Source organism: Rana temporaria, chromosome 1 (assembly GCF_905171775.1).
Source record: "Rana temporaria chromosome 1, aRanTem1.1, whole genome shotgun sequence".
Lineage (NCBI taxonomy): Eukaryota > Metazoa > Chordata > Amphibia > Anura > Ranidae > Rana > Rana temporaria.
Window position 1 is genome coordinate 410,806,427 of NC_053489.1, and position 57,993 is coordinate 410,864,419.

Consider the following 57,993-nt stretch of genomic DNA (forward strand, 5'->3'; position numbering starts at 1 on the left):
GGCTGCTGAGAAAGGGACTGGGGAATCTGTGTCCCTTTCCCTGTCTCAAATGTTAGATGTCAGAGGTCTGTTAAGACCCCTGATATCTCACCAAAGCCCCCCAACACTGCTGATAAAAAAAATTGCAATAAATTTTTTTTTTTTAAAAATCAGATTTTTTTTATAAAAAACACACTGATACTGTCCACCCCCTTAAAAAAAAAGTTTTTTTTTTTTAATTGTAAAAAAAATACTGACACATGTGCTACTGTCACATGAGATTAAAAAAAAATATTGGTAATAGGTATCGGCGAGTACTTGGTATTCAGAAAGCAGAGAAATTTTGATGCATCCTCACATGTAGTGAGCATGTGGATGCATGATCATAGTGCGTGTGCCGCGTCCTAAATATATTCAAAATGGAAAGTGCAGTTCTACTATCAGGTATGTCTTTCTACCTCCTTTACAAGCTAGTTCAATCTGGTTGACTCCTTATGGCAGTGCCATTCTAAGCCCTCTATTTGTCTATTTCAGAGACCTGACAGGGCTTGTCTATACTTGGCCCCTTGTTACCTTTCTGGGGTGCATCCATTGTGAATATTGTGTTTAAATTCACTGTATTGCTATATGATCAGCTTACACTCCTGTGTTAATTTCAACTCACCATGGTTACAGCCTGATTAGCTCTATCTACCTTCACTGGGTAAGCCTTGTTTTGCTTTTTTATTTAAATGGTTATGCATGTCATTTTAGAACTTAGCATCTTATTGCTATATATTTATCCATAGATTTTTAGCTGCAATCTGCATTGGCTTTATACTACTATGGTGCAGATGGAACTTTTTCACTGGATGCCAGTACAAGTTTATTCTTTTAACCATTAACCCCTCACCAGTTCAGACTCCGGGTTACTGTTACCCCTAATCTCAACTGATGCTCCTCTAGGTAAGCCAGTTTGGTCAGTACTAGATCTACTATATTATTATCTTTACCTTTACCATACCCTGTATGACCTCTATTACCATGTTACCTTGTCCCCGCTATGTAGGATTAGGGACACTCTGCGGCTGCGGTTTGGTGTTTTCTGGGCCTGAGAGTTCATCTTTCTCAAAAAAAAATTTTCCCCCCCTCCCCCACGGGTTTTTACCCTTGGGCTTTCCCTCCCCTGTCTTTTTTCCTGAATGCATTTAGCCTGCCTGCCAGCATCCACAGCTACTCTATTTCTATTTTTATCTCGGTTCACTATATGATATATGCATGTGAAATGTATTTATATACTCATGTTTTTTCTCCATTATTGTAGCACATTTATAACAAAAAGTCCTTTGAAGAAGCGCCATATCTCAGCGCGAAACATGTCAGGCCACAGCGATTCCTTTGTCATCGTTTAGACCTTCAGTCTATGCAGTCTTCGGTCCTTCCTCAGGAACTTTTACAATCTATAAGTGGTTGGAGGTTCTTTGTTTGTCTTTATCAACAGTATATCTCAATAACCAGTTGAAATTCTTTTTTATGTAATTATGTTTAATTACCAATTCCTGATGGTTCTCACTGAATACTGTAACGCTGTGTAATTTTGTTTTTGTGCAAATTCAATCATATGGAGATTTTCTTAAAGTGTTTAATAATACCTTGTGTAATAAATATATTTTTTTAGCAAAAATTTCCCCCTGTTTGTGGTGACTACTATCTTTACCAGTTTACAGTGCCCTCAAAGTCCATGACTTGCCCCTAGGAGTACTTGGTATTGGTAAAGTGGTATCGGGACAACCCTATAAAATACACAACTATACACAATACACAAGTACTAATGATCCACCCAACACTCAGACAACACTTAGGTACCCACACTACACCGGTACTTTGACCCCTGTTGTAACCTCCTGTTTTTACTCACCATTTAGTCCAGTTTTACTTGGTCTAAGTTCCAGCAGGCTCAAAATGAGTTCTACGGAAAGTTATATAGGCCTCAAGCACCTGCGACCATTTAAACCCCCCCCTTAATTAAGTGGCTGAAGGAAGGAAAGAAAAAAAAAAACAAGACTGTTTAAAAAGTGACAGAGAGGGTGTTAGAAAATCTGCAAGGAACCCCCCCCCCCCCTCCAAAAAAGCAAAACTGCAACACAGCATTTACCAGCAGTAAAAGGCAGAAAGCGTTCACACTCTCCACTCAAGGTTCTCACGGTTAAGCTTCTAACCAGCAAGTCTGGATAAATTCTCCCACCTGAGTTACCATAGGCCTCTTGGCTGATTCTTTTTTTAACCCTATCCTGCTTTAAACTTCTCCACAACTGTATTACTGACCTGTCTGGTTTGTTCCTTGGCCTTCATGATGCTGTTTGTTCACTAAGGTTCTCTAACAAATCTCTGAGGGCTTCACAGAACAGCTGTATTTATACTGGGATTAAACGGGATTAAATTACCCACAGGTGAACTCTATTTACTAATTAGGTGACTCCTGAAGGCAATTGATTCCACTAGATTTTAATTAGGGGTATCAAAGTAAAGGGAGCTAAATACAAATGCACGCCATACTTTTCACAGATTTATGTGTAAAAAAAAAAATTTGCAAAACAATAAATAATTTTCCTCCCACTTCACAATTATGTGTCACTTTGTGTTGGTCTATCATATAAAATTACAAATAAAATACATTTACGTTTTTGGTTGTAACATGACAAAATGTGAAAAAATTTCAATGGGTATGGGTCCTTTTTCAAGGCACTGTTTATATATATATATATATATATATATATATATATATATAAAATGAAATCTTTCAACATCATATGACATCATACTCTGAAACATGATACTTCAATAGCAATCCACCCTATGCCCAAGCACTATATTGTATCCCTCCCAGCTTTTTTGCAGGGTTTTATTATACCCTGAGCAATATACAGTATCTCCCCCGCATTTTTCTAGCAAAATATTACTGTATATCCTCTGACACTGCCACAAGTTGTTCAATAAACAACACACTGCATGAAACTACATCTGATGCTGACTAACCTGGATTTGGCCAGACAAGACCTCCAAGAAAGAAATATTGTGTAACACTTTTATTTATATGCACTAGCAAAACATCATTACACACATTGGGAATTTAATATGTGTAAAATATTTTTATCATAATAGCCAGAAACGTCCTTCCGTTCTAGGTAACAGAGTAATACAAATATACATGTACAAGTTTCAGATAGCCAAGAGTCCTTTTACTGAACTGTGAAATTCCTCCAGTTACCTATATAATATCTATGAATCTTCAAAACAACTAATTGCTACAAGTTCTGGTAAATGTCCCAGTATAACACTATATGATGTCTATGGATCCCCAAAACAACTATGGGTTATAAATTAATGTACAGTGGGTAAAAAAAAGTATTGAACACATCACCATTTTTCTTGGTAAATATACAGTAATTCTAAAGGTGCTATTGACATGAAATATTCACCAGAGTTCAGAAATTAAGTTATGTGTAATAAAATGGAATGACATAGGGAAAAAGTATTGAACACGTAAAGAAAGAACAGCAAAGACACCAGCTGAAATCTATCAGTAATTAGAAAGCAATCCTGCCCCTTGTCAGTGCAAATTAATATCAGCTTGTTAAGTTTTAACTAATGGCCTATAAAAAGGTCTCTCATTACCAAGGTGTCACACAAGAAACCTCTCAGGCCCCGTACACACGACCGAGTTTCTCGGCAGAATTCAGCCAGAAACTCGGTCGGAGCTGGATTCTGCAGAGAAACTCGGTCGTGTGTACACTTTTCAGCGAGGAACTCGTCGGGCCGAAAAGAGAACATGTTCTCTATTTCCTCGTTGTTCAATGAGGAAAGTCGGCCCGCCGAGCTCCTCGGCAGCTTCCACACTGAACTCGCCGAGGAACTCGATGTGTTTGGCACGTCGAGTTCCTCGGTCGTGTGTACGGGGCCTCACGGTGGGTAAAAGCAAAGGGATTTCTCAAGACCTTTGTAACCTTATTGTTGCAAAACATACTGATGGCTTTGGTTGCAGAAGGATTTCTAAACTTCTGAATGTTCTAGTGAGCACTGTTGGGGCCAATATCTGGAAGTGGAAAGAACATAATTTCACCATAAACCGGCCACGGGCAGATGCTCCTCGCAAGATTTCTGAGTCAGAGCAATTAAAAGAATTATCAGAAGAGTTGTCCAAGAACCACTTGTGGAGTGCTACAGAAAGACCTGTAATTAGCAGGTACAATTGTTTCAAACCAAACAATAAGTAATGCACTCAACCGCCATGGCCTGTATGCACGCTCACCACACAAGACTCCATTGCTGAAGAAAGAGCATGTTGAAGTTTGTTTAAAGTTTGCTGCACAACATTTAGACAAGCCTGTGAAATACTGGGAGAATATAGTCTGGTCAGATGAGACCAAAATTTAACTCTTTGGGTGCACAATGTTTGGAGGTCAAATGACACTGCACATCACCCCCAGAAAAAGGGGTTGTAAAGGCAGAATGTTTTTGATCTTAATGCATTCTATGCATTAAGAAAAAAGCCTTCTATGTGCAGTAGCCCCCCTAATGTCCACGTATGTCTTGGCTGTCTGAGACTCTCCCTCCTGATTGGCTGAGACACAGCAGCGGCGCATTGGCTCCCACTGTTGTCAATTAAAGTTAGTCAGCCAATCAGAAGAGAGAGGGGGCTAGGCCACAACTCCATATCAGAATGGACACAGGGAACTGTGACTCGGCTCAGGTGCCCCCATAGCAAGCTGCTTCTGAATAGGAGGGAGGAGCCAAGAGCACAGAAGAGGGACCCGAGAAAAGGAGCATCCAGGCTGCTCTGTGCAAATCCACTGCAACAGAGCAGGTAGGTATAACATGTTTTTTATTCTTATTGAAAAAAAAACGAGACTTTACAATCACTTGAAGTTTGAAGGTGGGAACATTACGGTGTGGGACTGTTTTTCAGCATACAGTACTGGCAAACTTCATATTTTTCAAGAAAGCATGAATGAAAAAATGTACCAAGACATTCTTAATAAAAATCTGCTGCCATCTACCAGGATGATGAAACTGAAACAAGGGTACACATTTCATCAAGACAATGATCCCAAACACAAAGCCAAGACAACTCTCAACTGGTTTCAAAGAAAGAAAATAAAGCTGCTAGAATGGCCCAGCCAATCACCTGACTTGAATCCAATAGAAAATCTATGGAAAGAACTAAAGATTAGAGTGCATACAAGTAGAAGAAGCCACGGAACCTTCAAGATTTATTTGGAAGAATGGGCCAAAATCACACCTGAGCAATGCATGCGACTAGTTTTTCCATACAGGAGGCGTCTTGAAGCTGTCATTACCAACAAAGGATTTTGTACGAAATATTAAATACATTTCAGTTAGCATGTTCAATACTTTTTCCCTGTGTCATTCCATTTTATTACACATAACTTAATTTATGAACTTATTTGTTTTGCTTTTTTTGTATGTATGGGTTGTTACCGACATGTGGTGAAAACTTCATGTCAAAAGCACCTTTAGAAATATTTTATGTAGAAAATGGTGATGTGTTCAATACTTATTTTACCCATTGCATAACCCATGAGTAATCTTTACTATATGACAATTACAAGTTGGCCTCCCAATGTCAGCTAATACAACAATTTTCTTATCAAAGAAACTGTATATTTTGGTTTGTAATAGCGCACTCTTTGTAACGCTGTATCTGTTACCTTTACTGTAATGTTCAAAACTATTTAACCAGTTTTAGATCTGCAATTTTGGTGTAATGCTTTGTCATTGCTTGCAACATAACAGGTATTTGTAAGAGTCCTCAACCATTAGACTTCACTACACTGTGAATGGATCAGATTCACTAGGGGGAAGCTAATAAAGAGGAGCCCAAATTGTGGAGGAATTAAGTACAGTAAGTGACACAAAATCATTGTGCTCAATCACTGTTGTTTCTGTTGTTGTCATAATTGACTGTGAATGTAATATTCATTATTGAATTAAATTCCTGCTTCAAGCTCAATTATTTTTGTGCACCACCCTCTATCAGTTATGTAAATACATATGAAAACACATGTAAAATAAAATGAAAAGTGTCTTTATCAATTATACAAAAGGCGTGTAAAAAAAGTTCCTGTAGAAAATCTTTTTTACCCATCTATCATTGGCTGTAAAAACAAGCCAGTGGTCCCTACAACACATAGGATTATGAAGACCCAAAGAAAGACTCGGTCAATAACCATTGCAACGTACTTCCAATCATCTTCTTCCTAAAATAAAAGACACAGACAATATAATGCAACAATGTTAAGAATATCTCACCTATACCATAATTGTTATAAGTTTACTAATGTTATGTATAGTCGATTGATCACCTACCACAACAGTACATTAATTCAATAGCCATCCATACGCCACAGATATACAGTACAGACCAAAAGTTTGGGCACACCTTCTCATTCAAAGAATTTTCTTTATTTTCATGACTATGAAAATTGTAGATTCACACTGAAGGCATCAAAACTAAATATAAAAATAAATAAAATATATTTCATATTCTAGGTTCTTCAAAGTAGCCACCTTTTGCTTTGATCACTGCTTGGCACACTCTTGGCATTCTCTTGATGAGCTTCAAGAGGTAGTCACCTGGCGCAGCACCCCATCACTCTTCTTCTTGGTCAAATAGCCCTTACACAGCCTGGAGGTGTGTTTGGGGTCATTGTCCTGTTGAAAAATAAATGATGGTCCAACTAAACGCAAACCGGATGGAATAGCATCCTACTGCAAGATGCTGTGGTAGCCATGCTGGTTCAGTATGCCTTCAATTTTGATTAAATCCCCAACAGTGTCACCAGCAAAGCACCCCCACACCATCACACCTCCTCCTCCATGCTTCACGGTGGGAACCAGGCATGTAGAGTCCATCCGTTCACCTTTTCTGCGTCGCACAAAGACACGGGGGTTGGAACCAAAGATCTCAAGTTTGCACTCATCAGACCAAAGCACAGATTTCCACTGGTCTAATGTCCATTCCTTGTGTTCTTTAGCCCAAACAAGTCTCTTCTGCTTGTTGCCTTTCTTTAGCAGTGGTTTCCTAGCAGATATTCTACCATGAAGGCCTGATTCACACAGTCTCCTCTTAACAGTTCTAGAGATGTGTCTGCTGCAAAAGGTGGCTACTTTGAAGAACCTAGAATATAAAATATATTTTCAGTTGTTTCACACGTATTTGTTATGTATAATTCCACATGTGTTAATGTATAGTTTTGATGCCTTTAGTGTGAATCTACAATTTTCATAGTCATGAAAATAAAGAAAACTCTTTGATTGAGAAGGTGTGTCCAAACTTTTGGTCTGTACTGTATTTGTAAGCTATATCACTGATCTGCCCAACACTTGGTGCTTGTTGATTCTATACACAGATTTTATATGCTGGAAAAGCTCTGTGATCATAAAGTGTATCCCTTGTCCTTCCAAGATTAGTAACTGCAGTGTGCATTACCTATTGGTGCCTATAAATAAGCCAACTATCAGCAGAGAAAGACCACCCCTGACTCTCGGCAAACTAAATGTGCCAGATCAGGCCAGCACAGTGGATAACAAAATCTGTAGCAGCTAAAAGCACATACTGTATATCCAAGAAATAAATGTATCAGGCTCCTATATATTGTCAGGACCATTAAGGTAAGTACTCACCGAGGCCGAGATGCTGAGGGCGGCTCACCTTTGCGACCCTGTGCAGACCACTCCCTGGAGTTAGAACAGAGGAGGGACGGCACAAGGAGGCACCGGTGCCGGGAACTGATAGGCAGACTTGGTGCAGCTGACGAAAACAGGGCAGGTGCAGAGGACTGGAGACAGTCGTTGATCAGGCAGGAACAGGCAGGTAAGTCCAGAAGGGACCAACAGGAAACAAAGGCAAATCCGGGTCACAGGCCGTGGGTCAGGAGTTGGAGAGATCAGAGGAAGTCCGTGAGAGCAAGCCAAGGTCAAGGGGCAGGAGACAACAGCAAATCCGATAAGCAGGCAGGGGTCAAGTGTAGGAGACGGCAGAGAATAGTCAAGGTCCAATCCGGGTCAAACAGGTCAGGGTATTCAGGTTTCAAGGTTCTCTCACAGGGTAAAGCTGACAACGAACCAGCAATTAGCAAAGGGGAAGGGGCTAGCTTAAATAGGCCGCACTGGCCACTGATTGGTCCACAGAAGTACAGGTTCAGAACCAGGCTCCAACGGACAGCACACAGAATAGCACTGAGCAGTGGCTCAGAGACAAAGAGCCGGACCTGAAAATGGAGAGGTCCCAGGTTCGATTCTACCCAGAACCAACTGGGGAATGTGACCGTGAAAGGTCTGTGCCCTGACATATATTGAGATTTATAAAGCGGATTTAATATAAAGTACATTTAATAGATAACTATTACTGTAAATTCAAAATAGAACTGCTTTTAAAATATTTCTGTTTGGAATGAATAAAATAGTATTATTCAACTGGGATCAACTGATATATAAAAATTCTTACCTCTTTCCTTTCATTATGATCTTTGAAATTTTGTGCCATGAACTGAATGCTATCAACAACATCTGTAATTTCTCCTGGAGAATGCTGAACTGCGTTACAAGCTTCTTGGTGATGTCGCCTGCGGTTTCTGGTGCTCTGTTCCTTTGTTCTCATACAGTGATAACAAGTCTCATCTTCAAAAACTTCCACATCTCTGCACTGTGAATTCATGAGTTTTCCAGTCTTACCAACATTTCTCTTCTTGATTCTTTTAGAACAAGGTCGGTCTTTCTTCTCCATAGTCTTTCTCATCATTAGTAATTTAGGAAGGCGTTTCAAAAAGACACCCCTGACCCATCCAGGCATTTTGTGTGTTGTTGGGTTTCGGTAATGGATGTTAAGCACAAATACCGTAACTACTATAGATAGAGTTACAAATATCATAGTGAATAGAAGGTATTCTCCAACAAGTGGAATTACCAGAGAAGTTGAGGGAATGGTTTCAGTGATTACCAACAAAAACACAGTCAAGGACAACAACACAGATATGCAGAGAGTGACTTTCTCCCCACAGTCAGATGGAAGGTAGAACACCAGTACAGTTAAAAATGATAAGAAGAGGCATGGCATAATCAGATTAATGGTGTAGAACATAGGAAGTCTTCTGATGTAAAAAGAATATGTTATATCGGTATAGATCTCTTCACAACAATTGTACTTAATATCGTGTTTATATCCAGATACATCTACTATTTCCCATTCATTGTTCTCCCAAAAATCTTTCATGTCAACTTTTGATCCAATGATAGAAAGGTCTATTTTCGCTTTGTCGTATGACCACGACCCAAACTTCATTGAACAATTCTGGTGATCAAATGGAAAAAAAGTTATATCCATCGGACATGAGCTCTTGAAGATTGCTGGAGGGGACCAGGCTATTAGGCCGTTGTATTTCAGTAAAGCCTTAGTCTTTCCTTCTACTTGAAAGTCTCCAACAGCGCTAAAGAAAAATAATATTGTGTAATTAATATTTTTCTGTGAAACTAAGTCATAATGATATTAAAATAGACTACATACTTATTATATAAGACAATGTCAGGTTTCCAAATCTTGTCTGCAGGAACACGCATAAATTCAATTCCATCATAATCTATAGGATTCCACTGCAGCTTGTAATCATTCCAGATCTGTTATACAAAGCAAATTAAATCATCAATTTACAAAATTTTGGTTTGAATTCCATCCACACACATGACATCATTCAACTAAACTGTGTTTTTTTTTTTGTTTTTTTTTGTTTGTCCAATCCTTTTGACAGCATAGTGCTTGTTTGATTTTTATGCACAGTGTGATGAAAAATGTATAGATAAATATAGTATCTTTGGTAATCTATAATCATAAAATCATAACTTACTATATGATTTTTACTACTATAAAAGTTTTACATCAGAGGTAGGAAGGTTAGCACCACAGGATTAAGATGTAGAATACAAGTCACCCTCAAGATTGTTGATTAATTTAATTAAATGTATATGTTGCTTTATTCAGGAGGTTTAACCAACATTTGGTTGTCCCCAAAATAGGTGTCCCTATTGTAAAATGTTTTGTTTCCTTTCGTTCTGGGGACAAGTTTTGGAAACAAATTGCATTTCCATTTGCTTTCTTTCTCAATGATAAGGGAATGGACAAACTGGGTTAAGATTCATATCTTTGTTATTGATTCTTGTCAGAGCTTTTTTTCTCAGAAAATAGGTGGAACTCAACCACGACCCCGTTCAGATTTCAAAAACAGTAGAAGGGTCTTAAAAGGGCATTAAATACCAGGATTGCATTACATACAGAGTGCAGAGTTCAGGGGGTTACACACAGAGTGCAGAGCTGTCACTTGTAAACACAGAAACCGGACTTCTGTGTTTACAAGTGATTGTGGTGAGCAGGCACCAAAGGGTCTGAGCCAGAGGTGGTGGAACTGAGTTCCCCCAAGTTCCCCCTGAAAAAAAGCCCTGATTCTTGTACTCCCTGACTATAACTTTAGATTGCAATTCTATGTAATAAAGAATAACTGTGACTTGTATTTTCAGGAAGGAATCATAATAGTTGGTAAAAATTAACAGTAACTCAGGTGTTAAATGACAGAATGCATATAGCAGAATACTTACATGACGAAGCCACAAGTTGGTCTCCAAGATTTGATTAACTTCATCCTTAAAAAAAAATATATATACACATGTCTTCAATGTAATGGGTAAAATCCAAGATAAGACCATCTAATTATTTTTTTTATTTATTTTTTTATAGCAAATGTTGCCATTATACTCTCTTTACTAATATGAGGCTTGAGAATATAGTAAAAATGAGTAAAGAAATGTTGGTTAGCTGTGTGCAAGCAGATGTGTAATTTATTTATTAGGGATGAAAAACAATGGCAATGATTGACTGAATGACATTGGGTAAATTATCCTTCCAAAAAAAAAAAAAATTCTGACCTAGAAAACAAATTTGTAAAGAACTGAATGAAAAACTGTCACAAGTACAAAAACATGCATGTTCTCTTATGCCGCGTATGCACGATCAGACATTCCGACAACAAAACGGTCACACAAATGTTGGTGGAAATTCCGAACGTCAAGAACGCGGTGACGTACAACACTATGACGAGCCGAGAAAAATTAAGTTCAATTATTCCGAGCATGCGTTGAACTGATTCCGAGCATGCGTAGGATTTTTGTGCGTCGGAATTGGCAACAGACGATCGGAATTTCCGACAAGAACTTTTGTTGTCGGAAAAATTGAGAACCAGCTCTCAAACATTTGTTGTCAGAAATTCCAACAGCAAATATCCAATGGAGCATACACACGAACAAGCTCATATTGAACATTTGTTGTTGGAAATTCTGACCGTGTGTACGCGGCATTAAAGTATAACTTAAATCAAAGCTCTTTTTTTTGTTTTGGATAGAGTGGAGAGGGAATAAAATACCTGTCAGGTTTTTGTTGCTGTCTCTGTCCATGTTAGGGTGACTCACCCTCTCTATTTTTCCTGTTTACCATAATCATGAATGTGAAAGGAAAGAAAATTCCAAGTTTTGGGTTGTCCCCAGAACAGGAACGTTGGGTATAGCTTCCAATGGGGACTAGGGATGGGCCGAAAGACCCCCTGCTCAGTTCGCAGCAGGACTTTAGAACATTGCAAAGTTTAGGAACCAAATAATGAAACCCATTCAAGTCTATGGGACCCAAACTGTAAAAATCTAAAGTGCCCTTAGTCTATTTGTAAAGTGGCACATCTGTACTGTGTATAGAAGCTGCTGCAGCAAAAATTGCATTTATAAAGCCAAAAATATGACCATTGTCCCTGCAAGCTTTATTTATTTTGTAAGAAATGGCTTGCGGAGCCAGTCTGTATGATGGGGCCACAATGAAGTGCACTGGGAACAAGTTTTTTTTTGGATAAATTCTGGTGTCTCTTCCACAAACGTTGGATAGAAGGTGTGAAAAAATAGTTCTTTGGGTGTCGGTGGCGCCTTCACACCGTAACCCTATAGAGGTACTCTTGATAAAAGCAAGAATTGGCCTTGCTGTCAAAAATTGCAATGATATGCATCGGTCAAACAGGTATGAAAAAATTGATAAGAAGAGGCATGGCATAATCAGATCAATGGTGTAGAACATAGGAAGTCTTCTGATATAAAAAGAATATGTTATATCGGTATAGATCTCTTCACAACAATTGTTTTGAAGAAAAATTGGTCATTGGATGTTGGTGGCACCTTCACACTGTAACCCAATTGAAGTACTCTTGATGAAAGCAAGAATTGGCCTTGATGACAAAAATTGCAATCATATGCACCTGTCAAACAGGTATGAAAAAATTGATCTTTGGCTGTCGGTGGCGCCTTCACACAGTAACCCTATAGAGGTATTCTTGATGAAAGTAATGAATTAGCTTTGCTCTCAAAAATTGAAATGATATGCACCTGTTAAACAGTTGCGGATTTGTGCCCATGAACCCTACACCAAAAAAATTAAAAACACTTAATCAGTGACATTGGCATCATGGGCTTCATAGCTTCTGGTAATCCAGGACTGATTCATTTTTATAAATGTCAGGCTGTCCATGGAGTCAGAAGTGTTGAATTATCAGTAAAAAAAACTCCAGCAGCATTGAATGCTTGTACAGGAAGCATGCTGGACGCAGGGCAGCCCAGCAGCTCTATAGTATACTGGACAAGTTCTGGCCAGTGGTCTATTTTCATTACCCAGTAAGCCAGTGGATTGTCAACTGGAAAGCTCTCCATCTCTGTTTTCACCCCTAGAAAATCGTCCACCACGTGATGCAGATGCTGACGATGGGATGTGGAAGCTGACAGCCCTGGGCGGTGAGGACTAAAAAAAATTGTGAATCGCATCACTTAGGCGGTCCCTTCTCCACTGCTCCTCTCTTGACCAACAGAAGCCTCAAAACTATGTTTTCCACGACACTGTAACCTACCAGAGTCGGGAAAAGCATTTGATAGACTGTTCTTTAAAGTGGATGTAATTTTTTTTTTTTTATGTCAGTGTAGAGTATAGGATTTCCTATCATCTCTGCCCAGTCTTGCCACATAGAGTTAATCCAGCTCTGAACAATCCTCTTTTATTGTTTAATGAAATAAAACAGACATACAGAGAAAGACCTTAGTCCGTTCTGCCCCCTTGCTGTGAGTGACAGGTTATTTACGTATCTCATGCACTAGCCTGGAGACAGGCATTATTTTTTAATTCCCACCCCCACTCCTTTTCTGAAGTCATGTGGTTACTTTTCTGGATTTTGACTGGATGTTAGTGATCATAGCAGAATTTAGTGTAAGGAATACATAGTGTAAGGAATACATAGGAAAAAATGCATGTTGACAAGGGGAGCGTAGAGGAGGGCGAGAGTCTACTGACATCACAACTCCACCCACAGAGCTCCAGACAACAGATCCACCCACAGAATCTGCACTTTTTCAGTTCTTATAACAGACAGAGGGGAGACATTTCACAGGTAAGGATACATGCAGGAGGCATCTATATCCTTATAGAGCAGCACCATGGCAGTAGTTTAGAAAGGATGAGAGTGGGTTTACATCCACTTTAAGGTGTCCTCCTTAAATGGTGACAGTATAGTGCATGCATTCTATATGAGCAGCCATTGGCATGGGGGAAAACAGTCGAGCTGGCCCGTGCCTGTCGTTGTGCCATACGCACACAGATACTTGTTGATGGCCCTCTGCTGCATGTGCAGCCGCTGCAGCATTACCGAAGTCAAGTTCCACCTGGTGGGCATGTCACAAATGAGGCGGTTTACGGGCAGGTAGAATTCCCGATGAATTTCAGCCAACCGAGCACTGGCTGTGTATGACCGCCTGAAATGTCTACAGACTCTTCTGGCCTGGTTTAGCAGATCTCCCAACCCTGGGTACCTATTTAGGAAATGCTGCACCACCTAAATGAGGACATGTGCCAGGCATGGCACATGTTTCAACTTTCCCTGTCTATGGATAGGCAGGAGGATAGTGCCATTATCACACGAAACCATTCCTGGCTCCATCTGGCGTGGTGTGAAACACCTCTGGGCCTGCCCCTGCAGAGCTGCAAGAATCTATGCTCCGGTGTGATTCCTGTCCCCTAGACACATTAGCTGAAGCACTGCATGGCACCTTTTAGCCTGACTAATATCCCCTTGAACGCTTAGGGGGAACTTGTGGTTCATAGGACAATTCAGCAGAAGAGGGCATGGAGGAGGAGAAGGGGGTAGAGCTGACAAATCTTGCATCATCACCACTAGCTGCATGGAGACATGGGTGCACAACAAGCTTCAGCACTGAGCCCTGTCCAGCATCCTTCCAAGTTGCAAGCAGAGTTACCCAGTGTGCTGGGAACTAAATATATAATCCCTGACAATGCTTGCTGGACCACGTGTCAGCAGTAACATGGACTTTGCAGCTGACTGCCTTGCCCAACGATGCCACAACAATGTAGCAAGAGAAAAGTCACACAAGCTCTACCACTGTATAGTGCCATTTAGAGTGCAGAGTGGTCAGTGCTCTGGTTAATTGAGTTCACAGTGAGTTTATAACAAGTACTAGTCGGCAACTCAACAGCTTCTCCATAGAAAACTTTATTATAGCATCATAGCAGTAGCATCATCCAAAAACTGACGTGTTTCGTCCTAAGCCTTCATCATAGCATAAATATATGACATTAAAGACAGGTCTATATAAGAAAACCATCCTCCTAAAGTGAGAGGGGTTTGTATTAGCTTTATTAAAAAATCATCACAATTGGTTACAAATGGAGATGATGAAAACCTGGGTCACATGATTATTTGTGACAGGGGGTTTAAACAGAAAACACAGAATGTTAATCATTAATGTTCCACTGATGCAACAGTGGAAAAATTGTCTTTTAAACCACAAAATAAAATCAATAATACATTTCAAAGGCTTATTTAAAAAACAGGCTAACATCAATCCTGGAATTTAACTTGTGTATCCTCCACACCTCCCGTTGGAGCAGGGTGCGATGGGTATTCCCCCTCTTGTAGATTGCTTAATTTGTTCTAAACCGAAGAAAGAAAAAGTGTCAAGGTTACCTCCATGCACTGTCTTGAAATGTTTAGATACATTCAAAATGTTTTTAGCATTTGGGTTGACCGTGTCATTATAATGTTCTGAAACCCTGATTCGTAAATGACAACAGTACACCCCACATATTGACTACTAAATCCTTTAGAAAACAATGCACTGTCAATTCACTTCTGCTCGCTACGAGTTGTCACCCTACTCATATTATACATGCATTACCAGTGGGGTTATTTGTGCGAGCTAAAAGGAATTGCTCCAATCATGAGGACTTTGTGAAAGAATGCACTGTGGTTTCAGAAAGATTAATGAGGCGAGGATACAAGAAACCTTTGATCGATAAAGGCATGATCAAGGCAGAGAGCAGGGACAGATATAGCATGTTAAAGAATACAGAGATCCCTAGCATTAAAAAACAGTCCCACCACCGTAGGAATACAACACATTTTGTAACTACTTATTCTAGACAGTATAATTAAATTGTAGCAATTGCTAAACAACGTCTTCCTATATTATATGCGGATAAAACATTATACAACATTTTACAGCAGGGGTGCAGCTTTTCTAGCAGAACGGCCCCACCTTGGGGTCTGTTTTATGTTCCAGCCTTTTTTATTCACATCAGCCTTCACGCACATGGCTAAGTTCCACAGGGTCGTTCCCTTGTGGCACTAGAATGTGTAGACAATGCAGAAAACACAGAAAAAACAAAAAAACTGAAAACTGTCACCTCTTTTTCTACAGGCAAAACATACTCTTAAACATTTTGTCAACTGCAGTTCTAAATCAATGCTCTATGTAGTTTAATGTAGTGTCTGTCAAATACAATATGTGGAGTGTACCATTTGTCATTTACGAATTAGGGATTCAGAACATTATGACACTGTCAACCCAAATGCTAAAAACATTTTGAATATAGCTAAACATTTCAAGATAGTGCATGGAGGTAACCTTGACACTTTTTCTTTCTTCGGTCTAGAACAAATTAAGCAATCTACAAAAGGGGAGGACACCCATCGCACCCTGCTTCAACAGGTGTGGTGGATACACACGTTAAATACCAAAATGCCGTTTGGTATGAATAACAGGATGGATGTTAGCCTGTTTTTTAAATAAGCCTTTGAAATGTATTACTAATTTTATGTTGTGGTTTAAAAGACAATTTTTCCACTGTTGCTTCAGTGGGACATTAATGGGTAACATTCTGTTTCCTGTTTAAACTCCCTGTCACATTTGATCATCTGACCCAGATTTTGATCACCTCCATTTGTAACCAATTAATGTGATAATTTTTTAATTAAGCTAATACTGCCCTTCTCACTTTAGGAGGGTTGTTTTCTTATATATATACCTGTTTTTAACCACTTGCGCCCGCCAATGACAGATTGACATCGGCAAAGTGGTTTCAATACCCTGATGCCGCGTACACACGGTCATTTTTTGTGATGAAAAAAAATGACATTTTTAAAAACGTAATTTAAAATGACCGTGTGTGGGGAAAACGTTGTTTTATGTCTTCTGAAAAACGACAAAAAAAAAATTCGAGCATGCTTCAATTTTTTATGTAGTTTTTCCAAACGTCGTTTTTTGTGTCATAGAAAAATGACCGTGTGTAGGCTAAAACGACGTTTTTAAACCCGCGCATGCTCAGAAGCAAGTTATGACGTGAGCTTGAATGGAACAGAGTGCCGCCGTATGTGCTGAACGTAACCGCGCTTTGCTAGAGCATTTTGAAAAAACGATGGTGTGTAGGCAACGTCGTTTTTTAAAATGAAGTTTGAAAAACTTCGTTTTTTTTCATGAGAAAAAATTATGTTTTTTTTATCACAAAAAACGACTGTGTGTACGCGGCATTACACTAACTGAACTATCACTAGATTCACACTAATGTAAAAATAAATGGTGGTCACTACAGGCACAATGAACTATCACTACTAGATTCAAACTAATGTAAAGATGAATGGTGGTCATTACACTCACACTGACTGAACTATCACTAGATTCACACTACTGATATTCTACACTGAAAACAGAATCAGAATAGCACACTAACTGTCTAGTAGCACTGAACAGAGCCCTGTTCTATCTCTCTCCATGCCAATATCACACTAAAAATATCCGCTATTTAAAGAAGACTTTTATAGTGTGGGGCAGGACTAAAAGTAATGGGCCATGATTGGATAGAGTCATCATAACAGTGTCCAATCATGGCTCTGACAGTGCTCTGTGCCCTGATTGGGCAAAGCTTTCATTGCTTCAGCCAATCAGGGATTCCAGTGGGAAATCTCCCCAATAGGACACAGCTGGCAAAAAATAAACCTTTCTGGGGTCATAACCCCCTTACTCTATCCAAAATGGAGAAAAGGTTTTACCTTTAGTTCTACTTTAGGCTGCATTCAATATCTATAATATGGAGATAACTGTTATTGAAGGGTGTGGAACACATGGGCATAGGCACAATTATAAATATAAGCAGTTTTTACTAAAGAGCACCTTTCAATGGAGATAACTGTTATTGAAGGTTGTGGAACACATGGGCAATGGAACAATTATTAATATAAGCAGTCTTACTAAAGAGCACTTGGAATATATTATGAAGATGTAGCTTGAAAACCCGATTTACAATAATATTTTTTCACCAAGTGCTTGTTCAAGGTTTAGTGTCATCTATGACACCAGAATACCCATCTCTTAGAACTAGTGGTTTGTAAACCCAGGACAAGTTAACTAGATGAGCCGAGAAGTACTTTAGAGTGCTCCCGACAAAGCTGCTGAACAGTCCTTGCTCGATAAAAAAAAAAAAAAAACAATCCAGGTAATAATGGCTTGAGACTATTCTCACAATGGTTCATGCAGTCTCCACAGCAACTCACAGGTAAAGATAATAACTCATCTCTTAGCTTGATTTATTAGTCACTAAACAGGCAAGGTCCTGACTAGTACAACAGCGACAGGCTGTTTTTACCCACAGTTCTTAGTCACTTGATCTTGTAACAAAGAGCAATAATTGTGCATTGCTTAACGTTCTCAGCCATCTGAATACTTGGCAAGTGGCTCTCCTACCTCAGCTTTACTATCATTTCCACCTTAGGTGTCTAGAAGCACTGGAACAACCCAGCTTGCAAAGCAAGGGCTCATCCACCTCACTGGAGCATGCAGCTGTGTTGATACTCCACAGTGGACCCCCTACTTTTAGGAGAAACACAGCTACAAGAAAAATGCAATGACCCCTCCAACACAAAGCCAACACACCAATCTTTTTGGGCAACTGCTTTGTTATCGAAACATATTACCATGAGATAACATGTAGGTATTATACACATTTTTCTTATGGTAACCACAAGATGCATATCACTGTGCCAATCATATAGAGAAAACAAAAAGAACACTGAGCCATGCTATTTCTCGTGTAGTCTCAAGATGTTGTTCACGAGGAATGCAGTTAAATAGATTGTTTGCATTGGGAATTGCTCAGTTGATTTTCTCTTGCTTTAATTTAGATGAGTTTTAATTTAAGTATTAATTTGTTCATGAGTTATACAACTTCCTTTTCCAGAAAGTGGCTAACTGAACATCTCCATGTCCAAATTTAAGCTTTAGTCTTCATTAACTTAAATCCATTTATCCCAGAAATATATTCATGCACACAGATGGATTAACATGAGCTTCTGATGAAAATCTCAGTACTAAACTAGCGCTCACAAATATGAAATCATCACTAAAATTACCACTCCAGATATCAGTACTAGTTCATTCTCTCGAAAAGCGGTTCAATTAAATTCAAATTAGATTTTAATGCTTATTGATCTACCTTCTTACATAATCTTGCTTAAAGTGGTATTAACCATGCAATTTTAAATTTCTCTTCCTTTTCAGCATTGGACTTTCACTTGTATGTTTGCAATGTGATATAACTCAGTTAATAGAGAGGCATGCAGTAACCTATGGTACCAAACTTGGGATCAAGTTTGCCTGCTGGTGGCACTGTGGAGTTCTGGGAAGATTGCTGCAGTTCCAGTGTCCACCAGCAGGTGTCTCCCAGCAGTCAGCAGGTTCCTGCAATCAGTTCCAGCTATTTCTGGTACAACTGCAACTATTACCATCAGAAGACCGGTGTTGCAATGGGTGTCAAATTCGCACCAAGGGTGGCTATTCTTTTAATGGCAAAGTGGGAAAACTAAGTGGTCTTTACAAACACACCCACAGAACTTGTAGACTTAAAACGATACATAGATGATATCTTCATTTTATGGAAAGGATATGAAAAGCGACTGGTGCGATTTCTGGAAAATCTGAATAAAAACGATTGAAACATAACACTAACATGGGATACAAGCCGAAGGAGAGTTGTCACCACCAGAACTGGCTTTGCAACATCCCAAAAGGGCAACTGATGTGTTTATGAAGGAATTGCAGCAAAAGAGATTACTTCATCGCCCAAGCAGAAAAAATAGGCCACAGATTTATCGAGAAAGGATATGACAGTGACCATAGTGACTGCAAAAATTCAAAAAGTAGAAAAAATGGGCCGCTCGGAACTCATTAAAGATAAAGAGAAACATGTTTCCAGAATGAATGTAGCACCAATTGTTTTAGACTACAAGGCCCAACATAAAAAAATCATTAAAAGGCACTTGCATATTCTTTTAACAGACACATCTGTAATCCATACTTCCCCAGATACTGAAATTTGTATACAAAAGGGCTCCAACATTAAGAAATAAAATCGTCAAAAATATTCCTGATCCACCAACGATTGGCTATAGGTTTTACAGGAAAAGGCTTCTACCAATGCAAGCGCTGCTTCGCTTGTACCAAGGCAAAAATACCAGTAGAAAAGTTCAAATTTACATCAACCAGCACCGGGAATACATATGAAGTTGGTGACTTCATCTGTTGCAACACAGAAGGAGCAGAGTATGCCCTTGAATGTAGCTGTGGCCTACAGTACATTGGATGCACAAAAAGACCCCTGAAAGTGCGGATTAAAGAACATGTACAAAACATTATCAAGGGATTTAACAAACACAGCGTCTCCAAACATTTTGCCACACATCATAAACAAGACCCCACACACCTCAAGTTTTAGGGCATCGAACCTTACAAAAGGCATTGGCGAGGCGGGCATAAGGTCAGAACCCTCAGCCAACTAGAATCCAAATGGATTTTTATTCTCGATACATTTACACCCCTCTTACTTACCTCTTAATATAGAAAACACACAAAGGCAGCGCTCGATGGGAATATCATTAAAACTTTTATAGTCTTCAAGTAGGTAACAAAATAAATATTGCACTGGAGATAAAATCGATGTAGCTACATAAACTGTAAAAATGGTGCGAGTAATACCAAACGGTACTAAAAGCAGTCATAAAAACATGTAGCTAAGTATGATACTGGTATAAAAACGATACCACTGCTGAATCCAGATGAGGAGAGGTTAACATCAGTCCGTCGGCATGTAGATGTCCCATGAAGGGTACTATCACAACTCCCAGTGTATGGCTGTAGAATCCCAGGTTGATAGAGGGAAGTGATAGAAGGAAGTGTAACAGCCCTTGCGTGTGGCAGATAGTAAGGTCACCGGAGAGGTGAGTACCAATCAAAAGAATTTTAATCCATCAAAAAAATTAAAGATTAATCGATTAATTAAAAGTTAATTTGCACAGCCCTAAAAATTTTAAATATATATGTCTTAGTGTCTCATTTATTCTAATATTTTATTTGTCATCACTCTCTCTTTTTTAATCCTTGTGAGTGGGTGACAATTTTAACTCAGTTTTAACATAATATCTCTCTTTATTATCTACGCCATTCTTTTACCCTTCTTCCATTTTCCCTTTTAAGAATAAATTATAGTTCGCTATTTTAAATCACGCATCGTTACAGTGGGGATCGAAAGTTTGGGCACCCCAGGTAAAAATTTGTAATAATGTGCATAACGAAGCCAAGGTAAGATGGAAAAATCTCCAAAAGTCATCAAATTAACCACTTTAGCCCCGGACCTGTTTTTCAGAGTTGGTGTTTACGAGACTAAAACATTTTTTTTTGCTAGAAAATTACTTAAAACCCCAAAACATTATATATATTTTTTTCTTACACCCTAGAGAATAAAATGGCAGTCATTGCAATACTTTTTGTCACACCGTATTTGCGCAGCGGTCTTACAAGCGCACTTTTTTTGGAAAAAATTCACTTTTTTAAATTAAAAAATAAGACAACAATAAATTTGGCCCAATTTTTTTATATATTGTGAAAGATAATGTTACGCCGAGTAAAATGATACCCAACATGTCACGCTTAAAAATTGCGCCCGCTCGTGGCATGGCGTCAAACTTTTACCCATAAAAATCTCGATAGGCGACGTTTAAAAAATTCTACAGGTTGCATTTTTTGAGTTACAGAGTAGGCCTAAGGCTAAAATTATTGCTCTCGCTCTAACGATCGCGGCGATACCTCACTTGTGTGGTTTGAACACCGTTTTCATATGCGGGCGCTACTCGCATATACGTTCGCTTCTACGCGCGAGCTCGTCGGGACGGGGCGCTTTAAAAAAATGTTTTTTTAGTTTGCGCATTTATTTTTATTTATTTTACAATTTTTAACACTGAAATAAAAAAAAAAATTATCACTTTTATTCCTATTACAAGGAATGTAAACATCCCTTGTAATAGAAAAAAGCATGACAGGTCCTCTTAAATATGAGATCTGGGGTCAAAAAGACCTCAGATCTGTTATTTAGGCTTAAATGCAAAAAAAAAAAAAAAAATTGGAAATGTCATTTTTTCAAATGACAAAAAAAAAAAATGTTGCTTTAAGACGCTGGGCGGGACTGACGTTTTGACGTCACTTCCGCCCAGCAGAGCTATGGGGACGGGCGAAGGAGATTTTTCCTTCAGTCTCGTCCCCGCTCAGCTGCCGAACGGTCCCGATCGCCTCCGCCGCTACCGACGGCTACGGTAAGCGGCGGAGGGCGCGGGAGAGCGGCGGGAGGGGGGGGCCCCTCTCCCGCCACCGATAACGGCGATCTCGCAGGGAATCCGCCGCGGAGACCGCAGTTATCGTGTACCGGACCGCCCACTGAAGAGATGAATATCTTGATTGTGGCAGCAGCTGCTGCCGTTACCGAGATATTCATCTTTAAAGTGAGGACATATAACGATGGTGGGCGGTCGGTAACTAGTTAAAGATTAGACATTCTTATATGTCAAAAAAAGTTAGATTTTATTTCCATCATTTACACTTTCAAAATGACAGAAAACAAAAAAATGGCGTCTGCAAAAGTTTGGGCATCCTGCAGAGTTAATATCTTGTACTGCCCCCTTTGGCAAGTATCACAGCTTGTAAACGCTTTTTTGTAGCCAGCCAAGAGTCTTTCAATTCTTGTTTGAGGTATCTTTGCCCATTCTTCCTTACAAGAGTCTTCCAGTTCTTTGAGATTTCTGGGCTGTCTGTCACACACTGCTCTTTAAAGGTCTATCCATAGATTTTCAATTATGTTGAGGTCAGGAGATTGTGAAGGCCATGGCAAAACCTTCAGTTTACGCCTCTTGATGTAATCCCCCGTGGATTTTGAGGTGTGTTTAGGATCATTATCCATTTGTAGAAGTCATCCTCTATTTAACTTCAGCTTTTTCACAGATGGCATCAAGTTACCATCCAAAATTTGCTGACATTTTATTGAATCCATTTTTCCTTCTACTCGTGAAATGTTCCCTGTGCCACTGGCTGCAATACAACCCCAAAGCATGATTGATCCACCCCCATGCTTAACAGTTGGACAGAGGTTCTTTTCATTAAATTCTGTGCCCTTTCTTCTCCAAACGTACCTTTGCTCATTCCGGCCAAAAAGTTATATTTTAACCTCATCAGGCCATAGAACTTGTTTCCAAAATGCATTAAGGCTTGTGTATATGTTCAAACGCTGATTTTTGTGGTGAGGACATAGAAGAGGTTTTCTTCTGATGACTCTTCCATGAAGACCATATTTGTACAAGTATCTCTTTATAGTGGAATAGTGTACCACAACTCCAGTGTCTGCCAGATCTTTCTGGGGGGATCATGCAGTCAAATGTGGGTTTTGAATTGCTTTTCTCACAATCCTGCAAGCTGTTCTGTCTGATATTTTTCTTGGTCTTCCAGATCTTGCTTTAACTTCCACTGTTCCTGATGACTGCCATTTCCTAATTACATTCCGAACAGAGGATATTGACATCTGAAAACGCTTTGCTATCTTCTTATAGCCTTCTCCAGCTTTGTGAGCGTCAACTATTTTCAGTTTCAGTTTTCTAGACAACTGCTTAGAAGAACCCATGGTGCTGATTGTCCGGACAAGGTCAGATGAGTCTGGGCATTTAAAACCTTTGAGATTGACATCACCTGGTCTTCCCAGACGATGATTGAGAACAATCCATGACACTGGCAGGTCTCAGCTTTGCAAAGGGGGCAGTGCATGCTATCAATTCTGCAGGGTGCCCAAACTTTTGCAGACGCCATTTTTTTGTTTTCTGTCATTTTGAAAGTGTAAATGATGGAAATAAAATCTAACTTTTTTTGACATATTATAAGAATGTCTAATCTGTAATTTGATGCCTTTTGGAGATTTTTTCATCTTTCCTTTGCTTCGTTATGCACATTAACCACTTAAGGACCGCTGCATGTACATTTACCGTAATGTGAGGCTTTCTCTCTGGTGTGGAGAAAGCCTCTTGAGGGGGGAGGGGGCGAGCAGAAGTGTCAGGACGCTCTCTACTTTGCAGATAGAGAAAGGAGCTGTGTGTTAGTGGGCGTCCTGACACTCCTGCTCGCCCCCTCAAGAGGCTTTCTCCACACCAGGGAGGAAGCCTTGCATTACAGTGTGTAGTTACAGACAGAAGAACAGGAAGTGAGGATTTCTCAGAAGAAATAAGGACATTTAAAAGCAAAATCAAAGGATGAGGTAAGTGAAGGAGGACTGCACTAAGGTAAAGGAAGCTATTTAGGGGGGAAAAAAATTACCTTTACAACCCCTTTAATCTAGGCCCTTGTCCAGCCCCAGTTGTAAGAACTGCAGAACCTTGGCTGGTTCTGATGATAAAAGGACTCCAGGCTTTTTGCTCTGTAAGAGCTGCAAATTATATCCATAATCTTATAAGTCTTATTTGTGGAGACCTTTCTGGCTTGAAGCAAAGTAGCCACTACCTACACTGAGCACCCTTGACTTGGGTGACTTGGTAGCCTCTGCCTCTCAACTTCCATGCTATCAAATGTAATCTCTTGGGGCTGGATGGTAAAAACTAGCCTTGAGAAAATAGATCTGGAGTCACTGGCAGAAGCAGTGGTGACTCAATCTTTAACTGTAGGAGAGACAGAAACCAGAGCCTCCTCTGCAAAAAATGTATAATTGCTGATATTGTGACTGGATTCAGCCTGAGTATGGCTAAGAATTTGCATATCATAGGCATTGGGGGAATAGATATGCCTCAACTGGAATTTTCACAGGCAGTCTAAGTAGTCTCCCCTTCACTGTTGGGTATGATGCTCTAGGAGTCCACTGCATTTCATATTCCGGGGAGTTGTCACTGGATCTACATGAGGAGATCCCCCCTTCAGAATTATCTGACTGAACACACCAGCACTTGTTGTTTGAGTGGCTAAACGAATCTACTAACTGATTTTGAGTTGCTGGCAGAGTGCCCTCAGGTCTTCTTGATGAATTTTAACTCAATCGACTAGCAGTCGCACTTTCAACATCAAGGTTCTACTCCTCGTTCCCCTGGATGAGGGACGACCCTTAGGGGGACTTTTTTGTGTTCTTCCAAGACAGGTGTCTTAGATAGGCTTAAACAAAGAAGTCTGAGTACTTCTCCAGTTCCCTTTGGTAATCTTTTCCCGAACTATAGGATTTTTCCTCTTCATAAGTAACCTGAAGTTGCTGCCTATAAGCTGGACCTCTTTGATTCTTCTAATTTTATCAGATGAAGTGACTGTATCCAGTCTACCTCCGAATATAGACTGGAATCCTTGTCTTGTATCTTATACCAGTTTGATTATGAGGCGTGATCCTGCCGACCATGGCTTCTGCCGTTATGCCCATTTTGCTGTGATTGCGGAGAGGATCACTCCTAAAGAACATCAAAATACGCCTACTGATGCCTGCACCACAAAGTCTCTTGCCAATTTCAGCTCTTACAAAGCTGTTACCACTTTGTCTCTCTCCACTACCTCCAGACAGCCTTTTTTATTTTTAAATGTTAGTCATCTAACGTGATATCTCTCTGCCTACTGCTTCCAATGGTATTGCTGGTCTGTAGGCACCTTCAGATGCTTCATAAGAGCGCTAGATCTAGATATCATTTTTGGTCTAGAGCGTCCTTGAACATCACCACAAGGTGACGTGTCTTGTCAGTCGCAAACTTGCAATAATGATACATTCACCATTGGAGGCAACAATAGCAGATTGATCTTTGTCTTTTTCAGGGGTTACAGTTTTGACAATATGTTATTCATACAGGCCTTTTACTTTGGGCCCTGCTATTCTTCCTGGATTAACTACTCCAGTCCCTCAAAGAGGGAAAATGATACTGGATCTCTCTTGAGATTTGGGAGGTACATTCTAACCTTGTAGAGAATTTCCTCTATTTCACCCCAGGCAATCGCCTCCTTAATTGCCCATGTAAAAGGCTTCTATTAGGCAGAAATCAAAGCCTTTAGGCCCTTTAATGTCTTTGTCCTTTTGACAAACATTCCAATTGGGTACCACTTGCTGGCTCTGGTTGGAGGTGCTAGGCAATTCATCCCTTGACTGAGAAGTAGAGACTCCATCTATTGACTTATTTACCAATTCTTTAATCAAAGCTTTGAATAAAGAATTGGCCAAGAAGTCAACCGATAGATTCTCTACTCCTCAGTCAAGGGTTGAATTGCTACTTTCCTGATGTCTGCTTCTTTGTCTGTTGCTGCTTGCTCGAAGCAGGCTTGACATACTAGCTTGTCAGGCAATGGGTTTTTACTGCAAATACAGCAACTATTAGGTCTGGTAACCTGTGATGATTTGTAGATGGGGAGCGGGGAGCGATTAGATGGGGAGCGATTATAATAAGAGGAGAAATGTTGACCTTGATCAACATTGCCAGGGATGTCTTCTCCTAGATGGCAACTTGTTATTGCCCTTAGGGGCAACTTCCGTCTTGAGGTCATTGCAGGGCTATAGGCTGATTGCTCCAAGCAGACTAGACAGACAATGACCATACAGTGCCTTAAAAAAGTATTGAAACTCATTGTAATATTAAAATGAAAAACATAAATGTATTTTATTGGGATTTTATGTGATAGACCAACACAAAGTGTTAGATAATTGTGAAGTGAAATGAAAAATGATAAACGGTTTTTATTTTTTTTAACAAATAAATATTTGAAAAGTGTATTTGTATTCAGCCCCCCTGAGTCAATACTTTGTAGAACCACCTTTCGCTGCAATTACAGCTGCAAGTCTTTTTGGGGATGTCTCTACCAGCCTTGTACATTTAGAGAGGGACTTTTTTGCCCATTCTTCCTTGCAAAATAGCTCAAGCTCTTTCAGATTGGATGGAGAGTGTCTGTGAACAGCAAATTTTAAGTCTTGCCACAGATTCTCAATTGGATTTAGGTCTGGACCATTCTAACACATGAATATGCTTTGATCTAAATCATTCCATTGTAGCTCTGGCTGTATGTTTAGGGGCGTTGTCCTGCTGGAAGGTGAACCTCTACCCCAGTCTTAAGTCTTTTTGCAGACTCTTTCAGTTTTTTTCTAAGATTGCCCTGTATTTGGCTCAACAGATCTTTTCATCAACTCTGACCAGCTTCCCTGTCACTGCTGGTGTTCAGTTTTCCACCACACATAGCATTTTGCTTTTAGGCCAAAAAGTTAAATTTTGGTCTCATCTGACCAGTGCACTTTCTTCTAGATGTTTGCTGTGTCCTCCACATGGCTTCTCGCAAACTGCAAATGGTACTTCTTTTGGCTTACTTTCAACAATGGCTTTCTTCTTAAACTCTTCCATAAAGTCCAGATTTGTGGAGTGCACACCTAATAGTTGACCTCTGGACAGAATCTACCATTTGAGCTGTGGACCTCTGCAGCTCCTCCAGAATTACCATGAACCTCTTGGCTGCTTCTCTGATGAATTCTCTCCTTGCCTGGAATATGTCAGTTTAGATGGACAGCCATGTCTTGGTAGGTTTGCAGTTGTTTCATACTCTTTCCATTTTCAAATGATTGATTGAACAGTGCTCCGTGAGATGTTCAAAGCTTGGGATATTTTTTATAACCTAACCCTGCTTTCCTTCTCCACAACTTTATCCCTGACCTGTCTGGTGTGTTCCTTGGCCTTCCTGATGCTGTTTGATCACTAAGGTTCTCTAACAAACCTCTGAGGGCTTCACAGAGAAGCTGTATTTATACTGAGATTAAATTACACACAGGTGGACTCTATTTACTAATAGGGATGAGCTTCGTATTCGAGTCAAACTCATGTTCGACTCGAACATCGTATGTTCGATTGTTCGTCGAATTACAAATGTTTTGGGCCGCTCGCGCAAAAATTCAAGTGGCGTTTCACGGCCCATAATTCACTGCGGCATCGCAGTGCATTGCTGGCTGATGATTGGCCAAGCATGCACTATGACCCGCATGCTTGGCCAATCACAGCTTGCAAAAAAAGGAGAGCCATAATTGGCCAAAGCCAGGGTGGCTTTGGCCAATTATGGCTCAGGGGGTTTAGTTCCCCCCCAACACTAAAAAAGGCCGCCTGCAGGTCGGCCTTGTGTAGTTTGTTGCGGTGGTTAAGAGAGAGAAGACAGAGAGAGAGTCATTTTTAGTAGGTAGATAGAGCAGGCAGGCTAGTCAGTTAAAGTTACAGTGTGTAGAGGATATATATGCATCCCAGGTGTTGTATATATATTTATACACTGTATAGTTTAGCTAGATCCGCTCTTCCTAATTTACTGACAGGCAGGCAGGTGATTGTGCTAGCTGCAGTATTCTCACGTGGTGTACTGCCTGTGTCCTCTGCAGTGTGCACCTAAAGCTACGTGGTGTGTACTGCCTGTGTCCTCTGCAGTGTGCACCTAAAGCTACGTGGTGTGTACTGCCTATGTCCTCTGCAGTGTGCACCTAAAGCTACGTGGTGTGTACTGCCTGTGTCCTCTGCAGTGTGCACTTAAAGCTATGTGGTGTGTACTGCCTGTGTCCTCTGAAGTGTGCACCTAAAGCTACATGGTGTGTACTGCCAGTGTCCTCTGCAGTGTGCACCTAAAGCTACGTGGTGTGTGTACTGCCCGTGTCCTCTGCAGTGTGCACCTAAAGCTACGTGGTGTTCACTGCCTGTGTCCTCTGCAGTGTGCACCTAAAGCTACGTGGTGTGTACTGCCCTTGTCCTCTGCGGTTCTCTATTTGTGGGAACAACATGATAAAAATTCTGTTTGGGTACAGTGTAGCATGACCGCACAATTGTCATTTAAACAGCGACATTGCTGAAAGCCGAAAATTGGTTTGGGCAGGAAGGGGGTGTAAGTGCCTGGTATTGAAGTGGTTAATAGAACAAAACTGATGGTTTAATTAAGGCCTGGTGGTTGTGTCACATTTAACTTAAAAATCCATTTAGTTTCAATCTGCAAAACCTTTCTGTCAAAATCACCACCTCTTATATGAGGGTAGATTTTGGCGAGAGCCAAAAACTGTAGACATTCCGTTCTGTAACCATGATTGCTTGCAAAATGGCTGGCTATTGAGCTTTCTAAATTGCCCCCATTGATATCAATAACATGATCTTTAATTCTTTGTCAGAATATCCCATGTAGAAAGAGTTAAAACCACAGGAAAAAGGTATACCACCCCACTGTTTCACAATTAGTGAAGTGTTAAGGTTTGAATTTTACTTCTAATAATTCTCCATCATCTGACATTCCAATATACAGTGGGTAAAATAAGTATTGAACATGTCACCATTTTTCTAGGTAAATACGTTTTTAAGGGTGCTATTGTTATAAAATTTTAACCACATGTCGATAACAACCCATGTCATCTATACATACAAAGAAACCAAAACAAATAAGTTCACAAATTAAATTATGTGTAATAAAATGGAATGACACAGGGAAAAAGGTATTGAACATGCTAACTGAAATGTATTTAATACTTTGTACTTTTGCTTTTACCCAGCATGAGCTGTTTCTTGTGTGACACCTTGGTACTAAGACACCTATTTATAGGCCATCAGTTGAGACTGAACCAGCTGATATTCATTTGCACTGACAAGGGGAAGGATTGCTTTCTGAACCCTGAGAGATTTCAGCTGGTGTCTTGGCTTTCATGTGTTCAATACTTTTACCCTGTGCCGTTCCATTTTATTACACATAACTTAGTTTTTGAATGTATTTGTTTTGATCTCTTTGTATGTATGGATTGAATGGATTGTTGCTGACATGCAGTGAAAATTTCATGTCAATAGCACCTTTAGAAATATATTTACCTAGAAAAATGGTGACGTGTTCAAGACTTTTTTTACCCGCTGTATTTACAGAAGGAACATTGCCCACATTGTTATACCCCTAGGCTGAGAGCTACACGGGGCTTTTGACCCATCTCTTGAAAAATGACTTTATACTAATAGGTCTTTAACCACTTCAGCTCCAGAAGCTTTTACCCCTTCATAACCAGACCATGTTTGCTATTTGGCATTGTGCTACTTTAACTGACAATTGCGCGGTCATGCAATGCTGTACCCAAGGTTTAGGTGTAGCCATGGTTTATACATTTGAATTTTTATTTATTTATCTTTTCATACCAGTAATGGCGGCGATCAGTGACATATAACGTGACTGTGATAATGCGCAGCACAATCTGACACTAACTGACGCTGGTGGTAACTAACTGCCACTGACATCACCAGTGTCATTATTACCGCGATCAGTGCTAATAATATGCACTGTCACTGTACTAATGAAAATGGGCCGGAAGGGATTTACATCTAGGACGATCAAGATGTAAATATGTGCCTAATAAGTGTTTATGTCTGTTACTGCAAGTTATACTGCAACTGTTCCTATCAGTGAAATTCTAGTGCTAGAGTCTGTGTTCTTCAAGCATCCTTATTGTCCTTTAACCTGCCATCTTCTAAATATAATAACTGTCAAATCCTGTAAAAAAATAAAATAATGTACCAAAAGTTGAATGGGGGGGGGGGGGGGCAGAGTGTAACTTCCCTAACTTTTAGGTAACTTAACTTCTAGATGAAGTTCTACTTTACAGTGGTTGTAGAGGCTGAAGGTTTTATTCTATTCATTAAAGAGGAGCTCCACCCTAAAGTGGAACTTCTGCTCATCGGAACCCTCCCCCCCTCCGGTGTCACATTTGGCACCTTTCAGGGGGGAGGGGGTGCAGATACCTGTCTAAGACAGGTATTTGCACCCACTTCTGGGAGTCCACTCTGCGGGTAGTGCGTCACTTCCCACCCCCCCCCCATTGTGTTCTGGGAAACACATGGCTCCCAGAACACAGCGGGACCAGTGAGCATGGCGCAGCGTGACTCGCACATACGCCATAGGGAACCAGGCAGTGAAGCCGCAATGCTTCACTTCCTGTTTCCCTCACCGAGGATGGCGGTGGGGGCAGCAGAGTGACGAGCGATTGCTCGTCTTCTGCTGCCGATGTCGCTGGATGCCAGAACAGGTAAGTGTCCTAATATTAAAAGTCAGCAGCTGCAGTATTTGTAGCTGCTGGCTTTTAATATTTTTTTTACGGCGGAGCTCCACTTTAAGGTAAAAAAAAACCCATCTGTGTGGAGCCCCCCCTATTTCTTACCCAAGCCCCATCTCGATCTAGTGATGTGCAGGAGAACAGAGGCTCTCCCATCTCTGTCCCTACTCATTGGCTGAGACACTGTCTCCTGCCGCTGTCAATCACAGCCAGTGAGAAGGGAGTGGCTTTTAGACCCTATACACACTATTCGATTTTATGCAGATTTTTGTCTTCAGATTTACCAAAACCATATAATATGAGGTCAAACCTTGATGCCCTGTACACACGATTGGTTCGAACCGATGGATTTTTTCATCAGATATCCGATGAAGCTGACTTTCATCAGTCTTGCCTACACACCATCGGTTAAAAATCCGATCGTGTCCATCGCGGTGACGTAAAACACAACAACGTGCAGAGAAAAATGAAGTTCAATGCTTCCGAGCATGCGTCGACTTGATTCTGAGCATGCGTGGATTTTTGACCGATACATTTTTTAACCATACGAAAAATTTAAAACAGGTTCTATTTTTTTTCACCGATGGGAAAAAAAACTGATGGGGCCCACACATCCATTGAAAACGGTCCATCGGTCCATTTTCATCAGACTAACCGATCGTGGGTACAGGGCATAAGAGTTTCAATTTGTATGCAATCAGGCAGGCCCTTGCACTACATGGTTTTGGTAAATCTGAAGACAAAAATCTTCAGAAAATGTATAGTATGGATACACACTATACAACTTTAGTTGTTAGATTTCCTTTAGTTCAAGGGACTGCCTAATTGCATACAAATTGAACGTTTTTAGATTTGACCTCATATTATATGGTTTTGGTAAATCTAAAGGAAAAAATCGACAGAAAATTGTATAGTGTGTATTCAGCTTTAAAGACACACAGAGTCACCTTGGGAGTCACACATGAGTGCTCCCATAGCAAGCGGCTTGTTATGGGGCCACTCGGCAAGGGGGAGGGGCCAAGAGTACAGGTGGGGGACCCGAGAAAAGGAGGATCAGGGCCACTCTGCAAAACCATTGCACAGAGTAGGTAAGTATAACATGTTTGTTATTAAAAAAAAAACATGAGCCTTTAATATCACTTTAACTTCGATACCCTACTCCTGGCCCTGTCAAGGCCAAGGACAGGAAATAAGGATTGGGGATCACCAGGACAGTGAACACATAAAGCAATGAAAAAACCTATATGTGTTCTATCCTTTTCCTGGTGTATCAAAAATGTGTTTATTCTGGGATTTTGTTAGTATGATTCTTACCTTTTTCCAGTTTTTGTTTTGAGTTGAGTTTTAAGGGTCATGTCACACAAGTGAGCATGCAATGGTGACCTAACTTTTAATGGTGATAAATTGCTAGAAAACTTTTAAAGAATGGTCAGTTATTTTTAATTGTGTCACCAAGTTGCTCAGTCATTAGTTATTTATTGCTAAATAGCTTAACTGATGAGTTTCTGCAGCGTTTCATCCTTGCATCGTCCCTGGTGACTGCTGCTTCCTATACTCTATAATGTCTAGCAACAAATCACTGATGACGAGCAATCTGTAACAGCATCACAAGGATGCTCTTCTGGAACATTCTGTAGCTAGATATAAACTGCTATAAAATTCTACTTTAAATAACATAGAGATTAGAACTAGACACACTGGCCCGGATTCACAAAGGAGTTACGACGGCGTATCTCCAGATACGCTGTCGTAACTACGAATGCAGGCCGTCGCAACTCGGCGCCTGATTCATAGAATCAGATACGCCTCACAGTTGCCTAGATACGAGCGGCGTAAGTCTCCTACGCCGTCGTATCTTAGGGTGCATATTTACGCTGGCCGCTAGGTGGCGCTTCTGTAGATTTCCACCTAGAATATGCAAAATAGCTAGATACGCCGGTTCACGAACGTACGTGCGCCCAGTGTATCAAGAAATGTTGTTTACGTAAGACATACGCCGGCGTAAAGTTACCACCTCATAAAGCAGGGGTAAGTCATGTTAGGTATGGACGTCGGAAACATACGAACAGCGTCGTATTTTACATCGTTTGCGTAAGTCGTCCGTGAATGGGGCTGGGCGTAGGTTACGTTCACGTCTACTAAGCATTGAGCGGGCGCAATTTACTTTGAAAATTTGACGTGATACTGAGCATGCGCGCGCATGCGCCGTTCGTAAAAAGGGTCAATTATGTGGGGTCATGATTAGTTTACATAAAACACGCCCACCTCTTCCTCATTTGATTTAGGCGCGCTTACGCCGGCACATTTACGCTACGCTGCCGTAACTTAGGACGCAAGTGCTTTGTGAATACTGCACTTGCCTTTCTAAGTTGCGGCGGCGTAGCGTAAATACGATACGTTACGCCTTAAAGTTACGCCGCCCTACGTGAATCTGGGCCACTATATACAGAGTTTTGGTTTATAAGTACTGCTGTGCTGCCAAATAAATTGCGTAGATTTATTTATTTGCTGGAAAAAATATAAAAATAACTGAAAAGTGAATCATACAGTTATATTCTGAGTTATTAATTCACATTGTGTATAGCAGCATATTAGAGCCATGGTCTGTAAAAAAGAATATATAATTCATACTGTGATTGTGTTTGGTCAGCAAGTTGTCTCAGCAAGTAGTTTACACTGTATAAAAAGATAAAAATAAATGTTTGGCTCTAGCTTTTGTGCAGATCTGGGCTGGGGCCGCTTCAACTGCAAAGAATACAAACCTAAATGAATAAGAAAGGACGGCTCTTTAGCGCTTTAGCTTGAGCAGATACTGTTCCTATTGTATATGCCATGTCGGGATAAGTATTTCTCACACCAAAGGTGAAAATGCAAAGTGCATCCCTCCTTCAGGTAAATATGGATGAATATGGATGAAGCTTGGACATCTTCACATACCATGGTTGGGCCAATGCACATTATAAAAAATGACAGATGCTGTCAATTAGCCCTAGATTTACTGCTTTTTGGTCCAAAGACAACTGAATGGGATGGGGTAGTTGTTGTAATGTGATTAAACCAGCGCGATTTAGCATTAATCGGCATACTAAAAGCGAATATTGTGAGCACTGGGCCAGATTCACGTAGCGCAGCGGATCTATAGATCCGCTCGTTCTACGTGAATTAAGATCCGCTCCCGCAAGTTTAGGAGGCAAGTGGCTAATTCACAAACAACTTACCTCCAAACTTGTGACGGCGGATCCTAAATCCCCCGGCGGAATTCAAATTCCGCGGCTAGGGGAGTGTACTATTTAAATCAGGCGCGTTCCCGCGCCGATTTAAATGCGCAGGCGCCGTTCGGGGAATTTCCCGGCGTGCATTGCTCCCACTGACGTCGCTAGGACGTCAGTGGTTGCGTCCGCCCGTATTCGAGAACGACTTACGCAAACGACGTTAAAAAATTTCAATTCGACGCGGGAACGTCGGCTATACTTAACATTGGCTGCGCCTGATAAAAGAAGGGGTAAGTATACGACGGAAAACCGCTACGGAAACGACGTAAGAACACTGCGACGGGTCCGCGTACGTTCGTGAATTTGCGTATCTCGTGATTTACATATTATTTATCGTAAATCAGCGGGAACGCCCCCGGCGCCATTTTTAAATTGAAAAAAAGATCCGACAGTGTAACACATTGTAACACTGTCGGATCTAGCCCTATCTATGCGTAACTGATTCTATGAATCAGGCGCATTGATAGGACCAGTTTACGTCAGAGATACGATGGTGTATCTGTAGATACACCGTTGTATCTCTTTGTGAATCTGGCCCAAAATGTGTTCTTCCTGCTAAAGTAGTTTACAATTCATTAAAAGAGCATATTACATTTTGTATGCCTGTTTTAAAGGCACTAGTACATAGCATTTTTTAATGTGATGCTACAAAAAATAAATAAGGCAAATGTAAAAAATGTACATACTTGCAGTTAAAAAAAAAAAGCTGAGAAAAAAGGGAAAGCAGAAATTAATTTTAAAAAATTAAGCGTTAATAAGGAAATAAAATTTGGTTCAAAACATTTTCACCAGATCACAAGCAATCTGTAAAGTTTTTTTTTAAATAAAGTTTGTAACAACCAGTAATACTGTGTGTTGACAAGACCGTAAGGAGACTGGCATTAAGAGCAATTTTAGTAGATCGTTGTGAAAGAAGATCTTGGGCTGTGGATTAAAGTATTATTGGTAGATGCAAAAAAATACCTACTGATTGCTTGTGACCAGGGAAGAGGGGGTATGTGTGGTGGGGGGGGGGGGGGGTGAGCAACTGGCTTTTAATGACTTTATACTTATCTTTCGGGTGGCCCATGGGGTTGATTTACTAAAAGTAAATTGGCTGTTCACTTTGCAAAGGAAGTTGCGCCTTGCAAAGGAATTTGCCCTGAGCTTAGTGAATGAAGTGAAGTTTCACTTTGCAAATAAGTCAGCAGAGCTTCTCTCATTTACTAAGATCTGGGGCAAATTTCCTTGCAAAGTGCAACTTCCCTTGCAAAGTGAACAGTTGGTTTGCCTTTAGTAAATCAACCTCCAGTTCTTAAAATGCTGCAGATTTACATCTCTTCAACCGCTGCAAGTTATCGACCAGTTGGATGAGTTGAATAGCTACCCCCCACAGTATGCAATGATTCTTCCCGCTGGCTCGTATGTCCTGTAGTGAGTCCTTCTTTTTAGGCACTCTTTAAGAAATGCAATCTACAGCAAGACATGTAAGCAGTACCAGACTGAGGCAGAAGAGCGACCTACCGTGGAGATGTGCCAGGGGAGGGGGCAGTTTGCATGAGAACCTTTTCTTACTCCGTAAAACGAACAAATCAGATCTACAGATTACACTGGTATGCCGCGTGCGTACACACGATCGGAAATTCCTACAAGAAAATCGTGGATTTTTTTCCGACGAAATGTTGCCTCAAACTTGTCTTGCATACACACGGTCACACAAAATTCCGACTGTCAAGAACGTGGTGACGTACAACACTACAACATGCTGAGAAAAATGAAGTTCAATGATTACGAGCATGCTTCTAATTGATTCAGAGCATGTGTTTTTTTTGCGCGTCGGAATTGCATACAGACGATTAGAATTTCCCACAAGAACTTTTCCCGTCGGAAAAATTGAGAAGCTGCTCAAAATTTTTTTTTTGCTGGTGGAAATTACAACAGAAAAAGTCAGATGGAGCCTGCACACAGTCGGAATTTCCGACCAAAAGCTCACATCAGACTTTTCTTGTCGGAATTTCCGATTGTGTGTAAGCAGCAGTAGAGTGCAGATCTCCCAATTAAATCACCAGAGCTCTGTTGTCAGTATGATGGCCACCTGCTTTGTGTCAGAAATGCTAATACTTCTCTTTATACAGTACATAGTGCAGAGCTGTCAGAGTGACAGCATTGCTCCCTGCTTACATTGGGGGGCCATTTTCCCAGTGTAATTTGCAGTTCTGGGCTCCCAGTGTGATAGCCCAGTCCTGTTCCTCCTTCCTTTGTGAATGAAGCCGACAGTTGTAATTTTCATTATTAAATTGGTGTGATGTATAGGATATATACAGCATTAAGCACCCTAAGGCTAGGTTTACACCTGTCCGGCTGTGCGGGCTTGCAGATTGCGCGGGCACAAGAGCCCATTCATTATAATGGGCTGCCATGCCCCGCAACATGCAGGAAAGAAGTCCCTGCACTATTTTTTAAATCGCAGCCTGCCCAGGACCAGAGGTTCCCAGTACTGGATCAATTTCCAGTGCGGGCGGTGTGCCATTGGGACTAATGGCACCCGCCTGTGGGTCCCGCATATCTGTAGGTGGTTGGCGCTTCTGGTATTTGTGTGGGTACCGCAGCGGCATCACCCACACAGATGTGAACCTAGCCTTTATGTTTAACCTGCCTGGCGGCATTCCCGAGTCTGACTCGGGGTTAGATTTTCCTGCTGCGAGCGGTAACCCCAAATCAGACTCGGGCTTGCCTCGCTAGATCCACAGGCACTGTTTACTTACCTTGTCCCTGGATCCAGCGATGCCACCGTGCTGTGTGAGCGAGCGGGACCTCGCTCGATTCACACAGCGTCCTCCTGTGCCGCCGATCTCCGTTCCCTGCGACGTTATGACGCACGGGGACGGAGAAGCCAAATTCAAAAAAGTAAACAAACACATTACATACAGTATACTGTAATCTTATAGATTACAGTACTGTATGTAAAAAAAACACACCCCCTTGTCCCTAGTGGTCTGCCCAGTGTCCTGCATGTTATTTTATATAATAAAAACATTTCTTTCTCCCTGCAAACTGTAGATTGTCCATAGCAACCAAAAGTGTCCCTTTATGTCAAAAATAGTTTTAGATCAGCTAAAAAACAGCGATAATAAATTATAATCACTTGCAGAATTGTGCGATAGCGATTTGTGGGGAAATTCGTCATAAAAAAAAAAAATAATGACAACGACAATTCTGCAACTGAGCAAATTTCAGTGATTTTGATTTGATTACATTATTGAATAATTTTTATTATAATTATATTATTATTTGTTATAATTATTTATAATTATTTATTATATTATAATTTATAATTTTGTTTTTAAAAAAATGTCATACCCGGGATGCCTATTAGAATCTTGTTTGGTCAGATTTAAGTGAGTTATTTCTAAAAATGACAGGCCTACAATATAAAACACCAAATTTCCTTGCAAATAATGGTACCGCTTTCAGCATGTTTTTTCTGAAAGAATCATACCGCCAGGGAGGTTAAGAAGCAGATGCAGCTTCACCCTATGCACATACAGTATACATTTACAATCTATGGATTTATATGTGACCTATGCTCGTGCCACAAGGGAATTTATATATATACATTTTCTAAAAAACATGCTCTTCTGAATAAAGCAGTGTTAAACACAAAAACAAAAATGTAATATATTACAGCTTAACAACTCTTATATCGTATGACTGCAATAGTTTTCTTTTTTTTTTTACTTTTTTACTTTATTTTTACCTGGTAATTTGATCAGTAAGTGTGTTATTTTTTTAATTTCCTTTAACAGAAAAGGTTGGTGAGCAAACGTGGCAGCTAGAGCGCTGAGACAAACCATTTATCACTGACAAGGGGGCTTACAATAGTTGACTTTTATTTATTTATGTAAAAGGTTTATCTACATCTGCTAGTGCATTTAAAGGGGTTATAAAGGTTTGTTTAAAAAAAAATAAGCATGTTATACTTACCTCCTCTGTGCCAGGGTTTGCACAGAGCAGCCCCGATCTTCCTCTTCTGGGGTCCCTCAGTGGCGCTCCTCCTTTTCTCAAATACTCCCACGGAGAGCCGCTTTTCATGAAGACACTCGTGCGGGCATGCTCCCAAGTCCTGCTGCTGTGTCCACTGACACAGACGGCAGGACTTGGCCCCGCCTCCTGTGTCACTGAATTTTATTGACAGCAGCGGAAGCCAATGACTCCTGCTGCTATCAATCTATCCAACGAGGACCCGAGACAGCGGCCGGAGCTGCTGTGCTCGTCCCCGTCGCTGGAACGATCGGGTTCAGGTAAGTAAAAGGGGGCTCTAGGGGGCTACTGCACTACAGAAGGTTTTTCACCTTAATGCATAGAATGCATTAGGGTGAAAAACCTTGAGGGTTCACAACCCCTTTAATACTACCCTCTCCCCAGACTGACAGTGTTGCTGTCCAAAGGTGTCATTTTTGCTCCTCCAAGAGTGAATCCACCTTAAGACAGAAAGTGTGTTACAGGCTGGATCACCAGGTAAAAAAAAAAGGAAAAATAAAGGAAAAAATGCAGACACCACATATAAGAATTTGTTTTGGTTTTGAATTTAATATTGCTTTAGTTGTGTAACTTTGAGCATTATCTTAATGTGACATTTGAAAATATTGTGCAAAGAGGGCTTGACTTACCACATTAACAATCTGAGTTATTGCAACCTCAAATTGTACCATGACAGGATCAGACACATTTTCTACCGGTCTTATGTGCTGATTGTAATGCGCGAAAAGCTTACGGAAGAGTCTCTCTTCGATCTCACTTTGTAATGTATCTGAAAGTAAGAATAATAAATGTTAAAAATGGCTAGGATTCCATAAACTTAGTGGATCTTAGAATTCAAGAAACAGCATAATGGTTAAACTCTCCTTCACCCTTGTCCATTTTTCTGCTTACTTCCCTGCACTTCAAACCTAAATCCCAATTATTTTTATGTGGCTAGTTTACATCTATGCACTACAGCTATGTTTATATATTAAACTGCAGAGCATGGTGCATGCATAAAGAAGCACATAAAAAAATGTGCATAATTGTATTCAGCTTGTCAAAAGCAAGCATTTCTCCACTTTTGCATGGATGTACTCCAGTTTCTTCCAAAAAAATAAAAAACAACTGGTAAACGGTTTGACTGACAAATACGGTTGTCAGACTTGCTAGTTTCCAGCAATTTATTTCCAAATAAATGCATATCTAATGGAGAGTTTCTGTCTATTGGGTTTCTTGTTAAAGAAATCCAGGCTAGTTAGGCTATATTGTAATTGGCATACCCTGGCTTTACATTACATCTGACAACTGTTCTTTCCAAACCAACCCCAGCGTGTGTTTGTAAAACTGAGGTATAGACAGTAGAATATTACAAAAGTGGGGTATTCCTATAGTTTCCTTGGGGCTTAGTTTCCTTCGACCTATGTACTCTTTAATGTGCTACTCAATTTATCAGTGCTAACAAGAATGAGTCAAATAAATGTTTACCGGTAATTTAAATTGTAGAATGGTATGGGATTTTAAGCAGCTAATTAATAATAATAGTTAATAATAATTGGTTTAATTAAAATTAAAAAATAATACATCACATCAATGGGCACAATTCACTAAAGGTTATCGAATGCGTTACGATGGTCACGTGACCACTTAACGCGTGCGATGATGAAAATGTCAATTCACAATTGCTCGTTTACAGTATTTAGCGCAAACACCAAAAATGCTTGTTAAATAAAGCATAAAAAGGCATTAAAGTCATTTCACAAAAGCCAATAAATAAATAAAGAATTGCGGTAATTAAAGGGGTGGTTCACCCTAAAAACTACTTTTTCTTATTCCACTGCCCCCCCAGATTACAATACGATTAAGGCGAACGGCGAGTCGGCGCTATACTGCGCATGCGCATCGCCGTTCGGCTCCTTTCGCCAATCGTGACGCGGCTTACGCGACGGGGGGAGCTCGTTTTTGGGCAAAACGTCAATCACACACATGTTAGGAATGCCCACTCCCGCGGGACTCGCAACCCGGATGCAACGGGTGAATATGCTGTACTAAGGTATGTACAGCATGAAAAAAATAATAAGAGCCTTAATCGTATTGTAATGTGGGGGGGGGGGGGGCAGTGGAATAAGAAAAAGTAGTTTTTAGGGTGAACCACCCCTTTAAGTACTGTGGAAAAGGTAACTGTTAGCGCAAATACAAAGTGCATTTGTAAAATGTGGTATGACAATTAGTCCATAAGAAAAAAACAAGCAGTTCAAGGGTTAAAAAAGCAGGTAATATGGCTGGTCAATGGTGGCTGCTGTCCTCAGAAAGCTGACTCTGTAGTAGACAAGAAAGGGTAGAAAAAAGGGAAGCACCACCTAAGTGCAGTATTAAACATTTTCTTTTAATGACACAATGTACAAATCACACTTACAGGAAAGGAAGAAAATGAAGACTCATCTGTAAAACCCTGTAGTCCTTGTCCCGAATCCATAGGCTGCACGGGTGTGGAGAATGCAGAGTGTTTTATCTCAGGCTTGTCCTGTGGCCATCAGGATGAGGCCTGGTCCGACATGGAGCTGGACGCGCTCGAAGCCACTGCTTCTTCTATTGGCCTGATCAGGCCAATAGAAGGAACAGTGGCTCTGAATGCGTATCTCAATCAGCCCCTTGCCTTCCCTGCTGACCTGCCTCCCGGAAGTGTTCCCCGGAAGTAATCACATAACCTGTGATGTCACGTGTGCTCCATGCTGGACCATCCCTCATCCTGATGGCTGAAAGTGCAAGTTGGAGCAGGTGTCAGCTAGATTTTAGTCAGGAGTTGTTTCTAGAGGCTGGGCAGATGGCAAAGATGATGGAGCTCTTTGAATCCAGTCTTCTGGAATTTAAATCAATGCAGAAGAGGAGCAGGAGGAGAAGATCTCAAGTGAGCAGACACTGCTGAATCCATTCACCAATGCTAAAACACTGCAGAAGTTCAGGTTATCTTAGCCACTTATCATGGAGCTTTATACCCAACACAACCTTGAGCCCTTAACACAGAGAAGCCATGCCATACCTACCATGACTAAATTGTTGGCTGCCTTTTTTGAATATCATCATATAAGATGCTTGTGATGACTTACGGCATAGTTTCATGCAGAATCTAAGGCATAATTCAGAAAGATACTGCATGAAAGATTTTAGGGAGAGTTCCCCCACTTTTGTTCTTCTGAATGTTGTGCATTATTTTACGGAATGCTCGGATCCGATAAAATAACTCTTAGACCCCTTTTTTACACTGGGGTCGCATTATCGGTAAGGCGGCGCTAGTTTTAGCAGCCCTTTACCGTAGTTTTAGCGGTGCTTTTTGGCCAATAGCGGGGCGCTTTTAACCCCCTGCTATCGGCCGAAGACAGGGTTAAAACCGCCTGTGTTGCGGCGCTTCCATATCGCTTTTCAGGTGCTTCAGAAGTGCTATTCCAATGGGCAGGGGCGGTTTAGGAGCGCTTTATACATCGCTCCCAACCTGCCCCAAAGATGCTGTTTGCAGGACTTTTTGTAACGTCCTGCAAACGCACCGCCCTAGTGTGAAAGCACTGGGGTGGCATGGGAGGTGTTTTTCAGGTGCTTTACAGTCGAGATTGTTTGTGCTAAAACGCCTGAAAAACACCTTCAGTGTGAAAGGGGTCTTAGTGAATTGTGTCCAATAACATTAATAACTAACTTATAAACAAGCATAATCAGAACAATCCAACTCGGCTTTTGTAGCTCCAGTTGTATTAAACCAGCCATAAAATCCAATAATGACTTGCCTCCAAAATGGCAGGTGGCTGAGAGACTTCTGACTACAATCCCCAGCCTGCATCCTGTTAAATTGCTGTCTGCAAATCTGAGGCCTCGTACAGACGAGAGGATATCCGCTGGAAACGGTCCGCCCGACCGTTTCCAGCGGATAAATACTCTGGCGGATTTGGATCTGATGGCTGTACACACCATCCGATCGAATACCCCGCGGAATACATCTGCGGTGACGTGGCCGCGCCGATGACGCGGCGACGTGCGCGACCCTGGAAGGTAAATACTTCCATGCATGCATCGAATCATTAGGACGCATGCAAGGGATGGGAGCGGACGGACTGATCCGGTGAGTCTGTACAGACGACCGGATCAGTCCGCTGGACTGGATTCCAGCGGATAGATTTCTTAGCATGCTAAGAAATTTTTATCCGCTGGGAATCCGTCGGCTGGATTTTTATCCGCCTGAAAATGTCCGCTAGGCCGTACACACGACCGGATTTATCTGCTGGAACTGATCCGCGGATCAATCCCAGCGGATCGATCCGGTCATGTGTACGGGGCCTAAGGTGAGTATATCCAAACCTACGTCGGAAAGATGTACCCCATCATCCCTATACAGGCCCGGAACTCCCCCTCCTTCCTTCCAAATCTTTATGCCTAAATTAATAACCATATTCCAAACTCATACATTTTTCTAACATTCAACTAATGTGTTTCCTACATTTTCAAATGCTTTGAACAGATCAGAATGTAGCCAAATTACAAACGAGGAATGATTTCTGAAAAAAAAAACAATGTCAATACTGGGAGATAATGGTTTGAATTTCTGCATAGTGGAATACACTAAATGTGAAAAATGAAATTTACGTTTTTTTTGATGACCAACATCATCACCAAACCACCTAAATGAATCAGCAATATGTTAGTGGCCACCCATAAGCTAATCATCGCAATTTTGACATTATTTCCTCCCAATGCATGCTCCATTTACCCAACCAGGAAATCTGAAATAACTGTGAATTCAAATCCAAATTCTCGTCATGGATTCTTTCAGCTTCTCTTTTGTGGGCCCAAAATACAAAGCAATGCCCAACAATACATATAATTCACTTCTTACCTAGGATTCTAAAGGACAAATTAGATCTAATATAGGAAACATAAGCATTCGACTTCCATCTACCCAGTTTTTTATCTAATTTTTGCATAGACCCAGTCTTTCTGCTTCTGTAGCTGCCCCTATTTGAAACGAGTGACAAGATATTGGAAAGTCCCTTAACCATAAGAAATGTAAACCTTTATGAAGTACTGGTTCTACCATTAAAATGCACCAAGAACTGAATTCAAACTAACATATCCTCCCACAGATCAGAAGTTATTCTCATGTGTGATTTGGAATTCTATAAACCACATATGGCCAAATAGAGTCTTATTGAAAATTTTCTGTCAAATGGCAAAACCCTAGTTGCAAAAGCCAGTAAGTCTAATATATTTTGCATATCTTTTAATAAAACTTTTTTCCCACGAACAATAAGAAAATAATTCAATATGTTTCCAATTTTTCTTTAGGAAGGTGAAACCAAAATACGAAAATTATGGAATTACGAATAAGCAAAATAACGAACAAGCGAAAATACGAACGTATGATTGGACAATATTACTAAAATACGAAACACCGAAAAAGCAAAAGAACGAAAATGACATCTATAACGAACGATTTGCATTCCGTATTTTAAATCCTTTGTCTGTTCGTATTTTCATTCGTATGTTCGTATTTTCATTTGTGTGTTTTGTAAATCCGTTTCTTTGTCTGTTCGTAAATTTATGTACTTGTATAGTTCTTTCTAATGGGCACTGGGCAGTGTAGTTAGTGAGTGATTACTTAATATCTTAGCCAATCAGCTTATCTATTTTGTGAGTTTTGCTGAGTCACATTGTACAGTGTAAAGCCTCGTACACACGATCAGACTTCAAACAAACTTTTCCGTGGATTTTTGTCTGAAGGGAGTTGGCCGGACTTTTGAAACCGAAAAAGTTTGTCCGATAGAGCGTACACACGGTCGTATCTTTTGGAAAACGCTCATTTTGAAGTTTGTTGGCAAAAAGTCCGACCGTGTGTATGGGGCTTAAGAGAAAGTATATCTTAGTATGGATTACCTGCGTGTTGCTATGTATTTACGAAAGTACAAAATTACAAATCCATTGAACGAAAATTATTATCTAACAAAATTACGAATTTCGAAATAAAATAAATTAGACAGAATTACAAATCATTCAGTATAAACGAAAATAAAACTGTTACGAACGGGTCAGAATAGTAAAACTTGCGTCTTACGAAATACGAACGGGTCCGAATAGGAAAACTTGAGTCTTACGAAATTACGAATCTTTACGAATCTACGGAACGAGACGAAACGGAACAAAAAAATACAAACATTTTTGTTGTGCAGACGAAATGGAGCAAAAAAATACGAAATCTTTTGTTGTGTACATGTCTAATATGGAAATGAAAAATTATGTATGAGCCGAAAAATATTCGGCTCTTTTTTGGGTAAAATAGCTAATGGGGAAATACGTAAGTTAACAAAGAGTGCTCCAGCGGAAGCAGCAGCAGGAACCTGAATGCTGAAGTAGGGAGGAAAGCGTTACACCCTGCTCTGCTGTTATTGTAAATGTCCCACCTCGCCCTCCTGCCTGTGCCCGGCACCTGTGTAGAGAACCATCAAATATACTTCTGGCTGTGGCCCTTGGTTCCGGCATTCCTGGTTGCCTGGAAGACCGGCCTCCAATATCCACTTCTGACTGGCTTCAGCTCCTTCTCATCCTATATTCGCCTCCCCTTATGTCACTGATGGGTCGCTGCATCTTCAGAGAGCCCGGCCTATCGGGTACTCTTCTCCTTCCTGCCTCCTGAGGACTGTAAGGCCACCGGGACTTGCACTGCCTCTTCATCAGCCCGCTGTCTTCACTTGCTCCTCCCCTCGAGACTTGACCATGCCGACCTGGAATCGGATCCCCACAGTCCTCTTCCTCTTTCTAGAGAACCTCTTCACAGCTGTCTTCTTCTTCCACCGCTGCTGGTCCACTGCCTTCCGCTTACTCTGCGGCGTCTTCAGCTTCCAGCCCATGAGGTAAGGTGAGGCACCACTGGATCCTGCTGTCCCCACCTTCCACTTCGGCCCAGCCTCCAACAGCTGTTGAAGTAAAGTCTTCATGTCTCCTCTGAGGTATCGGCAAAGAAGCGCCACTGCTGATTAATTCCTGATGTGACTGGCAATTAACCCCATGTTGGAATCCCCTTTTTATAGGGACCCCAACAGGTTGAAGAGCTTTCAATGTCATGTCTCATGGGGTTTCAAGGTTCCCCCTAACTTAACAGTTACAAGGCTCCCCACACGCCTGACTAACGTATTGTAGGGTGCCTTGAAACCTTTTAAGCTACACATTGTGTTAAATCAAAGAAGTACAGTAAAATTGTGTCCCCTTATTCTGCAAATAAATCTTTTTTGAAAATATACTGTATGAATTGGGTATTAATTGGACACAAAATCAATACCACATTTAGAACCAGAAGGGGTTAGTCACATTTACCTGGACTTGTTCTGAAATAATGGTGATCCCATTGAACAGACATATTTCTGTCTGTTAAAGTTATCCTTGTACTTGAAACAGGTGGTGTCAAGACTCTAGGTCTAGCAGCTCAGTTTCAGGGTCTTGGCAATCTTCTTATAGCCTAGGCCATCTTTATTTAGAGCAACAATTCTTTTTTTTAAGATCCTCAGAGAGTTCTTTGCCATGAGGTGCCATGTTGAACTTCCAGTGACCAGTATAAGAGAGTGAAAGAGATAACACCAAATTTAACACACCTGCTCCCCATTCACACCTGAGACCTTGTAACACTAACGAGTCACATGACACCGGTGAGGACAATGGCTAATTGGTCCCAATTTGGACATTTTCACTTAGGGGTGTACTCACTTTTGTTTCCAGTGGTTTAGACATTAATGGTGTGTTAAGTTATTTTGAGGGTCAATTATACAAGCTGTACACTCACTACTTTACATTGTAGCAAAGTGTAATTTCTTCAGTGTTGTCACATGAAAAGATATAATAAAATATTTACAAAAATGTGAGGGGTGTACTCACTTTTGTGAGATACTGTATATAGTTTGCTGGGGTATGTTTGTGACACTTTTTAGAAATGAAAAAGCATTTTGGACGTGCTGCGAAATAGGGGTGCAACGGATCAAAAAACTCACGGATCGGATCGATCCTCGGATCAGGAGTCACGGATCGGATCAAAAAAAAAAAAAAAAAAAAAACACAAATCTTGTTACACCCACCAGAGTTTTAGATAACACAGTTATTCTCAACACGAAACGGAGTTTATGTGCTTAAATACAGTGTTTGGAAATCCGACAGACTGTTTATTGCTAATGTGACAGAACACCTCTGATTTTCACATTAAATTTAACATTTAAACAGTCCGTCGGATTTACAAAAACTGTATTTAAGCGTATAAGCTCAGTTTGTGATGAAAATAACTGAATCTAAAACTCTGTTGGGTGTCCACTTGCCCCCCTAATAACTATCATTACTGTGATTAGTACAGTGCACACAGGAAAAAAAGCAGGGGGCATATCCATCCTCAATCGCACAGGGAGGGGGGGTTTCTTGTATAGAAAGGGGGGGGGGGGGGGTTGGGTATATCCTCGTACAGATGACACATTGATCTCCTCTGCAGGGATGCTCCCAGATGTCAGGGTTGATGGACACAGTTCCCGGTGATCTCCCCCCCCCCTATCACTCTGAGCTCCTTGGCTGGCAGGTGATCGCAGTGTCCTCTCTCTCTGGCTTATTCTCAATAGAGAGACACTCGCAGCACACTGGGGAAGGTCACCATTGCCCATAGCAGATTGCTCACAGCTCTGTAACTATACACCGCCCGCCTCAATGATCCTCTCAGCCCCTGGACCTTTCCTGTAGCTGCCGGTGGATGATCCTGCGCTGTCTGCTTTAGTCCGCTCCATTTGCGCGCTGAGGCGGGGAGGCGTGTCACGCTGTGCTCTGGGCTCTGACAAGCACACGGGGGTGGAGCAAGATAGCCGCCGCTCCGGAGCTAGGCCGAAGCCGGGGACTTTCCTACGGCCGAGGCTCCGGAGCGTTCCGCGGACCGCATGGTGTGCCGATCCGAACGGGGTGACCCGTTCGGATCACGGATCGGTGACGATCCGTTGCACCCCTACTGCGAAACATTGTCAACATACAAAAGAAGTCCAGTTAAATGTGACTAACCACTACTAGCTTTACCATGACATGGATAAATAATAACATTTGCAGACATGTTTATAACCATATTAAATATCTTTAGCTCTATAGCAGCAGCCACATTGATAAAGTAGGGGTGGTTTTTTTTTGCTCCCATTGGGAGATCTGTCTTCTCTTCCTGTCTTGGAGACATCACAGAAATTTAAAAGGAAATCAAACAAGTGTCCTCATTGAAAGGTTTCCCCTCTAAGGCCTCGTACACACGACCGAGTTTCTCGGCAAAAACCAGCAAGAACCTTGCTGGGAGATATTTTTTGGTCGAGGAAACCGGTCGTGTGTACATTTTCGTCGAGGAAACTGTCGAGAAACTCGACGAGCCAAAAAGAGAGCAAGTTCTCTATTTTCTCGACGGGAGTCTGATTTGGCTCGTCGAGTTTCTGGTCGGGCTGGTTTTCAATGAGAAACTCGGACGTCTGTATGCTAAGAAACCCGCGCTTGCTCAGAAAAAAGTATGAGACGGGAGTAAAAGTAGCATTTGTAATGGAGATAACACATTTTTAAAGCTGTAACAGACTGAAAAGTGCAAATTTCTCTTACCAAACTTTTATTTAACACGCAAACACATGAAATTAGCAAAAGCAGCCCCAAGAGTTTAGCCAGTGGAATCGAACTTCCCCTGCCGTTGTATGTGTTGTATGTCACCGCGTTTGAGAACGAGGAGATTTTGGCTTGACTGTGTGTACGCAAAGCAAGCTTGTCAAGTTCCTCGACAAGAACTCGACGAGGAACTCGATGTGTTTCGCCCGTCGAGTTTCTCGGTCGTGTGTACGAGGCCTCACCCTAATCTGTTTACAACTCAACATTTGCAAAAACATGTTGACTTTCAATCCCATAGTGAATATGACAACAATAAAAACGTATACATTCGAATCTTTGATGCTCTATCGAAATGAAAACAATGTGGATTTAGAAAGAATTTTTAAAAAATGTGCATGATACAAAAATGCTTTGGTTACAGTTTTGCATTATTCAAAATGTACCATGAAGAGACACTGGAGATCACAGACAGTTCTGAACCAGAACAACAAGTCTGCTTTTATATTTAAAGCACACTGGAACACAACTGCATATTTGAATAGTCTTTTCTGAATGCAGCAGGCCAGTGTAGTTTATTACTGGCATCACTCTTGTGGGTCAACCATAAGATACATAAAAGCTGCAGTGAATTTTTTTTATTTCATTAAAAGAAGCTTACGGAGAATGAGTTCACCACAGGAGCTCAGGCTTGATCAGAGATACTTTTAGACAAGCCTAGCTCTTCTGGAAACCATCAGAAAAATGAAATTTACAGTCTGGATGCAATTTACTAGCTATGGCCTTATTGGTTTATAAAATGTTTAGATTACACCATTTTTTTGCCTAAACATACCCAGTTCAAGCTGAATTATATCCTTATGACTCTAGTCTATTAATTTGAATAAAACCATAGGTTCAGCTGTGTGATACTGCTTCATGGAAGGACCTTAAATATCAGTTTGCAATCAATTTTTTGTACCCCTAAAAGATTCTAATATTTTCTAATGGATTGTGGCCTTGTCATGAGATACCAGTCTTCAACTTGTCACAAAATGTGTCCACACAAAGAAACAAATATGAAAAAAGGTATAGACACCAATATATGGTGTACTGGTGTGTGAACCTTCATGCAGTGTAATGCCTTGCACACACGGTCGGACTTTTGACCATGCAGAAGTCCGTTGTGAGTCCGTCGGAAGTCCGACGGAATGAAAGAGAACAGGTTCTCTATCTAAGGTCTGTCGGACTTCCAAAAAAAAAGTCAGATGGAGGCTACACACGGCCGGACTTTCCTAGAAAAAAAGCCCATCTGTGTGTACGAGGTATTACTATGAAAATCAATGCAATCAATGCAGAAAATCCTAAATTGTTTGATGTGTGGTTTTGAAACATATTTCCTAGGAGTAGACACTATGTACATCACAATATATACTTTCCCTCTGTAGATGTAGATAATGCCTGTGTAGATTCTCTTATGCATAGGTTGGCCAAAAATGGGTAAACCCAGTCCTAATAAAACTTTTAATATGATGCACAGATAAGGAATGGGCAATAAGAAGGCCACTAAGGGGGGGCAGGGGGGGATGAACAATTTCAACCACTGTAAATGCATATTATTGGGCACAAAGATTTTTGAAAATTGTATCAATCCACGTGTGCATTTGTATTAAGATGGATAGAAAGTTCCCTCTCCTCTCCTGCTATCTGCTGGACATTCCCTAGTGCTATAGAATTCTCAGGCTGCAGTTCTGCACCTAGTCTCATAAATAGTGTTTAATCTAAGGTCAGATGATATAGCCTGTGCCTGATTAAAACAGGTTTTTGGTGTATTGCTGTACCCTAAAGACCCGCTCACTCTAGGCACACGCTAAACTGATCAGCTTTAATGTGCGAGCTAGAGTCCGTTGTGTGCTGCCAGCAGAGAACGATCTTTGTTTTGAGGGGTCTGTCCCCAGCAAACAAGCATATCAGGTAAATATCTAATTGGGGAAGTATGACTCTGTGTCCTGCACTGCGAAGGTGCTTACCCGCCATCTCAATATGGAGCTAGTGGACTCTGTAGCCAATTATGCATGTACGTTTAATTGTTAGGATGGTTTTGCTTTTCTGGCTTTTAAAATTGAAAAGCCAGAAAAGAAAATCTGGTCCGCCATTCAAGTATTGCTGCTGTGTTGCATTTGATATACAATATATTATATAAATGATTTTTCTATAAGACTGTCATAGAATAGAAATTAGGTTACTGTTGAGTTTGTTTAAGGATGTTTCTCAAACTAATACCTTGGTAACAAGTACACAGGCTGTCCTCAACCGATGGGAACTGTTGACAGTAAGAACCGTTTGTAAATGTTTCAACAAAAGCCCAAAAAAAATTTGCAGCAGGGACTGATAGTGAAATACTTCATCATGCATTAACACCATAGCAGGTAGAAGGTTTGTAAAAAGCCAGAAGACCTAAAGACTATTTTGCCTGATTCTCCAGCAACTGTTTAAGAAGCTTGAGTCCTAGTTCTCAACGGAGATCACAAACACACAGTAACTGGAGTTAAGTAACTTTTAAGCGTATTTCTACTTTTACAGACCATCGTTTCTGCTTGTTTGCTAGGCATCTTGCTTGATATATCTGTCAGTCTTGTATTCCTAATAATGCATTTTTGTTCAGTAAAAACACATTTGTACACTGCAGAGATCTGAACTTCCTTGCTTATACCGCAAAGTAACCTTGCTAGATAAACACAAAGCTGCACATATGCAAGAGTGCCATTTTGGGGAGGACGTGGCTCTTGTGAAGTGTGGGTAAGACTTCCTCTATAGGTTCTTTTTTGGGGAGACTGAGACTGGGTTTGTGAGACGACCAAGAACAAGGAGATCAGTGTCCTGGAGAATAGGCATCTGAATAATCACCTTCTGCCACTTGTCCTTGTTAGTACGTGCCCAGATCTGGTTACTTTACTTACAGACCTACCTAGCACTTAAAAACTGAATTTTTTATTTATTTTTGCTGCAGAGAAGAGCTCCTGAAGTTGGCAGTAGCATTTCTGTTTTATTAGTTGAAGTTAAAAAGTGAAGACCTCAATAACTGTATGCGTGTCTTTGAATTTGCTAACCTGAACTAATAAAACAGAAAAGCTGTAAATTGATTGCCACTGACAACTCTGGGAGCTTGTCTCTGCAACAAAAAATGGCAGTAAAAATGGGAACAATTATTGTGTAGTAATTAGTATTATGTATTAAACATATAAATACCGAATATACTACTTTGTAGTGGTGTGTTTCTACTTACTTTACTCATTGTTGACATCTGCAATGTGTTCATTACTTACCTCTGACCTATGCACTCTTTGCATTACTTATGGCTGTGGGACCATTCACAAAGTGCAACGTGTTTTGCGCATGCGCTGTGAGCATCCGGCTGTGAAGCCGCAAGGAATCACAGCTGGCTGCCCACAGTAAACATGCCAATGCCGGGAACCTGAAGTACAGTGAAGAACCGGTTTACGTGAGGACGTGAGAACAGCGCTGGACCACTAGACAGGTGAGTGTTCTTTTTTTTACAAGTCAACAGCTACAGTATTTGTAAGGCAAATAACCACTTTAAGTGCAATCAAGAGCCAGCTACCAGGGACCGGGGGTAAAGATATTGTTACCCTTGTGTTCAGTAATGTTTACATAGGTGCAGCCCATGGCTGTGGTCCGCTTTACTTTTTATTTTTTCATTATTTATTTGAAGCAAGTATGCAATTAAAAGCAGGGATGGCCGCAACATTTGGCCAAAAAATTGGTGGCATAACAGTGTGCTAACAACAATCATCTAGTGGTTTGAAGTCTAACATTAAACGTGGAACATTGACTGGGTAGCAGGCCCACTTTACTTTTAATAGGATGCAAAGGGAACAGGATTAGGTGTGCTATAACAACTCCAAAATGTCATCAAGCACCCTTATAGCACTTCCATTAGCAGCCACAATTAGGCTCTTTGGCTCAAGGTTTATTTCTGCTGTTTATTGCTTGGGTTACTACAGGGGTTCAGTGCTAGTGGCTATTGCTAGAGGGTTATTGCTTGGATTTATTGCTATCAATTATTGTTGAAGTTTGTTTTTGGGGGTTAATGCTGAGATTATTGGTGCAGTTTATTGCTGTGGTTTAAAGGAGTTGTAAAGGAAAAAAAAATTTGCCTAAAATTCATGTCTGCAAGGTAGACAGACAGAATAGTGTAATGATTCTGTTAAAAAAACGAGTAAATACCTATTACACTCCTTTATCTATATCACCCCCGGTGTTCTAGTTTCTGGTCCCTCATTCACTTCCTGGTTTTCGTCGCTCGTTCATGTAAGAACTACATTTCCCAGTATGCATTGCGGCACGCCCAGTAATTCACACCTCCTTGAAGTCTCTAACACGTAGAGAGCGTCCTGCCGCACAGATATAGTTCCCAGGAGGGGGCGAGCACGTCACTGACCACCGCAGTAAAGCCTCCCTTCACGGTACTGAGTAACAATCAGACAAGCAGGAAGTGAACAGAACAGAGAAGAAATAGAGCAACTTCTGAGCAAAAACGAACAATGAGGAAGTGAAAAGAGGAATGTCTTAGGATGCTTATTATGAAATTTTTTCCTTTACAACCCCTTTAATACTGAGGGTTATCATTGCTGGATCTGACACTTACTGGAGGTTATTGGTGGCTCTTACACTTTACTGGCAGTTGTTGCTTACCCTGAAATTTTCTGGAGGTTATTGCTGAGGTGTATTGCTGTGGGCTATCATTACTGACCCTGACACTTGCTAGGAGTTTTTGCTGTTCCTGACTCATGGGGGTATTATTGTGGGCCCTTAAGCCTCGTACACACGATCGGACTTCAAACAAACTTTTCCTTGCATTTTTGTCCGAAGGGAGTTGGCCGGGCACACCCATAGCATACACACGCTCTGACTTTTCTTCAAACTTTCTCAAAACTTTTCCAACATCACGTGGTTTTTCTGCTCTTTTCTGCTCTTTACCCTTCACCCTTTGGTCAACTTCTGCTATTGTTGGTTGATTTTAACATTGGTTCTGGGCATGCGTATTTGTACTTTGTACAAAAGTCCGATGGCTTGCTGTACACACGGTCGGACTAGGCACCATTGGACTTTTGTTGCCGAAAAAGTTTGTCCGTTTGCAGAGCGAACTTTTGTCCGATGAAAACCGAAAAAGTTTGTCAGATCGCGCGTACACACGGTCGGATTTTTTTGCAAACTTGCTCATTTTGAAGTTTGTTGGCAAAAAGTCTGACCGTGTGTATGGGCCTTAACACAAGATATGGAGATATAATTGCTGACACCAAGGCTTGAGGGTAATTATTGCTTCCACCACACCAACAGTGGTTCTTATTTTACTCCCACAGTCTCTTCAGTGTACCCCCAGATTCTTTTTTGTCAAAGCCATAGCAAAGCGAAGAGGAAAGGTGACACAAATCAAGCAGGCCAGTCAAGTTCCCCTAACCTAAACTCACTCATCCATGTCTTTATGGACCATACTTTGTGCACCGGTCCATACATTTGGTGGAGGGGGGATTATGTTGTGGGGTTGTCTTTCAGGGGTTGGGCTTGGCCCCTTAGTTCCATTGAAGGGAACTCTTAGGACATTTTGGATCATTTCATGCTCCCAACTTTGTGGGAACAGTTTGGGGATGGCCCCTCCTGTTCCAAAATGACTGCACACCAGTGCACAAACAAGGTCCATAAAGACATGGATGAGCGAGTTTTCGGTGGACTGGCCTGCACGACCTTGTCTTGACCTGAACCCGATAGAACACCTTAAGGATGAATTACAGTGGAGACTCAGTGCATGACCTTACAAGTGCACTTCTGTAAAAATGTTCAAACCTTTCAATAGACACACTCCTAAAACTTGTCATCAGCCTTCCCAGAAGAGTTGAAGCTGTTATAGCTGCAAAGGGTGAGCCAATTCAATATTGAACCCTATGGACCAAGACTGGGATGCCATTAAAGTTCAAGCATGTGTAAAGGCAGGGGTCCAAATAATTTTGTTAATACAGTGTATGTATTTAATTTGATTATTTAGCTGTTTGCCTGGAATTCAGATTTAGAAGAAATGTCTAAACATTATCTATTGTAAAAATACGCCAACATTCTCTTTTGCAGAACAGTCTCCTGTAATCTTATATCATAGTTCACCTGTTACAGACACGTTGTATATGTGGCATATGTGAAACTCCACCATCTCTTTCTAACAGTATTTTTGTGTTTAACAACTGACCCATATCATCCAAAAGTATACAGTTAGGCAATACAAGTGGCCACAGGTGTTTTGGAGAACAGGCAAACATCTTTTATGCTGTGTGGGATAAATCAAACATCTCTCTATTAAAGTTTTATTGAGCAGACACACTGAATGGTTTTAGAGAGCACTTCTGCAGATTTCTTCTAAACCTGGTTTGACAAGTGAAGATGATGTTACGCAAGGCACTTGTGACTCCAGCTCTCCCTTAAGTCCTTGTTTAATGCTTGGCTGCTCAAGATTAAAATTTCATTGACTAAATTGTCTTAGTCTTTCAACCCTTTTAGTGCCAGAGGGCTTACATTTCTCCACAAGCAAGGCTGTGCATCCTGTATGTAACTTTTTCAGTGCAGAAATATTTCGTTATTTCTAATCCACCGGTTCATAAATGCTGCAGAGTAATAACATGAAGTAAACTCATATATAATATTTTCTAAATTAAATTAATTCACTAAGCAAAGCAAAACATCTCTAAATATTAAATAGTCAGATAGTACACGCCTTGGGTTGATCCATACTCATGCTTTTTTGTAAATTTAAAAAATCAAAGTTAACTTCAAATTTGTAAAATTGTAAATTTTGAAAATGTACACATTAGTCCAAAGCAATCACATAAGTAACATCATTCATTAGCCTAAACTGGGCTGGATAATGTAAGCTGTCTTTTGATTGGTTTCTATGGGATGCTATACATCATTACTTTATGCCATTAAGTAATCCCAAATATATATTATATAAAATGCAGTATTTCAAATATTAGTGAGAATAACACCTTGTTAGCTCTCAGAAAGCTACAATCAAATCTCATTATCTTAATTGTAGTCAATAATATTAAATAAATAAAATAAAAATATGGGGCATATTTATAAGACAGTGAATCTAATGTGCACCAAACATTCATTGAGGGTGAATCTTCCAGGTGCATGTGTTTTAAACAACAGTGATTGAGTCACCATCAGTGAATGTCTGGTAAAATTCACATTGCTTGCTGTATAAATAAGCCCCTTGTAACGGGAGGGCCCGTGGAACCCAGAGGCTCTTGCAGGGTGTGGGGTACTCCTGTTTCAGCTTCACCGATGACACCCCTTATAATATAAAAATATTTATTTAAAAGTGAATTAAACATATAAATATGCACTAAACATTCAATGTGGCTGAATCTTACAGGTGCATGCATTTTAGACAACAGTGATTTAGTCACCATCAGTGAATGTCTGGTGAAATTCGCATTGTCTGCTTTATAAATAAGCCCCTTATAATGTAAAAATATTTATAAATATATATATAAATGTATAATATAAAATTTGGTAAATTAATAAGGCAGTGAATCTAATGCCCCGTACACACCATCACTTTATGTGATGAAAAAAAAACGACATTTTCTGTAAAGTAAAAAATGACGTTTTTGAAACTTCAATTTTCAAAGACGAAGTTGCCTACACACCATCGTTTTTCTCACAATGTTCTAGCAAAGCGAGGTTACGTTCCACCACGTTTTTCCATTGAAGCTCGCTTCATAAGTAGCTTCTGGGCATGCGCGGGTGTAAAAACGTCTTTTTAAACAATGTTTTTTGCTACACACGGTCAATTTCTGTGAAGTAAAAAACTACGTTTTGAAAAACGACACATAAAATTGAAGCATGCTTCAATTTTTTTGGGTCGTTTTTTAGAAGACATAAAACAACGTTTTCCCCCACACACGGTCAATTAAAGTGACGTTTTTAAAAACTTCATTTTTTTTCATCACATGAAGTGATGGTGTGTACGGGGCATTACATGTACTAAACATTCAATACAGGTGAATCTTCCAGGTTTATGCATTTTAAATTATAGTGATTGAGACACCACTAGTGAATGTCTGGTGATATTCACATTTACTGCTATATAAATACGCCCCCATATAATATAAAAATATTTATTTAAAAAATTGGGTAAATTAATAAAGCAGTGAATCCAACATTCAATGTAGATAAATCTTCCAAGTGCATGCATTTTAAACAACAATGATTGAGTCATCATCAGTGAATGTCTTGTGAAATTCACATTGCCTGCTGTATAAATAAGCCCCATATAATATAAAAATATTTATTAAAAAAATTGGGTAAAGTAATAAGGCAGTGAATCTAAGATGTACCAAACATGCTATGTGGGTGAATCTTCCAGGTGCATGCGTTTTAAACGACAGGGATTAAGTCACCACTAGTGAATGTCTGATGCAATTCACATTCACTGCTATATAAATACTTCCCCTATAATATAAAAATGTTTATAAAAATTGGGATAAATTAATAATATAGGGAATCTAATGTGCAACAAACATAAAATGTGAGTGAATCTTCCAGGTGCATGCATTTTAAACGACAGTCATTGATTCATTACTAGTGAATGTCTGGTGAAAATCATACTCACTGATATATACATATGCCCATTATTGTATATTAAATATGCTGCTGATAAGCACTCTTATTATATGGTAAACATACTAAACATAAATGCAATGATAACAACAAACAAAAAACAATCTGAATCCAGATTTAATGCAAATGCCCAAAAACATACAAAGATACTTGACCTTAAATGACTATTTCAAAACCTGCTAGAAACATGATCATCCAAAAACCATACTAATTCATTTCTTAATGACTTACCTTGCATGACTACTAACATCACAAGTATAACACAGCAGAAATACATTTCAGTTTTCTTAACATGGCAAAGAATCATTTCTTCTCCAGCAGAAAATAACAAACTGAAGGTGAACAAACAAGTGAGATGTATGATTCAGGATCCAGCCAGAAGCATGGATATAAATCAAGGTCTCCGTCTAGTGTCTAAGCACAGGTACAATGACGTGTGTGATGTGCCAAAAATAGGGGCAGGTAGAGCGGAGAAAGACTCACACTGCTCTCCTGTCACTGACACTGCATGTGTGTTTCTTTCATGAGGAAAAAAATTCATAAGGAAAAGTACCCGTTCATATGATAGAGAACACAGCCCCAAGGGATAAACAAGAGCAACAGTGAGATGGGAGCTGAAAATAGAGAGATGCAAAGCAATAGAATGCAACCTGTTCTGTGCAGGGGTTAGCAGATGTTGGCTACTCAATTTACAGACACACCTGGGCTTGATGCTACTGAAAATTGACCATGCAGAAGGGCTTCGGGTCATTTCTGAGAATATAATTAGACCCTGGAAGAGTCTTTATTAAATTAGCATGCCGTATACATGATTTCAAACAAGCTTCCTATCTTCTGAGAGCAATATTGACCTTTTTCTATTTACAGTGGTAAAATGCTATATAAATATCCTACTGCCAAATTGTGCTACATTTACAATGCTGGCCTCAAGTAACTATGTTTTGCAGTATTTTTTTTTCCTCAAACATTGTCAGAATGATGTACCGCTGAGGCTTTTGGCAGCAGAGGTGGAGCAAGTGGGAATATCAAATACCGTTTTAAAGGAGGTCACAAAATCAATGTAATTCTGAACAATGGGTTTCTGTGTTTCACATAGAGGGTTTGCCCAAGCCAAGGCTTTGTCATAAATCAAAGAAATAATGAAGCCTACTTTGCTTCTGTCGATAATTAACACCTGGGGCAGCATCTCAAAATATATTCCAGCTGGGTTGAGAAACCCTCTGCAGTGAGCTGGATCACCTCCAGAATGCTAGTGAAGCGGAAAAAACCCAGCCATACCTCTTACATTGGTAGTATTAGAGGCAACTGTCTGAACATAGACAGAACAGCAGGGAGTAGGAGGATTCAGATGAGCAGTTTGAATTAGAAACGTTTGTAACGCTATGGAAAACTGAACCATGTAATGGTCCTGCTTGTCGAATGTGGAGAAAATATTACAACTAGGTGAATTGCCTGCATCTTAGAACTTCATGGCCCTTGCGTAATGTTAGGAACCATAAACCAGGCGGAGACAGAAAATGCAGATAAAATCACACCTTTATTTAAAATAGCAAAAAATAAACCAGTCCAGGAACATAGTAATAAACTGAAGTCAGTGTTTGGATGCCAGAGTGGGTAACTGGAGGAGCTGGGGTCAAG

At 40.5% G+C, this 57,993-nt stretch overlaps 1 protein-coding gene and 1 long non-coding RNA gene across 2 annotated transcripts; one reads left to right on the plus strand and one right to left on the minus strand.

The window, feature by feature from the left end:
- Positions 1 to 489: 489 nt before the first annotated feature.
- Positions 490 to 1,642, plus strand: LOC120924956. The gene is made up of 2 exons (XR_005746491.1): positions 490 to 924; positions 1,283 to 1,642. It is a non-coding gene; the product is annotated as an uncharacterized LOC120924956 (long non-coding RNA).
- A 3,831-nt stretch (positions 1,643 to 5,473) lies between these two features.
- CHRNA6 (cholinergic receptor nicotinic alpha 6 subunit) lies at positions 5,474 to 56,954 on the minus strand. The gene is made up of 6 exons (XM_040324403.1): positions 56,587 to 56,954; positions 38,709 to 38,848; positions 10,624 to 10,668; positions 9,542 to 9,651; positions 8,486 to 9,464; positions 5,474 to 6,236 (listed from the first exon to the last, which is right to left on the minus strand). Exons 1-6 carry the CDS (start codon positions 56,660 to 56,662, stop codon positions 6,117 to 6,119), a joined length of 1,470 nt encoding a protein of 489 aa, XP_040180337.1. The 5' UTR covers positions 56,663 to 56,954; the 3' UTR covers positions 5,474 to 6,116.
- Positions 56,955 to 57,993: the final 1,039 nt, after the last annotated feature.

Coding starts and splice junctions, on each gene's coding strand:
- CHRNA6 (XM_040324403.1), bottom strand. CDS start 56,662: ATGATTCTTTGCCATGTTAAGAAAACTGAAATGTATTTCTGCTGTGTT. Junction 10,669..38,708: donor TAACTCAGATTGTTAATGTG/GTAAGTCAAGCC, acceptor TTTTTTTTTAAG/GATGAAGTTAATCAAATCTT. Junction 6,237..8,485: donor ATCATAATGAAAGGAAAGAG/GTAAGAATTTTT, acceptor CTTTTATTTTAG/GAAGAAGATGATTGGAAGTA.